This window comes from Aegilops tauschii, chromosome 4 (genome assembly GCF_002575655.3).
Source record: "Aegilops tauschii subsp. strangulata cultivar AL8/78 chromosome 4, Aet v6.0, whole genome shotgun sequence".
Lineage (NCBI taxonomy): Eukaryota > Viridiplantae > Streptophyta > Magnoliopsida > Poales > Poaceae > Aegilops > Aegilops tauschii.
In genome coordinates, this window is record NC_053038.3 from 491,531,365 (window position 1) to 491,603,453 (window position 72,089).

The following is a 72,089-nucleotide window of genomic DNA, read 5'->3' on the forward strand; positions in this document are numbered from 1 at the left end:
TGTTATGCACCCATTCCTTCTATGATGTCGAAGTGTTAGCACAGGTGCCGAGTCCAGCTTACTACATGTTTGTGAAGTCCAAGATATTTAGCTCACACCATAACGCATAGAATCTTTTCTCATCAACAGGCTTGCTGAAAATATCAGCGAGATTGTCTTCGGTCTTGACGTGATTGATGAAAAATCCTCTCGAGCAACATGATCACGAATGAAATGATGTCTGATGGCAATATGCTTCATGCGAGAATGCTGCACTGGATTGTGTGCAATTTTGATGGTACTCCCATTGTCACAATATAAAGGGATCTTCTTGACCTTGATGCCATAATCCTTCAGAGTCTGCTTCATCCACAATAACTGAGTGCAACACACGCCAGCGGCAATATATTCAGCCTCAGCCGTAGAGAGAGGTACACAATTCTGCTTCCTTGATGACCAACATACCAAGGATCTACCAAGGAAATGGCATGTCCTCAAAGTAGATTTCCTGTCAACCAAGTCACCTGCATAATCTGAGTCTGAATATCCAACGAGATCAAACTGTGCTCCCTTAGGATACCATAAGCCTAAGGTGGGGGTGTGAGCCAAATATCCCAGAATACGCTTAACCGCTTGGTGATGCAATTCTTTTGGTGCAGCTTGATAGCGGGCACACACGCAAACACTCAACATAATGTCAGGTCTGGATGCACATAGGTAAAGAAGAAACCAATCATCGAACAATGAGCCTTCTGATCATAATCCTTACCGTACACCTCTGCATCCAGCTTACCATTCGTGGGCATAGGAGTTTTGTAGCCCTTCATTTTGGAATCTTGCATTTTAAACTTCTTCAGGCACTCTTTCAGATATTTCTCCTGAGATATGAAAAATTACATTTGCCTGTTGACGTATTTGTAGTCCGAGAAAGAACTTAAGTTCACCCATCATAGACATTTGATATTTCTCGGACATCATTTTCCCGAACTCTAAGCTGCAAGTATTGTTAGTACAATCGAAGAAAATATCATCCACATAAATTTGACATACGAATATATCATTATCAACAGCACAAGTGAAAAGTGTGGGATCAGTGGATCCTGGCTTGAATGCTTTGTCGAGCAAAAACTTCTTCAAGGTGGCATACCATGCTCGAGGGGCTTGCTTCAGCCCATATATAGCCTTTTTCAACCTGAAAACTTTGTTAGGAAACTCAGGATGTTCAAAGCCAGGTATCTGTCTAACATAAACGTCCTCATCAACTTCACCATTGAGGAAAGCAATTTTCACATCCATTTGATAAAAGCAAGATATCATTGTGCATAAGCGAGAAGAATACAAATTGCCTCAAGGCATGCAACGGGAGCATATGTTTCACCGAAATCAATACCTTCTACCTGTGTGTACCCTTGAGCAACAAGACGAGCCTTGTTTCTCACCACAATGCCATTTTCATCTTGCTTATTGCGGAAAATCTATTTTGCGTCGATGATATTGTGCTTCTTAGGATTCGGTTTGTCAACCAATTCCCACACATCATTCAATTCGAATTGCACCAACTCCTCTTGCATAGCATTCATCCAATCTGAATCATTCATGGCTTCTTCATACTTGGTAGGTTCTACCAATGACACAAAGGAGAAACTGCCACAGTAGTTAGCCAAGCGAGTGTGTGAACAAGTTGTGGGTCGATAATCTGGATTCTCGAGTTCATCGAGAATTAATGAAGGATCAACTCGATTAGCCACTCATGGATGAGGATTTTCATCTTGATGACCATTATCATTTTCATCGGCATCAGCATTTGCATTTGCATTCCCATTCCCTTCGGGATTGCCATTTTGATCGGCATTTAGAATTTGATTGCCATTTGCATTCAGAGTGGCATTTGGTTCGGCGGTAGCTTGACGAGTTCTCCTTTGAGTCATAGGGGCATCATCATCAGAGGACTCAGGTGCATTTCCTTCAACTGGCTTGATGCTCCCAATAGCCATTTGCCAAATAGCATCGGTAGTTCATCTATCACATTTGGCAGGTGCTCCTTTTGGGAGCCGTTAGATTCATCAAGCTGCACATTTACCATTTCCATAACTTTTCCGTGGTGAGAGTTATAGACACAGTAAGTATGCAAGTTCGAGCCATAACCAAGAAGAAAACTTTCATGTGCCTTAGGTGCAAACTTGGAAGAATGATTCATGTCAAGAATGTAGCAAGGTGCACCAAAAACACGTAAATAAGAAACATTCGATTTCTTGCCGGTGATAAGCTCATATGAAGTTTTCTTAAGGAACTTGTGAATAAACACGATTGATAACATGACAAGCAGTGTTAATAGCATCATCCCAGAAGCAAATAGGAGTTTTATAATCACTGAGAATTGTTCTCGCCATTTCGATGAGAGTTCTATTCTTTCGTTCAACAACTCCATTCTATTGGGGAGTGTATGCGGCAGAGAACTCATGAGTAATACCATTTTCGTCAAGAAATTCATCGATACGAGTTTTTTTAACTCGGTTCCATTGTCACTTCTGACGTGCTTAATTCGCACATCATATTCATTCTGGGCCTTCTTGGCGAAACTTTTGAAGATATCTTGGGTGCAGGTTTTGTCTTCGAGAAAGAATACCCAAGTGTATCGAGAGAAATCATCAACAATAACCAGAACATAATGACTGCCACCGAAACTTGCATAATTTAAGCACCGAATAAATCCATATGAAGAATTTCTAGAGGTCTTGTTGTGGTCATAACAGTCTTTGATGAATGATGCTTCTTGGCCAATTTACCAGCCTCACATGCAGCACAAAGACGATCCTTGTCGAATTTTACATCAGGAATGCCGCGAAGATGATTTTTCTTCACTAGGGTCTGGGAATTCCTCATACCTACATGACCAAGCCTTCGGTGCCACAGCCAACCTTCGGTTGCTTTTGCAAGCAAACAAGTTTGGACTGAGGGACCCTTAGATAAATCGACAATATAAGATCACCTTTTGTAATTCCCTTGAATACAAAGGAATTGTCAGAGGCCATGAAGACAATGCATTTGGATATTGAAAATAAAACTAGCATGCCTAGATCACATAGCTTTCCAACAGACATAAGATTGAATCCAAGAGACTGAGTAAGTAAAACATCATCAATGGACTTGTCTCCGGATATAGCAATTTTACCTAGCCCAATTACCTTTCCTTTGTTGTTGTCGCCAAAAGTGATATACTTCAGAGGAGAAGCAGTTAAGTTGGGGTCAACAAACAACGACTTGTCCCCAGTCATATGACTAGTGCATCCACTATCCATTATCCATTCAGTACACCCGGAGACATAGTCCTGCAGAAGAATTAGGCTTTCTTAACCACCCACATCTTTGCAGGTGGCTTCAAAACAGTAGAGCGCGCAGGATATGATTTCTTTCGATAAACATAATTGTTGTTTGAGGAAGTGTGAGCATAATCGAAATAATAAGTATTGAAATTCCTTCCAGATGAATGAGCATAGTGATTGTATGAGGTATGCATATACTCATTATGACGAACTTTTGCAAGGATGTAACGAGCATTTTGAGCATGCATGGTTAGTAATGTGGTAACAGGTAATATTTCAATAGTTTTCTTAGGCACTCATATAGCCTTCTTTGGTGGGCCATTTCTGCTGTTTGGTCCAACATAGCGAACAACAGCCTCACCATGTTGATTTTTGAACAGCTTATAGTTGTCCAGAGAATCATTATCACGATATTCAGGGATGGGAGAGTTATATCCCGAAAGTAATGCTGGATCGAGCGTTTTGCTCTTGGCAGGCACCCACACAGTGCCAGGATATTGATGAGGCTCCTAGTATGAACCATTTTCATTCAGTTTCCTTTCAGAACCAATACCTTCCTTCCTGGGATTTTTGTGAAGAATAGATTTGTTCATAATGTCACAAAGGGTTTGATGCCCTTTGAGAGATTTGAACATTCATGTCTCAACAAGATCCTTCAACCTAGCATTTTCACCAGAAACAGAACCATTTTCCTCAACTGAGGGGTTAGCATTTACACAAGATTCAGTATTTGATTCAACATTGGTTTGTTCAAGGCATTTTAAGCAAGGTGGCACAAACACTTCAGGTTTATCCTTAAGTTGTTGGGGAGAAGAGAATTTTCTCTGATAAAATCCTCATGAGCCTCTCTCAGCGCCTCGAGTTCCTGTTTCCTTTTTAGGTAATCATAGGTCAATCTTTCATGGTCAGCTGAGAGAAAATCATGACGAGTTGATAGTTCATCCATTCGTGACTTGAGAGTGGAATACTCTTCGGTCAATGACTGATTTTTCTCCATCTCCTCAACCAACAACCCTCAGGGAAGGGTTTTCTCAATTTTCTCAAGAGATTTTTGTTGAATATTTGCAATTTTTATCAGTTTAGCATGGTCATCCTCATCCGAAGAATATTGATCACTGGAGTGAACCTTGCGATGTTTGGAGGATACCTTTTCCTTCGACGCTTTGGCCATGAAGCAGTAGGCAGGAGATTCATTGTTGCTTGATGGATTCCCAAAGAAGTTTGTTGCAGGAGAAGAGGCACATGCTATGCCAGCCATGCCGGAGTCGGAATCCTCATCGGATTCATCAGCTTCTTCGCAGTCAGATGATTCTTCTTCATCAGAATCTATCTCCTTGCCAATGAACGCTTTGGCCTTGCGAGAGTTATTCTTGCGGTTGGAGGAGGACTTGGAAGGATTCCTTGAGGAAGATCTTGACGAAGATTTTGAAGTGGAGTTGTCCTTCTTGTTAAAGAACTTCTTCGTTTTCTTCTCATCATTGGAGTCGTAGTTCTTACTCTTGCTTTTGCCTCGATAGTTGCCAGAATCATATCTTCCACTGGCCCGAATTTCAGCTTATTAGAGATGGTAGTCCAAAATGAAATGTCCAGGCTTTCTGCACTTGAAGCAGGTGTATACTCTAGTAGGTTTTGATGAAGATTTTGAACCGCCAGAGTTGCTTGAACCTTTCTTATGGAACTGGCTCTTCCTGTGAAGACGCTGGAATCTTTTCGTGATTAATGCCAGATCTTTGCTGAGCCTTTTCTGGGTCATCTGAACCTTCATCGGCATTTCCATCGGAGGATGAATCAGCTACAGCCTTGAGAGCATGATTTTTGCACCGACTTGAGCTGTAGAATTCTCTTTTCTCTTTTTCTTGTTCCTCCTGGGTATTCAGTCTTTCCATGATATTAGCAGAGTCGAGGGTTTTGAAATCAGCTCGTTCACGAATCATCAGAACAAGTTTGTCGAATGAACTATCAAGTGATCGGAGCAGTTTCTTCACAACTTCATGGTCAGTGATGTCGTTGGCACCAAGACCTTCAAGCTCATTTGCTATGTCACTTAGACGATTGAAGGTTTGCTGACAGCTTTCATTTCCAATGTGCTTGAATTGATTGAATTTTGCTCGAAGAGTATCAATCCGGGCTTCTTTCTAAGTTGAAACACCTTCATTTATCTTCTCGAGGACATCCCACAAATCCTTCGCAATTTCACACTAGCGATACTGAAGAAATTGCGCACAAGAGAGATGGCCACCAACAATTTCATCTTTGGCTTGAGCATCCATCTGAATGAGTTTCTTCTCCTCGTCAGTGGGTGCTTGAGGTATTGCAACCATGAACCTGAACTGCACCACATTCCACATATCATCATCTATTGTTCGGAGATGGATCTTCAACTTCTCCTTCCAGAAGGGATAGTCTGTCCCATCGAATATGGGAATCTTGAGATGCGACTTGTAGCTCACTCAGGACATACTTAAACTCCAAGGTTGTTAGACCAAAATGAGCAGAGTCAAGGAGTAACTTGCTCTGATAACAATTTTAGGATCGAAGTATGTCTACCAGAGGGGGGGGTGAATGGGAGTTTTAAAAATTCTTCGGAATGTCAAAACTCTCAGAACCCAGCAGCGGAGCGAATGAAAAACAAACTACAACGAGCTAAAACTAAGTACCGAATGGAAACTAAAGCATGCATCGAGACAATTTACATGAAGGAAAAGCAGATCAAATGTAAATATGGGTAGCAGAGGTAACCAATGGTGCTCGATGGCGACAGGGTATTTGTTCAACCAGTTCGTCCTTCTGCATAAGGACTACGTCTGGTTGGAGGGGTTGTGACTTAACACGGAAGATAAACTCTCTTCACCCTATTCACCTCGACAATTGGTTCATCAACCAATGTCGATCACTCGTGGTAGATCTTGAGGCAATCTCCAAACCTCTACAGACTTCTTCTTCGAGAACCACAATCACTCTTGGTCTCTGAAGAAATTGACACCTAACCGTCTAGAGAATTTGCAGCTTTCAAGAGAAATAGCCGGAGCGTACTGAACTTAGATTCGAGTGATGCTAAACCACTATCTAATTCTTCGGCTCTAGGGGTTTTCTCTCGATGGATTTTAAATTCAAATCGCTCAGAGAGGGGGTTGCTCAACAATCTTATCAGAATCAAACGGAGCAGCCACCGTACAAAGCCGGCGCGGGGTGGCTATTTATAGCCGCGGCCTTCCCTGGAGGGAAATGACCATTTTGGACACGCGGTCCAGCCAATGGCCAACCGACACATTTACAACGGTCGGGTTTTGGAGCAACAGTAACATTACTTGAGGAACGAGTAATGCTAACTCCTCGGTCTGAGACAAATCTCTCGCAGCGAAGAAGATCACAGTCTCTTGCTGGCAAGTATTTGCTCGGAACGCAAAGATATTTCTCTCGCAACTTTTATAGGATTTTGGTTTAGTATCAGAGAATCAAAGTTTCGAACGCTACACCCTCTTAATAGTACGGTGGTCCTATGACTCAATAAAGAGAAGAAGAAGAACGAAATAAATGCTACGTCTTCACTTCATCTTCAATCTCTTCGGATGCAGTCATTTTTCTTCAGACAGACACCGAACCAATTTCTTCACTTCGGCAATTTTTGAGGGGTCACTCTTGTTATCATAATCTTCGGTGATAACCTTCGCTGCACCGCAAGGAGATTATGTTCGTCGTTTGCATCAAACCCCCCCCCCTTTACCTTCTCTTTCTATTTTCGATGTCGTAGGGACATGTTACTCTGTCTGTACTAGCAAACACATAAGTCCCAAACTGTTGATGTCAACAAACTCCAAAACACAAGGGGCATATCATTGCACCAATAAAGATGATATTAGAGATACTCAACCCTATAGTGTTAATTTTAATAGACTTGATATCCCTTGTGGATAAAGATGTTGGGGAACGTACTAAATTTCAAAAAAAATCCTACGCACACGCAAGATCATGGTGATGCATAGCAACGAGAGGGGAGAGTGTGTCCATGTACCCTCGTAGACCGAAAGCGAAAGCGTTAGCACAACGCGGTTGATGTAGTCGTACGTCTTCACGATCCGACCGATCAAGTACCGAACGCACGGCACCTCCGAGTTCAGCACACATTCAACTCGATGACGTCCCTCGAACTCCGATCTAGCCGAGCTTTGAGGGAGAGTTTCGTCAGCACGACGGCGTGGTGACGATGATGATGTTCTACCGACGCAGGGCTTCGCCTAAGCACCGCTACGATATTATCGAGGTGGATTATGGTGGAGGGGGGCACCGCACACGGCTAAGAGATCCAAGGGATCAATTGTTGTGTCTCCAAGGGGTGCCTCCCTCCCCGTATATAAAGGAGTGTAGGAGGGGGAGGGGCCGGCCACCCTAGGCGCGCCCCATGAGGAGTCCTACTCCCACCGGGAGTAGGACTCCCCCCTTCCAAGTGGGAGTAGGAAAGGAGAGGGAAGGAGAGAGAGGGGGAAAGGAAAAGGGGGCGCCCCCCCCCTCCTTGTCCAATTCGGACTGGTGGGGGAAGGGGGCGCGCGGCTGCCCTTGGCCGCCCCTCCTCTTCTCCACTAGGGCCCAATAGGCCCATTAGTCTCCCCGGGGGGTTCCGGTAACCCCCGCTACTCCGGTATATGCCCGATACTCCCCGAAACCATTCCGGTGTCCGAACATAGTCGTCCAATATATCAATCTTTATGTCTCGACCATTTCGAGACTCCTCGTCATGTCCGTGATCACATCCGGGACTCCGAACTACCTTCAGTACATCAAAACACATAAACTCATAATATAACCATCATCGAACTTTAAGCGTGCGGACCCTACAGGTTCGAGAACTATGTAGACATGACCGAGGATGTTCATATTGGCTCCCACATATTCTACGAAGATCTTTATCGGTCAAACCGCATAACAACATACGTTGTTCCCTTTGTCATCGGTATGTTACTTGCCCGAGATTCGATCGTCGGTATCTCAATACCTAGTTCAATCTCGTTACCGGCAAGTCTCTTTAATCGTTCTGTAATACATCATCCCGCAACTAACTTATTAGTTGCAATGCTTGCAAGGCTTATAATGATGTGCATTACCGAGTGGGCCCAGAGATACCTCTCCGACAATCGAAGTGACAAATCCTAATCTCGAAATACGCCAACCCAACAAGTACCTTCGGAGACACCTGTAGAGCACCTTTATAATCACCCAGTTACGTTGTGACGTTTGGTAGCACACAAAGTGTTCCTTCGGTAAACGGGAGTTGCATAATCTCATAGTCATAGGAACATGTATAAGTCATGAAGAAAGCAATAGCGACATACTAAACGATCAAGTGCTAAGCTAACGGAATGGGTCAAGTCAATCACATCATTCTCCTAATGATGTGATCCCGTTAATCAAATGACAACTCTTTGTCTATGGCTAGGAAACATAACCATCTTTGATCAACGAGCTAGTCAAGTAGAGGCATACTAGTGACACTCAGTTTGTCTATGTATTCACACATGTATCATCTTTCCGGTTAATACAATTCTAGCATGAATAATAAACATTTATCATGATATAAGGAAATAAATAATAACTTTATTATTGCCTCTAGGGCATATTTCCTTCAGTCTCCCACTTGCACTAGAGTCAATAATCTAGATTACACAGTAATGATTCTAACACCCATGGAGCCTTGGTGCTGATCATGTTTTGCTCGTGGAAGAGGCTTAGTCAACGGGTCTGCAACATTCAGATCCGTACGTATTTTGAAAATCTCTACGTCTCCCACCTGGACTTGATCTCGGATGGAGTTGAAGCGTCTCTTGATGTGTTTGGTTCTCTTGTGAAATCTGGATTCCTTTGCCAAAGCAATTGCACCAGTATTATCACAAAAGATTTTCATTGGACCCGATGCACTAGGTATGACACCTAGATCGGATATGAACTCCTTCATCCAGACTCCTTCATATGCTGCTTCTGAAGCAGCTATGTACTCCGCTTCACATGTAGATCCCGCTACGACACTTTGTTTAGAACTGTACCAACTGACAGCTCCACCGTTCAATATAAACACGTATCCGGTTTGCGATTTAGAATCGTCCGGATCAGTGTCAAAGCTTGGATCGACGTAACCATTTACGACGAGCTCTTTGTCACCTCCATAAACGAGAAACATATCCTTAGTCCTTTTCAGGTATTTCAGGATGTTCTTGACCGCTGTCCAGTGATCCACTCCTGGATTACTTTGGTACCTCCCTGCTAAACTAATAGCAAGGCACACATCAGGTCTGGTACACAGATTGCATACATGATAGAGCCTATGGAAGAAGCATAGGGAACATCTTTCATTTTCTCTCTATCTTCTGCAGTGGTCGGGCATTGAGTCTTACTCAACTTCACACCTTGTAACACAGGCAAGAACCCTTTCTTTGCTTGATCCATTTTGAACTTCTTCAAAACTTTGTCAAGGTATGTGCTTTGTGAAAGTCCAATTAAGCGTCTTGATCTATCTCTATAAATCTTGATGCCCAATATATAAGCAGCTTCACCGACGTCCTTCATTGAAAAACTCTTGTTCAAATATCCTTTATGCTATCCAGAAATTCTATATCATTTCCAATCAACAATATGTCATCCACATATAATATCAGAAATCCTACAGAGCTCCCTCTCACTTTCTTGTAAATACAGGCTTCTCCAAAAGTCTGTATAAAACCATATGCTTTGATCACACTATCAAAACGTTTATTCCAACTCCGAGAGGCTTGCACCAGTCCATAAATGGATCGCTGGAGCTTGCACACTTTGTTAGCTCCCTTTGGATCGACAAAACCTTCCGGTTGCATCATATACAACTCTTCTTCCAGAAATCCATTTAGGAATGCAGTTTTGACATCCATTTGCCAAATTTCATAATCATAAAATGCGGCAATTGCTAACATGATTCGGATAGACTTAAGCATCGCTACGGGTGAGAAAGTCTCATCGTAGTCAACCCCTTGAACTTGTCGAAAACCTTTTGCAATAAGTCGAGCTTTATAGACAGTAACATTACCGTCAGCGTCAGTCTTCTTCTTGAAGATCCATTTATTCTCGATGGCCTGCCGATCATCGGGCAAGTCAACCAAAGTCCACACTTTGTTCTCATACATGGATCCCATCTCAGATTTCATGGCCTCAAGCCATTTTGCGGAATCTGGGATCACCATCGCTTCTTCATAGTTCGTAGGTTCGTCATGGTCTAATAACATAACCTCCAGAACAGGATTACCGTACCACTCTGGTGCGGATCTTACTCTGGTTGACCTACGAGGTTCAGTAACAACTTGATCTGAAGTTTCATGATCATCATCATTAACTTCCTCACTAATTGGTATAGACGCCACAGGAACCGGTTTCTCTGATGAACTATTTTCCAATAAGGGAGCAGGTACAGTTATCTCATCAAGTTCTACTTTCCTCCCACTCACTTCTTTCGAGAGAACTCCTTCTCTAGAAAGGATCCATTCTTGGCAACGAATGTCTTGCCTTCAGATCTGTGATAGAAGCTGTACTAAACAGTTTCCTTTGGTTATCCTATGAAGACACATTTCTCCGATTTGGGTTCGAGCTTATCAGGTTGAAGCTTTTTCACATAAGCATCGCAGCCCCAAACTTTAAGAAACGACAACTTTGGTTTCTTGCCAAACCACAGTTCATAAGGCGTCGTCTCAACGGATTTTGATGGTGCCCTATTTAACGTGAATGCGGTCGTCTTTAAAGCATAACCCCAAAACGATAGCGGTAAATCAGTATGAGACATCATAGATCGCACCATATCTAGTAAAGTATGATTACGATGTTCGGACACACCATTACGCTGTGGTGTTCCAGGTGGCGCGAGTTGCGAAACTATTCCGCATTGTTTCAAATGTAGACCAAACTCGTAACTCAAATATTCTCCTCCATGATCAGATCGCAGAAACTTTATTTTCTTGTTACGATGATTTTCAACTTCACTCTGAAATTCTTTGAACTTTTCAAATGTTTCAGACTTATGTTTCATTAAGTAGATATACCCATATCTACTTAAATCATCTGTGAAGGTGAGAAAATAACGATACCCGCCGCGAGCCTCAACATTCATTGGACCACATACATCAGTATGTATGATCTCCAACAAATCAGTTGCTCGCTCCATAGTTCCGGAGAACGGCGTTTTAGTCATCTTGCCCATGAGGCATGGTTCGCAAGTACCAAGTGATTCATAATCAAGTGATTCCAAAAGTCCATCAGTATGGAGTTTCTTCATGCGCTTTACACCAATATGACCCAAACAGCAGTGCCACAAATAAGTTACACCATCATTATCAACTCTGCATCTTTTGGCTTCAACATTATGAATATGTGTATCACTACTATTGAGATTCATCAAAAATAGACCACTCTTCAAGGGTGCATGACCATAAAAGATATTACTCATATAAATAGAACAACCATTATTCTCAGACTTAAATGAATAACCGTCTCGCATCAAACAAGATCCAGATATAATGTTCATGCTCAACGCTGGCACCAAATAACAATTATTTAGGTCTAAAACTAATCCCGAAGGTAGATGTAGAGGTAGCGTGCCGACGGCGATCACATCGACTTTGGAACCATTTCCCACGCGCATTGTCACCTCGTCCTTAGCCAGTGTTTGCTTAATCTGTAGTCCCTGTTTCGAGTTGCAAATGTTAGCAACAGAACCAGTATCAAATACCCATGTGCTACTGCGAGCTCTGGTAAGGTACACATCAATAACATGTTTATCACATATACCTTTGTTCACCTTGCCATCCTTCTTATCCGCCAAATACTTGGGGCAGTTCCGCTTCCAGTGACCAGTCTGCTTGCAGTAGAAGCACTCAGTCTCAGGCTTAGGTCCAGACTTGGGTTTCTTCTCTTGAGCAGCAACTTGTTTGATGTTCTTCTTGAAGTTCCCCTTCTTCTTCCCTTTGCCCTTTTTCTTGAAACTGGTGGTCTTATTGACTATCAACACTTGATGCTCCTTCTTGATTTCTACCTCCGCAACCTTTAGCATTGCGAAGAGCTCGGGGATCGTCTTATCCATCCCTTGCATGTTATAGTTCATCATGAAGCTCTTGTAGCTTGGTGGCAGTGATTGAAGAATTATGTCAATGACGCTATCATCCGGAAGATTAACTCCCAGTTGAATCAAGTGATTGTTATACCCAGACATTCTGAGTATATGCTCACTGACAGAACTATTCTCCTCCATCTTGCAGCTGTAGAACTTATTGGAGACTTCATATCTCTCAATCCGGGCATTTGCTTGAAATATTAACTTCAACTCCTGGAACATCTCATATGCTCCATGACGTTCAAAACTTTGTTGAAGTCCCGGTTCTAAGTCGTAAAGCATGGCACACTGAACTATCGAGTATTCTTCAGCTTTGCTCTGCCAGACGTTCATAACATCTGGTGTTGCTCCTGCAGCAGGTTTGGCACCTAGCGGTGCTTCCAGGACGTAATTCTTCTGTGCAGCATTAAGGATAATCCTCAAGTTATGGACCCAGTCCGTGTAATTGCTACCATCATCTTTCAACTTTGCTTTCTCAAGGAACGCATTAAAATTCAACGGAACAACAGCACGAGCCATCTATCTACAACAACATAGACATGCAAAATACTATCAGGTACTAAGTACATGATAAATTCAAGTTCAATTAATCATATTACTTAAGAACTCCCACTTAGATAAACATCCCTCTAATCATCTAAGTGATCATGTGACACAAATCAACTAAACCATAACCGATCATCACGTGAAATGGAGTAGTTTTCAATGGTGAACATCACTATGTTGATCATATCTACTATATGATTCACGCTCGACCTTTCAGTCTCAGTGTTCCGAGGCCATATCTGCATATGCTAGGCTCGTCAAGTTTAACCCCGAGTATTCTGCGTGTGCAAATCTGGCTTGCACCCGTTGTAGATGGACGTAGAGCTTATCACACCCGATCATCACGTGGTGTCTGGGCACGACGAACTTTGGCAACGGTGCATACTCAGGGAGAACACTTTTATCTTGAAATTTAGTGAGAGATCATCTTATAATGCTACCGTCAATCAAAGCAAAATAAGATGCATAAAAGATAAACATCACATGCAATCAATATAGGTGATATGATATGGCCATCATCATCTTGTGCTTGTGATCTCCATCTCTGAAGCACCGTCATGATCACCATCGTCACCGGCGCGACACCTTGATCTCCATCGTAGCATCGTTGTCATCTCGCCAACTATTGCTTCTACGACTATCGCTACCGCTTGGTGATAAAGTAAAGCAATTACAGGGCGATTGCATTGCATACAATAAAGCGACAACCATATGGCACCTGCCAGTTGCCGATAACTCAGTTACAAAACATGATCATCTCATACAATAAAATTTAGCATCATGTCTTGACCATATCACATCACAACATGCCCTGCAAAAACAAGTTAGACGTCCTCTACTTTGTTGTTGCAAGTTTTACGTGGCTGCTACGGGCTGAGCAAGAACCGTTCTTACCTACGCATCAAAACCACAACGATAGTTCGTCAAGTTAGTGTTGTTTTAACCTTCTCAAGGACCGGGTGTAGCCACACTCGGTTCAACTAAAGTTGGAGAAACTGACACCCGCTAGCCACCTGTGTGCAAAGCACGTCGGTAGAACCAGTCTCGCGTAAGCGTACGCGTAATGTCGGTCCGGGCCGCTTCATCCAACAATACCGTCAAACCAAAGTGTGACATGCTGGTAAGCAGTATGACTTGTATCGCCCAGAACTCACTTGTGTTCTACTCGTGCATATAACATCAACGCATAAAACCAGGCTCGGATGCCACTATTGGGAACGTAGTAATTTCAAAAAAATTCCTACACACACGCAAGATCATGGTGATGCATAGAAACGAGAGGGGAGAGTGTGTCCACGTACCCTCGTAGACCGAAAGCGAAAGAGTTAGCACAACGTGGTTGATGTAGTCGTACGTCTTCACGATCTGACTGATCATGTACCGAACGCACGGCACCTCCGAGTTCAGCACACGTTCAACTCGATGACGTCCCTCGAACTCCGATCCAGCTGAGCTTTGAGGGAGAGTTTCGTCAGCACGACGGCGTGGTGACGATGATGGTGATCTACCGACGTAGGGCTTCGCCTAAGCACCGCTATGATATTATCGAGGTGGATTATGGTGGAGGGGGGCACCGCACACGGCTAAGAGATCCAAGGGATCAATTGTTGTGTCTCCAAGGGGTGCCTCCCTCCCCGTATATAAAGGAGTGGAGAAGGGGGAGGGGGCCGGCCACCCTAGGCGCGCCCCATGAGGAGTCCTACTACTCCCCCCTTCCAAGTGGGAGTAGGAGAGGAGAGGGAAGGAGAGAGAGGGGGAAAGGAAAGGGGGGTGCCCCCCTCCTTGTCCAATTCAGACTGGGGGAGAAGGGGGCGCGCGGCTGCCCTTGGCCGCCCCTCCTCTTCTCCACTAGGGCCCAATAGGCCCATTAGTCTCCCCGGGGGGTTCCGGTAACCGCCCGGTACTCCGGTATATGCCCGATACTCCCCGAAACCATTCCGGTGTCCGAACATAGTCGTCCAATATATCAATCTTTATGTCTCAACCATTTCAAGACTCCTCGTCATGTCCGTGATCACATCCGGGACTCCGAACTACCTTCGGTACATCAAAACACATAAACTCATAATATAACCGTCATCGAACTTTAAGCGTGCGGACCCTACGGGTTCGAGAACTATGTAGACATGACTGAGACACGTCTCCGGTCAATAACCAATAGCAGAACCTGGATGTTCATATTGGCTCTCACATATTCTACGAAGATCTTTATCGGTCAAACCGCATAACAACATACGTTGTTCCCTTTGTCATCGGTGTGTTACTTGCCCGAGATTCGATCGTTGGTACCTCAATACCTAGTTCAATCTCGTTACCGGCAAGTCTCTTTAATCGTTTCGTAATACATCATCCCGCAACTAACTCATTAGTTGCAATGCTTGCAAGGCTTATAATGATGTGCATTACCGAGTGGGCCCAGAGATACCTCTCCGACAATCGGAGTGTCAAATCCTAATCTCGAAATACGCCAACCCAACAAGTACCTTCGGTGACACCTGTAGAGCACCTTTATAATCACCCAGTTACGTTGTGACGTTTGGTAGCACACAAAGTGTTCCTCCGGTAAACGGGAGTTGCATAATCTCATAGTCATAGGAACATGTATAAGTCATGAAGAAAGCAATAGCAACATACTAAACGATCAAGTGCTAAGCTAACGGAATGGGTCAAGTCAATCACATCATTCTCCTAATGATGTGATACCGTTAATCAAATGACAACTCTTTGTCTATGGCTAGGAAACATAACCATCTTTGATCAACGAGCTAGTCAAGTAGAGGCATACTAGTGACACTCTGTTTGTCTATGTATTCACACATGTATCATGTTTCCGGTTAATACAATTCTAGCATGAATAATAAACATTTATCATGATATAAGGAAATAAATAATAACTTTACTATTGCCTCTAGGGCATATTTCCTTCAAAAGATGTCCAGAGGAACTTAGTAAAAGGTGAATGAGATTATGCCAAAATTTGTGTTTGCATTTTTACATGACACTTCAGCTTCTCGATGGTGTGATGACCTTGTCACTCTATGTGCGTTCACGTGCGTAAATGCGGTTTTGTCATATATATTGAGAACTCTGCTAGCCAATGAACGATCAACCAGTGTTTTGGCTTGGATTTCGGCTATGAGTTTGTTACTGTGCATAGTGGCAGCACTACATCAAATATTATCCAGCTTTCTCTTGAATGTGTGTGTATATGGTAATAACCTCACAAGAGCTCAAAAGAGACAACATATTGTTCCATATTACTCAAACTTAAGCCACCAGACAAAAAAAATTCCAACATGCAAAGACTGAAGTAAAGTGCTTGAGAGCCTTGATGACGAGTCACTTGTGGGTGTTAGTGAGTTACTCTAGTATCGTGTTGTCTTTACGTACCTTCCGCTCCCTAATTCATGTTTTGTCTAACTAGGCTAAATAGTGTGTTCCTGGCAAGCAAGTGTTAACTAGGCTAAATAGAATGAAAGCTACTTTGTTATTTTGTCTAGTTGAGCAAGAAGTTTGTGTTGATTGTCTTTGCTTCACTAACACTTGCATAATAACCATGCCACTGCTACAACTATACTAGGTTTTCACGTGAAGAAGTGGAGGGCTATCTAGTCATACTGATAGTAAGTGAACCAAAACCTTCACGTTTCTTCGGTTTAAACAACTGAGTTCCTTACGGTTTGGATTTCTACCTATGTTGCTCGAGGACGATCAGATTTAAGCTTACGGGAGTTGATGAGTGTTAGTTTACACTCATCACACCTTAGTTTAAACCGGTTTATTTCATAAAAACCGAGAGATCCGCTCCGATATTGCTACTAATGACTAATGCATGCAAAGGATTCCAAAATCCCCTCTTTTGTATTCACAGGAAATTGGGCTAAATAAGGACGAATCAAGCATATACATGGAAAGGAGTAAACTGGAGATAAGAGAGATCAAATGGGAGGCACACCAGGCGCAAAAGAGCGCAAGTGCTCATACCAGGCACCTGCGGCTCTAGGAGGTCTAACCCAACAACTATTACAAAGTGGACTTCGTCTAATTCGCAAAAGAGCACCGTCCAGACCCTCATATGCGCAATAGAAGCCATTCATCAACCCTAGCCGCCACCATCTCCCATCTCATCTCCATAGCCACCACCATCTTGTAGGAAATATGCCCTATAGGCAATAGTATTGTATTATTATATTTCCATTATTCATAATTAAGATTTTATGTTTCATGCTATAACTGCTATGATCCTGGAATATGCAATTCAGTGGAAAACTCATATGCACGTGTGAAATGATAAACAGTTAATAATAGGTTCCCTGTTTTGCCTCTAAGACTGGCTCAAGTGTTGTTGGTGATCACGTTTTCCGGATCTTAGGATATCGTTAAGTGTAATGATAGTCCTAAAACAACATTGAGGGTATGACGTTAGAAGAACGATCATATCGAATCAACCCAATACTTGTCTGTTATACTTTGTGATTATCTCGTCTGAAATCATCTTTTATACATAGAGTGTTAGCATGTGTTTTAGTTCCTCGGACCATGAGAGCGTCTCGATTACTTCCTGCCAGACGGTGGGCTTTGGGGTTGCTCAAACGTCATCTGTAACAAGGTGGTCATAACGACAACTTTCAGGCTCACTGGAAAGTTTCACAAGTGACCGGATACCTCGAGAGTGGGATTTGCTCCTCTGGCGATGGAGAGATATTCTTAGGGCCCTCCCGGTGTGACGACATCATCATCGTCTGGCCAGACACAGGTGACTACGTCACAGGGATGCCGGAACACGTCAACGAGAAAGAAGAACAAAACCGGTAACAGGAGCAATGGTGTAGTGAGCATGGTGATGACTCACGAGGATACCGATGCACACCAGGTTTTGTAAAGTATCGCGAAGCGAAGGGAACATCACATGATAACCAAATGTTCACTCAAATATAGGGACCGATATGGATGTCCACGGTTCCGCTATCGGTCATTGAATATAGGGGTCACAAGCTTAAGGTAATCACGATCTACTGAGTGTTAGTGGGATGGGAGTGATGAGAATATATTTTTGAAATTGTTTCATTAATATCCGAAATAGTTCCGAGTGGTTCCGGAAGCGTTTCAGGGTCACCGGTAGGGTTTTGGTGAATATTTTGTAATACAGGGTATTGCCGATTAATACAGGGTATTGGCACCGCGGTGGTCCCAGGCCCTCAGCTAAGGTCTGCATCTGGGATCCCACTGGTTCGAGGCCCCTTCCATATCCCTTAGTCTCCTGCCAGGCTCTCCCCATCCCATTTCCGAAGATACAAGAGATCTTATTTATACGCAGATCTGGCGCTTCAGTTTTGGTTTCAAGGAAACTGAAGCAGGCAGTCGTGGAACCGTTGCATGCTCTATCTTCCATGGATTGGTGTCGATTCTCTTCGCTCGAGTCGGGGAATGTATCATTCCCCATCTTCTGCTCTGGCTTGAGTGGAATCTCATCCGAAATCCTGTGTGTGACCAGAGGCGGCCATCCCTCTCAACCTCCTTCACCAGAGGCATACATCGTGGTCTTTGGATCCAGATCTTCGCCAAGCAAGTCTTCGTTGTTGGTTCATATTCCAGAGGTATGCCAGCACCCGTACAAGGGGCTTATTTCTCTCCTACTTATGATGCTTTGCGTGATCCTCGTCGTCGACGAGCTCGCGCCCTTCCTTGTCCAGAGGCTATCAGACGAAGTTGTCCTTGTCCTCTTTTCGGCGGGCGCCCATCATCTTCATCACCGACGTTCAGCTATGGGGCCCATATGATTGCGGCCTCTCCCTGCGTGGCTGACTGGCACACGTTATCTGGTGCGTTGTTGTAATTTGCCCCCTGGTGTGTATGTTATTTACTTCTTGTAAATAAATAATAATGGAAGGTCTTTTATTTCCAAAAAATCCCATCGCTTATCTCTTCCACGGGTCATTGATGAGGTTCCAGCTGGCCTGCCTTTTATCGACTTACCAAATAAAAATATGTTTTTTGGTAAGCCAATAAATGATTAGCAAATAAGTTTTTATTACAAAATAAAATCTTTTTATACTACTACATTAATATTGACAGATAATCATGAGCTAGCGTATTAAAATATTTATACCCCGTTGTGACGCAAAGTTCTTTTTTCTTTTTTCGAGATGCATGCAAAGTATATATCTTTTTATCAAAAAAGAAAAACCCTTGTAACGCAAAGTTTTTTTTTTTCTTTTTTCGAGATGCACGCAAAGTATATATCTTTTTATCAAAAAAGAAAGAAAAAACGTGTTTCCTACCGCTTATTTCTTCCGCGGGCCACCGACGAGGCCCCAGCTGGCACGGACACGCGGAGGCCGCCCGCTTGCATCCCTAGGAGAGGTGACACGTGGCGCATGCGCCATAAGGTGAGCCCCGCAGGTAACGGACGAGACTTGCCTGCTCCCTTCCATGCTCCCATCCGTGCTCCCACATACGTGGCTTGATTTGATTGGAAGAAAATAAGGCCCGGCCCCACCCCCTGAAAATCAGGGGGGAGATAATTAGATTAGAAAAGAAAAAGGGAAAAGAACAGTCGTAGGATGAAGTGGGAGCACGGATGGGAGCATGGAGAGGGAGCAGGCAAGCCGGATTACATCGGATTACATAGGTGCTGGATCACGAGGCCGCCCCACAGCCGTCCATCCTATGATCCGTAGGTACGAAGTTTCCGCTGCCGCAAGGCGCCACTGCCAGTCGATGCGTACTAGCCACGGCCAGGGCAGCAGTACACTGAATGCCGATGGAGCTTGCCAAAAAAACGGTGCGTCGCCAGGCTGTGAGCCGCGGCGCAAAAGTGGCGCCTTGCGAGGCCCAGGCGAACTCACCAAAGAAAGAAAGACAAGCAAACGGGCCGGACGGACGATCGATCGAACACGCGCACCGCGCACGCACGAGTAGCCACCGGCACCGTCCCAACGGACGGCGATTAAAGGCCTCCTTAAAAGCGCGTCGTCTCCCACCGCTCCGCTCCCTCCCTCGCGATTCGATCCATCACCACCGTCTCGACTAGCACGACCCATTTCCGCCGGCGGCGCTGCTTGCACTGCTAGCACGGCGGACGTCCCCAGCGCGAACGAGCAGGTAGAGGTAAGCATGGAGCGCATTGGCGAGGCCCACCAGGTGCACCAGCTGCAGCAGGTCCAGCAGCAGGGGGTGGCGGCGGCGTCGTTCGGCGTGGTCGAGCACTCCGTGGTGGCGGCGGCGGCGGCAGCCAAGCCGAGGGCGCCGGGGCTGCCGCCGACGCCGCCCGCGTCCTTCGCCGGGCAGCAGCGCGGTGCGGGCGGCGACGTGTGCATGGACGACTCCTCGGGGGCGCCGGGGCGCAAGCAGGCGCAGGTCGTGCCGGCGCACCGCCGGACCCGCAGCGACGTGCCGTTCGCGGGCTACTTCCCGCCGCCGACGCAGCAGCTGCCGCAGCCCAAGGCGGAGGCCGGCGGCTGGGGCGACGGCAGCGGCGGCGACGACCTGTTCAGCTCGTACCTGAACCTGGAGGGGATGGACGTGCTCAACTCCTCGTCGCCCGACAGCAGCGCCAAGGCCGACAGCAGCGAGAACGGCGACTCCGAGGAGTGCGCCGCGTGGGGCGCTGGCGCGGGCGTCAAGAGGAGCGCCGCCGGGGAGCCGGCGATGGCCGGGCGGCACGCCCGGAGCCTGTCCGTGGACAGCCTCATGGGGCGGCTCAACTTCGCGTCCCCCGGCGGCGCCGCCAACGGCGCGGGCGGCATGTTCAGCCTGGAGTTCGGCAGCGGCGAGTTCTCCCCCGCCGAGATGAAGAAGATCATGGCCGACGAGAAGCTGGCCGAGATGGCCCTCGCCGACCCCAAGCGCGTCAAGAGGTACGTCGTAATCCATTCGATCATCGCCTCAATCAATCAACCGATCAAGATCGCGAATCCTTGCTAAAGCTTCGCCATTGATGATCGGCGATTGCTGCTTGCCTAAAATGTGCTATGGATTATGGAACTGAGATCGAGTTTGGATTGTGCGCAGGGTGCTGGCGAACCGGCAGTCGGCGGCGCGGTCCAAGGAGCGCAAGATGCGGTACATCGTGGAGCTGGAGCAGAAGGTGCAGATCCTGCAGACGGAGGCCACCACGCTCGCCGCGCAGATCAACCTCCTTCAGGTACCACCTTCCTTCCTCCTCCTCTCGACCTCGTGCAACATCCATCCATTTTTAATCTCATTGATTGAAATTCAGTTAACTGATGGTTCGAATTCGATGGCGCAGCGCGACTCGTCGGCGGTGGCGACGCAGAACAACGAGCTCAGGTTCCGGCTGCAGGCCATGGAGCAGCAAGCGCAGCTCCGCGATGGTACGTTGCGTTCACCCTTCGTGCGTGCTCGATCTGCTCGTCAACGTCCGACCGATCCATCCATCCATCCACCGATGTGCTTGGCACTAGACTAGAGTCTACATAGATGGTCCTTATCGTATCCCGGCTCCTGACGTTGACATGTTTATCTGTGTGTCCAGTCCTAGTCGTACGTGTGCTCCGCTCACGACCGCGGCTCTGAATTCCCTCGGTAGGTACGCAGGTAGCTGAGCTCGCTCCATACCGGTAGTCGTTGGCATGTACTCGATGTCGGTACTAATCCATTACGCCAGCAGCAGCAGCACGGATGTGCTTAGCACTTGCACTTGACAATGATCAAGAACCAAGATTTGCTCATGTTTTTAAATTGAGTCTGCAGATAAAATAGGTTGCTTTCTCTGAGGATGCTGTGGAGTTGCCAGCATGAACGCACGTAGCTGATTAGAAATAGATTGATTTGGACTGCAGTGTCTTCGTTCATAATTTTGCAAGTGTTTCTTTAACCGCTCGGGTGGCATGTGCTGGCTTAGTCCGAGTACACGTATCTCCAGAGTCCTCATTCATAATTTTGCAAGTGTTTCTTTAAACTCATGGTTCTAACATTCACTTCTTCTTATGTTCTTGAGCAGCTCTGAACGACGCGCTGACAGGCGAGGTCCAGCGCCTCAAGATCGCGGCGGTGGAGCTCGGCATCGGCGACTCCTGCTCCTCCAACGCCATGGCCCAGCAGCACAACCTCATGTTTCAGCACCAGCAACTGCAGGCTACACCCATACCATTCTACCAGCTGCAGCATCAACAACAGCAGCAGCAGAACGGCACAGCCAACAAGCATGAATCAAGAGAGTGATGGCGATGATCGCAGAGGCATTTGATTGGACTAGAGAAGAAACATTGCAGATTGCAGACGCCAAAGGAAAACTTTGGTTTAGAGTTGAACTGTGAATTCATATGGTTTTATTGACTCTTTTGTTTTAATGTCGTCGTTAATAATCGTTGTAAGTTTTTCCAGGCGGTGAGCCCCTGCCTGTACTTTCTTTTTTCCTTCTTATTATGTTCATTGATTCTGTGGATATGTTACCTTTCAGTCACCAAAACTGGTGGAGCAGTAGTTGATTTAATTAATAATATATTCTTTTGTAGTACCCCTCCGTTCCTAAATATAAGTTTTTTAGAGATTTCACTGTGGACCACATACTGTTTGTAGATGCATTTCAGAGTGTAGATTCACTCACTTGGCTCTGTATGTAATCCATAGTGAAATCTCTATAAAGACTTATTTAGGAATAGAGGAAATATTACTCCCACCGTTCCTAAATATTTGTCTTTCTAGAGATTTCGACAAGTGGCTACATACGGAGCAAAATGAGTGAATCTACACTCTAAAATATGTATATATACACTCGTATGTGGTAGTCCATTTGAAAATATTTAAAAAAATAAATATTTAGGAACAGAGGGAGTAGTTTCTATTTGTTGGGTACTTTCTGCAGCTTCGTCGCTTGGGGATACACCTGACATCTTTGTTCCTAAATATAAGACGTTTTGGCAGTTTAATTTAAACTGCCAAAACATCTTACATTTAGAAACAGCGGTAGTACAAAATAAGAATGTATTATTTTGAAGGGTGTGGCTAGACAAGGTCCGTCTTCTTGTAACTAAATCGAATATCGCCTAGGCCTCTAGTACTTTTGGAAGAGGTGACGCATCCGTGCATGAATCAAAATCATACTCCCTCCGTTCCTAAATACTTGTCTTTCTAGGCATTTCAACAAGTGACTACATACGGAGTAAAATGAGTGAATCTACACTCTAAAATATGTCTACATACATCCGTATGTAATATTCATTTGAAATGGCTAGAAAGACAAGTATTTAGGAACGGAGGGAGTATATTCCATTTTATTTTTAGTCAAGTGATTTAAGAGCTAGAGATCTTTGGAAATCCCCTACTCCTTTTGGGGTGAATGAGTGAATCAAAGATGGTTCTAAATATGTCTTGCGTAATCTCACAAACTGAAAAGGCTATCAATCACACATTCAGCTTGTTCAGGGAGCCAGCAGTCTCCCTCGCCTTAACCAAGTCTGACATAACATGTAAGTAAAGAAAAAGAAATATCTAAAAAGAAATGTTTGCACAGATCCTAATGTAAGATCTCATGAATACAACATCGACTGAGACTGAGACATAACCAAGTCTCAGTCGACTGAGATTTAGCAAGACTGTAATTTGAAATCACACGCTATTTCACTTATATTTGTTGTTATCCAATTCCTACCGTTATACTATCTTGAGATAAATACCCATGGGTTTTGTAGGTACTACCTCCGTTTATATTTACTCCACATATTAGCTTAACTGAAATCAAACTTTATAAAGTTTGATCAAGTTTGTAGAAAACAATATGAACATTTACAATAACCAACGTATATGATGTGAAAATATATTCAATGATGAATCTAATGGTATTGATTTGGTGGTGTATATGTTAAAATATTTTTCTACAAACTTGATAAAGTTTATAAAGTTTGACTTTAGACAAAAGTTAATATGCAAAGTAAATAAAAATGTAGGGGGTACATATAACTACTTAACTGGAGTAATAACAATTGCCATAATGTTCCATTTTAGGAAGACGTAGAACGAAAGCGATGGCAATGCCAAGAACTAGATATTTCAGATTGGACAAGTGATACAAAGAAGTTAGAAGCACAAGGAGACACAACGATAAAAGTTTATACCCCGACTCGAAGGGTGCAGAAACTTAAAAATCAACATATATACGAGGAAAATCAGTTGTTTTTAGGCCTAACCCACAGAGTCCTCAACCATGGCTTCACTGTCAATATCTGCATCCCCGGCCTCACTACCGTCCCGAGTCTCAGCATCAGACTCGCTATCTTCAACAAAGTTTCCTGGGAGCTTCTTTTCAGGATCAAGAAGTCCAATCATATGATTAATAGCTCGACGACCATCGGCATTAGTCTGGCTACCAGCTGAGTGGCCATCAGAGTTAACCAAACTGGTCAGAGCATCAGCTGCTGTTCTTTCTCCTGCGTCATCATCGTGTCCTTCAGAGGGGTCACCACCCACGTCTTCCGAGCAGCACGGAGACTCATTCTCCCCATTGACAGATGGTCCTGTTTCCACTGCCCAGCTACCGGCAACTTCTGAGGCCAACAGATCAGCTGTGCGAATAGTTCCATCCTGCGTGTCGTCAGGTTTGCTCGCAGAGCAGTCACCCTCACGTTTCCCTTCAGAACACTGACCAATGCCATCTTTGAGGGTTAGGGATTGTTGTTCCTCATTAACTAGTGGCTGCCCTCCATCTTTTGGAATCAAGTTAGATTCCTCGGTTTCTTGTTGTGCCTGCATTTCATCCTCTAGCTGCAAAGTCTCTCCCCCCATAACGCTGTTAATGGAATTATGATCATTGCAGCCAACATTGCCGATTTGGCTTTCTGTCTCCAGAACTTGCTCGGTCTCTTGCTCAGGAGCTGTAGCAGTGTGATCACCATGAGAATCAGATCCGATTTTCTCTACTGTCCTATCTGGACTAGTGCACTCTAAGTCTTGAGTGCCCCCTTCAATTCTGGTACCACCATCCTGCTGCTCGGTCATATCGGCATCTTCATCGGTGGAACTATGTTCACTTGCTTGGGTATTCTCTGCTGAAGCACCCGAAGCCTCCAACGTATCTTTTGCGTAGTCTGCTCGCTTTACACGGGCATCATCAGTGTTCACATTTGCTACTGGTACTTCATTGAGATCAAGATCCAGCAAGGTGCTCTCATAGTTCTCTTCGTCCTCTAGAGTTCTCTGCATAGCCTTAAGCTGTTCCTGCTGTTTTGCAAATAGAGAAGAGATCTCTTCCGTGGTTGAATAGAAAGCACGCAGTTGGGTCTCTCTGCAATAAGCAACAGAGGAAAGGAAGGCATTGTATAAAAAGTTAGTTCCACAAAATTGGACTCACGTTGCTTATATATGATGCCCAAATTAGATGCTTACCGTAAAATAACTCTTTCTCTGGCCCCTTGATACCTACGTTTTTCAATTGATAGATCTCTCATTGTAGCAGCTACTTCAAGTTCAAGAGATGAGACCTTTGCCCATGCTTCTTCCCGAGCAGCCTGCTAACGAAGCACATGTATTATCAGATTGTAAGTAAAGGAGTGTAGCCCCTCAAAGGATGGATGGTACATGGAATAGAATAAACTTCTGCTGTTTGAAATATATGATACAACTTCAAACCCATGAACAAGCAGAGTCAATAGCACAACAGAAAAGGAACCCTGATCTTATGAAGAAAGCAAAGGAAGACCAATATAATTTGCCGATGTGATGAAACATCAGAGAAACAGAAAGAGTCCAATTATGTGACTGGAACATTTTTCTACCTTCTCATTTTCAAGTTCTTTCTTGAGCTTCCGCAGTTCAGTTTCCAGATTATCAGATTTCTGCAATTGCAATAGCAAAAACGGAAAATGTTATACGACATTGAAGTACAAAAGATAAAAATACTTTTCACGGATGTAAGTTGTACAAAGTTTAACATGTGCAGAACCTCATGATACCTTTTGACTTTTAGCAGACACAAGCTGCTCATCCTGGAGTTGAGTTTCCAGTTCTCGCACTTTTTTCTCAGATGTTACAAGGCTTTCACGAGAGTCTTCCTGCATGAGAATGCAGCAGTTGAAGTACATGAATGGAATGACATTACTTAAGATGAATAACTGCAACCAAAATAATTGTGCATACCAGCTTGGACCTTAATGTTTCCACGAGCAAACGGGTGTCTTTTTCTGATTCCTGAAAAATAATGAAACTCTATTTTTAGTATATGATATCACGAACATGAATTAGTTACCCGACCTTTGACTAGAATTGGAAGAGGATTAAACCTGAAGCTTGATGATAAACTCTTTCTGTTCCTTTTGTTGTTTAAGGTAAGCCTCTGTCTGTCTCTTCATTTCGTCTTGAGCCTCTGCTTGTACTTTATGCAGTGCAGATTTAAGGTCTTCTGCAGCCTTATCACGCTCCTCTATTCTTAAGTTTCTCTCCTCACTTAGCTGTTCCTCAAGCTCGCATATATTTGCCTTCTGGCTGAAAACATTTCAACTTTATATAAGTGGTGCTAGTACCGGAGTTCATACATGGCAAAAACTATTTAATTTATTTTCATAAGGTTAACCTTTCATCCCTGGAGGAAAAAAAGTGCAGTATGAAAACTTAGACTTGGCCTGTTCAGAACGCATTTCACAGCTTATTTGTAGGGAATATAGCAATTCCTCTAGAATTCCTATCAAAATCATGATTCCAACCCAGGAATTTTTCACAGATTATGAAATCCATGCACCCTTATGATATAGAAAGTTACGAGCAAAATCCTCTGTATTGTCAGAGTGGTAATGCAAAAAATCAATCCAACAGCTATGAAGCTTACCTCTGAATTATCTCATCAGCATCAGCACGTGATTGCTTTGATGCACTAAGCCTCTCATCCAGATCTTTTATGGAATTCTGTAACTCTGTATTTAATGTACTAAGAGTATCTAGTTGTTTCTGTTTCCCCTCTAGTGCTAGCTGAAGAGATTTAGTTTGCTCGAGATAAGAACTTGATGTACTTTCTTTGAACTCCTTCAGTTCCTGCATCATCAGATTTGCACCAAAAATTTGGTTACAGGGAAGGGCAGTCATCAGTATAATTTCATAATTATATAATTGCTGAAAACAGATGGACAATTTTAATCAAAAAGGGAACAAAATGTTTGCATTTGAAATCAGAATACATACTAGTGTATTACATCAACAAGGCAATAAATATATAAAAAAACTTGGCAACACCAACAATCTTTCTTGCATTAGAATATGCAAGAGCATTATTGGCTTATTACGTTGACTGAAGAAAAAATAGAAATAACCCTGTGATATGCGGGATACTCATATATCTTGCAAAACCATAAGCAAATAATTATTTGTGTTTGTGGATACCTTTTCATGCTGCTCTTCGGCTGTTTTGCTTGCAGTTCTCAATGTCTCAATTGTCACAACATGTGCCTCGAGTTGTTCCCTGAGCTCCTGCATGGATTTTAGCTAAATAAGATCATGGAGATACAAGGGTGATTAACTATTGCCATCTTGAAGGAGCCAACTTACTGCATTAGATTTTTCTAGTCTTCGAACATCATCTAGTGAAACAGGACCATCAGATGAACCAATGCCCAGACCCTTTAGCCTCTTGCTTTCAGAGCCCATCTCCCCTTTAGGATCAAATATAAATGGACAGACGTATCTCAGAACATGCGGTGTAGTTGCGAAATGTGATGAGCAAATCGTAAGACAACATATTCACACTCTTACCTGATTTTCTTTTAAGTATGGTAGTACCATTCCCTACGCAGCTGACTGCATTAACTTCCCGATAGACAAATGCATAGGAGGCATCTGTAAAATCAATATACAAGTTAAATGGGCATCAACAGGTAAATCACTTCTATAAAATTAGAGTTAGCGTTCATGCATGCAAGAAGCATGACAGTGGCAACATAATAAAGTGCACAGAAGTAAATAAGGAGGGAACGGGCACAAAATGTGAGGAAACACTAAATGCTTATAGAGAACAGCAAGCCAGGTAGCACAGACCAGGTACAGGCCAATGGATACCATACCCAAAAAAAAACAAGGATCGGACTAGTAAAGGCAGAATAAGCAGAGCATTTTACCGTGATGAGGAGGTGTGGTAAATGATATGATGTCCCCGTGATTAAGCTTGGTCGGAGGTGAACGTTTCATAAACTTATTCCAGTTGACGTATGTGCCATTCGTGCTGCACAGCTACAGCAAGTTAATATAAGAAAAGGAAATTATTATTGTTAGATAGAGCAAGATCCAGAAGGAAAAGAAACCTCGAGTCCTTGAGGTAAACAGGCACAGGCTCATCACGCTGCAGCTCCCCTATCACAGTGTCCTTATATATCTTGCAATGATTCCCGCTGACTGACACAGCAGAAATCCTGAAGCGAGGGTTCTCGACCGTGCGGCCTAGAATGTGCTCGTCAGCACTCAAAAGAATGTTCATCCCCTTCAGTATGGAGAAAAATAAAAGATTCCAATCAGCAAATTCATGCCTCCTTATTACAATGGTGGTATGCGTAACACAAGTAAAGGCACCATGCCTCAACTCTCAACCATTGACTAATCAACAACATATTGATGCGTTTCTGCCAAGAAAGTTCCTTGAAGGTTACATAGTTATATACTCCGTGGAAGCAAAGTGTGAAATCTTGCTTTACACTAACAGTTAGAGCAAGCCGGCTGTTCGCCACACAAACAGCTTACTAGCAGAAGCAAAGCTGCTAGGGCATTACTGTACTGGTATCAACAGTTAAGCAGATAACTTTATCAGGGCCAGAGATGCCAGGTAAATTCTTCACGGGTAAAGAGTACAGATGTACAATGCTTGCCTCTTTTATCCATAAAACAGATTAATGAGCAATGCAGATAGGAACATGACACGGTGACTGGAATGCCGAGTACCCCACCCAAAAATAAAAAGACGAAATATTGGGGTCTGGGTCTAGGGTTTAAGAAGGGGAGGGAGTGGACCTCGGAGCGGAGGCGGGCCTTCTTGGAGATGGCGGTGAGGACGGCCCAGACGCCGGGCTCCGGGTTCTGCACGGGCTGGTCGGCGAACTTGCGGGCCACGGCGCGCATCTCGTCGGCGCCTACCGGCGAGGGCTTGGGCGGGGTGCAGGAGACGGGCGACTCGGCCTTGGAAGCCATCTTGGGCGTCACCAGCATATCAGGCGCGCGCGGGGGGGCGCGGCCGGCCGGCGGCGGAAGGGCGGGCCGGGTTGGCGGGGAGGGGCGGGGGAGTGGGGAGCGCGGCGGCGCGAGTGGGTGGTGGCAGTTGGTGGGCGCGGGACCGACGGCGGAACCCCTCGGCGTGGGGCCGCGTGGCGTGGTGTTGGGCTGTTGGGTGCCTCGGAGAGAGGGGTGAGTGAGGGAGGGGGCGCAGAGGGTTAAGATTTGCGCGGGTGAAGGTTAAGATTAGTTGAGAGGATTTGCGGGAAGATGATGGTGACTGTGTTGTGTTTGAGAAGGAACCGAACTGATTGGGATGGTCAAGACACACGGCGCGTTTGGCAACTGGAAATGGCGATTTAGTAATTGGCACTCTTTTGTCATGATCCTGAGATGTTCACAGCCGTTGAATTTTCGGTGTTAGGACACTGTCCGACCAAACTCTCTTGCAACACATTCGAAGCCCTTCTTGGGTTGAATGTCTTACTTTTCCACAAGAACAATCGCAAACCATGCGGCAAAGCCAAGAAAGCCGCCCCTACCCCTCACCGACCTCTCGTCTCTCTCCCACGATCTGCGCGATCTTCGTCGCCGCAACTCCGCCAGTGCCGGGTCCGCTGCTCATCCGGTTATCCCCATCGTCGCAGCCTCACTTACGCTCTTGCGGAAACGAGGTGACCTAGGCACTCCCCTCCCAGACAAGACCTCCTCCTCGACCTCTCCTTATCTCTACTGACCGACGAACATGTGGTCGCCGTCACGGAGCTTATGCCGGCGAGATCCTGCATTTATCCACAAGCGCACATGGTTCAACCTTTGTGGCCTCGATTCCCTGTACCGCCATGACGCCCACCACCTCGAGGTCTTCATTCCACACACAAGATGGCAGATGGTGGTACCCCTTGAAGGCCCCTTGGGTGGTTTGATCTGTCACCTTGACTCCTCTCCATCACTGCATTATTATTGGATTTGAGACTTAAGGTCAGGTTGGATTTGTGGGATAGTTTAGAAACTCACGTTTTTCAAGAAGAAGGCACATACCGAAGTGTATGCTTTCATTCTATAAGTTGGATATCTTCTCATTGGCGTTGCCTTTGGAGACCATGTCTTCATATGTTCGCTTTGCTCATACCGTTTTGTTTGGCCTCGTCAACGAGATGGAGGAGGTCGAGACAGCGGTCTCGAGTTTGTTGGTTGGATGCCGGGGCGGCGGCCCCGAGCTTCGGTGCGGCAATGGCCCTATTTAGTGGGTTGTGGCTTATGCATCATGTTGGGGGCATTCAGGCGCGGAGGGTGGCAAGGTATGTCATGGTTGTGGGGTTTTGCATGATTGTCCCTTTATCAATCATCTAGTCTGTTTTTTGCACGGTTGTTCCTTAATCAATCGTGTGGTCGGTTTTTTTCTGCACGGTTGTCCCTTATCAATCGTGTGGTAGTTGTGTGTGTGTGTGTGTGTGTGTGTCGGGTTTTCGCCCGGTTATCCCTTATTAACCGGGCAATTCTCTTCTTCTTAATGAACTTCAAGAACCCCCTACCCGTCTTGAGGTGTCCAAAAAAAGGAATATTTCACACTTAATATGACACTTGGATTGTTAGATTTGTTTTTTGGAGTTAGTCGGTGTTGACATAGTTTTGGACTAATGCATCAAATAAAATTTATTAATCTATTGTGCACCACATACGAAATTTGGTAATGTGCACTGGCCGCAAAATTTTCTTAATGTGCCCTGGTTGTAGGACGACTTTGTTGATGCTCTGATTAAAAGTTATGGTCTTTCAAGGTGAAAAAGGCACTGAAGGCTGAAGGCTGATGCATTTTGATTTGGAGAACAATGCCATACAAGGTGAAATCGTCACTCCTACTTGATTTGTACCTCTATCATCAATAAACCACATGAATTATCATTTATAACATTCATTCATTCATGTAAATGCTGAAAATGCATTTGATACACCAAATCCACATGTCTAAAGATCACACTTTGCTTGTTTGTTTGTAGATGAAAGACAAAGTCAAGGAGCCTTCCGCGAGCGCCGGGTGATCTTCATTTTTCTAACTAATTGTGTCGGTCACTGTTGCATAACATTGACATTGACCAAGTGTTATCCATTCGAAATTTCAGGTAAGGAAGCAAAAACAATCGGATGCCAGGAGGTTCAAGATGGATCATGGTGCGAAGACCATGGCCTCAGTTAAGCCAAAGGTGGATAGAGGATGGGAAGCATGAGAATGTAGTGCACCTTTGCATAAGGAAGAGGTAATCTTCTAAGCATATGCTTGCATCATAACATGGCTCCATTGCCGGGCGAAGCAGCGAGCGCACAAACGGGGCACAACAAGGCTGCACGTGAAGCCTGCAGGCAGAGCGACGGCTAGATCGGGTGTGAGTGACAACGGAGGCGTGTGATTCGGAGGCAGCGGTTTGAGGAATGGAGAGGCAACAGATCAATCGAGATAGAGGAGCGCAGATCGACCGGGATAGAGGAGACCGAAAAAGAAATTCTGATCGGGAGGGCGAGTTGCAGCGCCAGAAAAAAACTAAACCTAGGCACATAGTCTAATAGGACTCCTAGACCAATACTAATACTTCTTAAAAAAACCAGATACTATTTTTCATTATATTGACTTTACCTTTGATATGTGACTGAATTGGAGAGACTTTGACAAATTGCTGATGTGATAAAATAAAGGTTTGTAGCTGACGAGCGAGGAAATGGGGGTGATGTTACGTACCTGCTTTTCCCAGGTGCATCTCCGTTAGTTAACTTCTATAAGCTTGTTAGCTTCTGTTAGATCATTAACTAACTACATATGTCATGGATTTATTAGTATAGCTTTTTTTGTGAATGAAAATTTGTATTACTCAACCACCAAGATTACAATCAGCAGAGGCTAGTTCAACTGCTACACAGGGGCCAGAGCCAATCCAAGTCATAGTTCTACCCTCAGTTCGAGCAAATTTTGTTAGGCTATCACTAACCTTATTTTATAAGCGGCTAACATGAGTAATACAATTTTCACGAAGAGACAAGTGATATCTAATATCTTTAACTAAAGAAGCATAAATGGATCTATCTTGATCTCGTCCTTGGATCATCTTAACTGCAACTGAAGAGTCCATCTCAATCATAACTGGGAGATCGCTCCACTAGATTGCCAAGGATAATCCTTCCATATAGGCACTCAACTTTGCCTCCAACGCTTAACGACACAAGAATAAATTCCTGCAAGCAGAAAAGATGATACTACCATTGGAGTCCCAAAGTACCATACATGCTCCTACCCTGTTATCAGCAAATGGTCCATCTGAGTTCAGTTTGACCCATCTAGTCGGCGGAGGAGCCCAAGATGGTGGTGGACTCACGCTCTGAACCGGTTCCTTGTAAAGCATATGGTCATAAGAAATGACAGATTTTCCTTTCAAAGGGTCAATATTGGATTCAACTTGATTGCTATTAAGGACTCTAGATAGCTGACGAGAAATTTCTTGGACACTTCAAGCGGAGGTGGCTTTTTTAGATGAACTCTCATTCCAAATGAACCAACAATACCATAAAGTCATGAGCAACCTGGTTCTTTCAATCTCATGTAGGGGATCCAACACTTGGAATAACCATTCCTTCCCAGTATTCATAACCTGGTCGACAGCCGGAAGATGCCAAACATCTAACATGTATTTCCAGTGTTCACGAGCTCTTGGGCATCTACAAGATGGGTGGAAGTTATCCTCAGGTTGTAAACCACACACTGGGCACATACTAGTAGTCTCAAGTGTTCTCTTGTGTTTATTTTTCAAGTTTGGCAGGGAGTCCGAAACAACACGACATGCAAAAGTTTGAACTATAGGTGGTACTTCAGCAGACCAAATGTTCTTCCACAGCGTCCTTCGGCCATCTGGAGCTAAACTTGAGGTTGTGGCAATGGCTCTATTTGCTTCTTCAAAAGCAAAATCATATGCACTTTTTACAGAAAAAAGACCAAGTTTGCCCGGCCCCCTAGCCAAAGTATCTGCATCATGCCTTGGAGATGCTCTAATTTTCAGAATCTCACTCACATCGCAAGGCAGAAAATAACTGGTCAGTGGATCCATGTTCCATGACCCATTGTCATTTAGGAGCTCAGAAACAAAGCGAATATGCCAGTGTCGTTGAGGAGATATTTGTTGGGGAACGCAGTATTTCAAAAAAATTACCTACGATCACGCAAGATCTATCTATGTGATGCATAGCAACGAGCGGGAGAGTGTGTCCACGTACCCTCATAGACCGAAAGCGGAAGCGTTAAGTAACGCGGTTGATGTAGTCGAACGTCTTCGCGATCCAGCCGATCAAGTACCGAACGCACGGCACCTCCGCGATCTGCACACGTTCGGCTCGGTGACGTCCCTCGAACTCTTGATCCAGCTGAGCCCGAGGGAGAGTTTCGTCAACACGACGGCGTGATGACGGTGATGATGAAGTTACCGACGCAGGGCTTCGCCTAAGCACTACAATGATATGACTGAGGTGGAAATCTGTGGAGGGGGCACCGCACACGGCTAAACAATCAACTTCTGTGTCTATGGGATGCCCCCTCCCCCGTATATAAAGGAGTGGAGGAGGGAGAGGGCCGGCCTCATGGGGCGCGCCCAGGGGGGATTCCTACTCCTAGTAGGAGTATGTTTCCCCCTTCCCTAGTTGGAGTAGGAGAAGAAGGAAGAGGAAGTCGGAAAGAAGGAAAGCCCCCCCCCAATTCAGATTGGGCTTGGGGGGCGCGCGCCTCCCACTTGGCCGCCTCCTCCTCTCTTCCACCATGGCCCATTAAGGCCCATTAACTCCCCGGGGGGTTCCGGTAACCCCCTGGTACTCCGGAAAATGCCCGAACTCATCCGAAACCTTTCTGGTGTCCAAACAAATAGCCTTCCAATATATTGATCTTTATGTCTCGACCACTTCGAGACTCCTCGTGATGTCCGTGATCACATCCAGGACTCCGAATAACCTTCGGTACATCAAAACACATAAACTCATAATATCGATCGTCATCGAACGTTAAGCGTGCGGACCCTACGGGTTTGAGAACTATGTAGACATGACCGAGACTCATCTCCGGTCAATAACCAATAGTGGAACCTGGATTCATATTGGCTCCCACATATTCTACAAAGACCTTTATCGGTCAAACCGCATAACAACATACATTGTTCTCTTTGTCATCGGTATGTTACTTGCCCGAGATTCGATCGTCGGTATCTCAATACCTAGTTCAATCTCGTTACCGGCAAGTCTCTTTACTCATTCCGTAATGCATCATCTCATAACTAACTCATTAGTCACATTGCTTGCAAGGCTTATAGTGATATGCATTACCGAGAGGGCCCAGAGATACCTCTCCGACAATCGGAGTGAAAAATCCTAATCTCGATCTATGCCAACTCAACAAACACCATCGGAGACACCTATAGAGCATCTTTATAATCACCCAGTTACGTTGTGACGTTTGATAGCACACTAAGTGTTCCTCCGGTATTCGGGATTTGCATAATCTCATAGTCATAGGAACATGTATAAGTCATGAAGAAAGCAATAGCAACAAACTAAATGATCATAGTGCTAAGCTAACGGATGGGTCATGTCAATCACATCATTCTCTAATGATGTGATCTCGTTAATCAAATGACAACTCATGTCTATGGCTACGAAACTTAACCATCTTTGATTAACGAGCTAGTCAAGTAGAGGCATACTAGTGACACTCTGTTTGTCTATGTATTCACACATGTACTAAGTTTCCGGTTAATACAATTCTAGCATGAATAATAAACATTTATCATGATACAAGGAAATATAAATAACAACTTTATTATGGCCTCTAGGGCATATTTCCTTCAGTCTCCCACTTGCACTAGAGTCAATAATCTAGATTACACAGTAATGATTCTAACACCCATGGAGTCTTGGTGCTGATCATGTTTTGCTCGTGAGAGAGGCTTAATCAACGGGTCTGCAACATTTAGATCCGTATGTATCTTGCAAATCTCTATGTCTCCCTCCTTGACTTGATCGCGGATGGAATTGAAGCGTCTTGATGTGCTTGGTTCTCTTGTGAAATATGGATTCCTTTGCCAAGGCAATTGCACCAGTATTGTCACAAAAGATTTTCATTAGACCCGATGCACTAGGTATGACACCTAGATCGGATATGAACTCCTTCATCCAGACTCCTTCATTTGCTGCTTCCGAAGCAGCTATGTACTCCGCTTCACACGTAGATCCCGCCACGACGCTTTGCTTAGAACTGCACCAACTGACAGCTCCACCGTTTAATATAAATATGTATCCGGTTTGTGACTTAGAGTCATCCGGATCAGTGTCAAAGCTTGCATCGATGTAACCATTTACGACGAGCTCTTTGTCACCTCCATAAACGAGAAACATATCCTTAGTCCTTTTCAGGTATTTCAGGGTGTTCTTGACCGTTGTCCAGTGATCCACTCCTAGATTACTTTGGTACCTCCCTCCTAAACTAATAGAAAGGCACACATCAGGTCTGGTACACAGCATTGCATACATGATAGAACCTATGGCTGAAGCATAGGGAATGACTTTCATTTTCTCTCTATCTTCTGCAGTGGTCGGGCATTGAGTGTGACTCAACTTCACACCTTGTAACACAGGCAAGAACCCTTTCTTTGCTTGATCCATTTTGAACTTCTTCAAAACTTCACACCTTGTAACACATGCAATTAAGCGTCTTGATCTATCTCTATTGATCTTGATGCCCAATATATAGGCAGCTTCACCGAGGTCTTTCACTGAAAAACTCTTGTTCAAGTATCCTTTTATGCTTTCCAGAAATTCTATATCATTTCCAATCAAAATGTCATCCACATATAATATTAGAAATGCTACAGAGCTCCCACTCACTTTCTTGTAAATATAGGCTTCTCCAGAAGTCTGTATAAAACCGTATGCTTTGATCACACTATCAAAACGTTTATTCCAACTCCGAGATGCTTGCACCAATCCATAAATGGATCGCTGGAGCTTGCACACTTTGTTAGCATCCTTTGGATCGATAAAACCTTCTGGTTGCATCATATACAACTCTTCTTCCAAAAATCCATTCAGGAATGCAGTTTTTACATCCATTTGCCAAATTTCATAATCATAAAATGCGGCAATTGCTAACATGATTCGGACGGACTTAAGCATCGCTACATGTGAGAAGGTCTCATCGTAGTCAACTCCTTGAACTTGTCAAAAACCTTTCTTAACAAGTCGAGCTTTGTAGACAGTAACATTACCGTCAGCGTCAGTCTTCTTCTTGAAGATCCATTTATTCTCTATGGCTTGCCGATCATCCGGCAAGTCAACCAAAGTCCACACTTTGTTCTCATACATGGATCCCATCTCAGATTTCATGGCCTCAAGCCATTTCCCGGAATCTGGGCTCATCATCGCTCCCTCATAGTTCATAGGTTCGTCATGGGCAAGTAACATGACCTCCAGAACAGGATTACACTACCACTCTGGTGCGGATCTTACTCTGCTTGACCTACGAGGTTCGGTAGTAACTTGATCTGAAGTTACATGATCATCATCATTAGCTTCCTCACTAATTGGTGTAGGAATCACAGGAACTGATTTCTGTGATAAACTACTTTCCAATAAGGGAGCAGGTACAGTTACCTCATCAAGTTCTACTTTCCTCCCACTCACTTCTTTCGAGAGAAACTACTTCTCTAGAAAAGATCCATTCTTAGCAACGAATATTTTGCCTTCGGATCTGTGATAGAAGTGAAGGAAATATGCCCTAGAGGCAATAATAAAGTTATTGTTTATTTCCTTATTCTCATGATAAATGTTTATTATTCATGCTACAATTGTATTAACCGGAAACATAATACATGTGTGAATACATAGACAAACATAGTGTCACTAGTATGCCTCTACTTGACTAGCTCGTTGATCAAAGATGGTTATGTTTCCTAGCAATAGACATGAGTTATCATTTGATTAACGGGATCACATCATTAGGAGAATGATGTGATTGACTTGACCCATTCCGTTAGCTTAGCACACGATCGTTTAGTATTCTGCTATTGCTTTCTTCATGACTTATACATGTTCCTATGACTATGAGATTATGCAACTCCCGTTTACCGGAGGAACACTTTGTGTGCTACCAAACGTCACAGCGTAACTGGGTGATTATAAAGGTGCTCTACAGGTGTCTCCAAAGGTACTTGTTGGGTTGGCGTATTTCGATATTAGGATTTGTCACTCCGATTGTCGGAGAGGTATCTCTGGGCCCACTCGGTAATGCACATCACTATAAGCCTTGCAAGCATTGCAACTAATGAGTTAGTTGCGGGATGATGTATTACAGAACGAGTAAAGAGACTTGCTGGTAACGAGATTGAACTAGGTATTGAGATACCGACGATCGAATCTCGGGCAAGTAACATACCGATGACAAAGGGAACAACGTATGTTGTTATGTGGTTTGACCGATAAAGATCTTCGTAGAAAATGTGGGAGCCAATATGAGCATCCAGGTTCCGCTATTGGTTATTGACCGAGATGTGTCTCGGTCATGTCTACATAGTTCTCGAACCCGTAGGGTCCGCACGCTTAAAGTTCGATGACGGTTATATAATGAGTTTATGTGTTTTGATGTACCGAAGGTAGTTCGGAGCCCCGGATGAGATCGGGGACATGACCAGGAGTCTCGAAATGGTCGAGACGTAAAGATCGATATATTGGACGACTATATTCGGACATTGGAAATGTTCCGAGTGATTCGGGTATTTTTCGGAGTACCGGAGAGTTACGGGAATTCACCGGGGAGTATATGGGCCTTATTGGGCTTTAGGGGAAAGAGAGAGGAGAGGCTGCGCACCCCCCCAAGGCCTAGTCCGAATTAGACTAGGGGGAGGGGCTGCGCCCCCTCCTTCCTTCTCTTCTCTCTCCCCTTTCCTTGACTCCTACTCCTACTACTTGGAAGGGGGGAATCCTACTCCCAGTGGGAGTAGGACTCCTCCTAGGGCGCGCCATAGAGAGGCCCGGCCCTCCCCCTCCTCCACTCCTTTATATACGGGGAGGGGGCACCCCTTGGAAACACAACAATTGATCTCTTGATCTCTTAGACGTGTGTGGTGCCCCCTCTTCCACCATAATCCACCTCGATAATATCGTAGCGGTGCTTCGGCGAAGCCCTGCGTCGGTAGAACATCATCATCGTCACCACGCTGTCGTGCTGACGAAACTCTCCCTCAACACTCGGCTGGATCGGAGTTCGAGGGACGTCATCGAGTTGAACGTGTGCATAACTCGGAAGTGCCGTGCGTTCGGTACTTGATCGGTCGGGTCGTGAAGACGTACGACTACATCAACCGCGTTGTGCTAACGCTTCCGCTTTCGGTCTACGAGGGTACGTGGACACACTCTCCCCTCTCGTTGCTATGCATCACCATGATCTTGCGTGTGCGTAGGAAATTTTTTGAAATTACTACGTTCCCCAACAGTGGCATCCGAGCCAGGTTTTATGCGTTGATGTTATATGCACAAGTAGAACACAAGTGAGTTGTGGGCGATATAAGTCATACTGCTTACCAGCATGTCACACTTTGGTTCGGCGGTATTGTTGGATGAAGCGGCCCGGACCGACATTACGCGTACGCTTACGTGAGACTGGTTTTACCGCCGTGCTATGCACACAGGTGACTAGCGGGTGTCAGTTTCTCCAACTTTAGTTGAACCGAGTGTGGCTATGCCCCGTCCTTGGGAAGGTTAAAACATCACCAATTTGACAAACTATCGTTGTGGTTTTGATGCGTAGGTAAGAACGGTTCTTGCTCAGCCCGTAGCAGCCACGTAAAACTTGCAACAACAAAGTAGAGGGCGTCTAACTTGTTTTTGCAGGGCATGTTGTGATGTGATATGGTCAAAGCATGATGCTAAATTTTATTGTATGAGATGATCATGTTTTGTAACCAAGTTATCGGCAACTGGCAGGAGCCATATGGTTGTCGCTTTATTGTATGCAATGCAATCGCCCTGTAATGCTTTACTTTATCACTAAGCGGTAGCGATAGTCGTAGAAGCATAAGATTGGCGAGACGACAACGATGCTACGATGGAGATCAAGGTGTCGCGCCGGTGACGATGGTGATCATGACGGTGCTTCGGAGATGGAGATCACAAGCACAAGATGATGATGGCCATATCATATCACTTATATTGATTGCATGTGATGTTTATCTTTTATGCATCTTATCTTGCTTTGATTGACGGTAGCATTATAAGATGATCTCTCACTAAATTTCAAGATAATAGTGTTCTCCCTGAGTATGCACCGTTGCCAAAGTTCGTCGTGCCCAGACACCACGTGATGATCGGGTGTGATAAGCTCTACGTCCATCTACAACGGGTGCAAGCCAGTTTTGCACACGCAGAATACTCAGGTTAAACTTGACGAGCCTAGCATATGCAGATATGGCCTCGGAACACTAAAACCGAAAGGTCGAGTGTGAATCATATAGTAGATATGATCAACATAGTGATGTTCACCATTAAAAACTACTCCATTTCACGTGATGATCGGTTATGGTTTAGTTGATGTGGATCACGTGATCACTTAGATGATTAGAGGGATGTCTATCTAAGTGGGAGTTCTTAAGTAATATGATTAATTGAACTTAAATTTATCATGAACTTAGTCCTGGTAGTATTAGCATATCTATGTTGTAGATCAATAGCTCGCGTTGTTGCTTCCCTATGTTTATTTTGATATGTTCCTAGAGAAAAACTATGTTGAAAGATGTTAGTAGCAATGATGCGGATTGTATCCGTGATCTGAGGATTATCCTCAGTGCTGCACAGAAGAATTATGTCCTTGATGCACCGCTAGGTGACAGACCTATTGCAGGAGCAAATGCAGATGTTATGAACGTTTGGCTAGCTCAATATGATGACTACTTGATAGTTTAGTGCACCATGCTTAATGGCTTAGAATCGGGACTTCAAAGACGTTTTGAACGTCATGGACCATATGAGATGTTCCAGGAGTTGAAGTTAATATTTCAAGCAAATACCCGAGTTGAGAGATATGAAGTCTCCAACAAGTTCTATAGCTAAAAGATGGAGGAGAATAGCTCAAGCAGTGAGCATATGCTCAGATTGTCTGGATAAAATAGTGATTGACAGAATTCTCTAGTCACCATCACCAAGTTAGTAGAACTTCGTGATGAACTATAATATGCAAGGGATGACGAAAGTAATTCCCGAGCTCTTCGCGATGTTGAGATCGGCGAAGGTAGAAATCAAGAAAAGAGCATCAAGTGTTGATGGTTAACAAGATCACTAGTTTCTAGAAAAGGGCAAAGGGAAAGAAGGGGAACTTCAATAAGAACGACAAGCAAGTTGCTGCTCAAGTGAAGAAGCCCAAGTTTTGACCTAAGCCTGATACTGAGTGCTTCTACTGCAAAAAGGACTGGTCACTGGAAGCGGTACTACCCCAAACAATTGGCGGATAAGAAGGATGGCAAAGTGAACAAAAGTATATTTGATATACATGTTATTAATGTGTACTTTACTAGTATTTATAGCAACCCCTCGGTACTTGATACTGGTTCAGTTGCTAAAGAGTAGTAACTCAAAATGGGAGTTGCATAATGAACAGAAACTAGTTAAGGATGAAGTGACGATGTGTATTGGAAGTGGTTCCAAGATTGATATGATCATCATCGCACACTCCCTATACTTTCGGGATTAGTGTTGAACCTAAATAAGTGTTATTTGGTGTTTGCGTTGAGCATGAATATGATTTGATCATGTTTATTGCAATATGGTTATTCATTTAAGTTAGAGAATAATTGTTGTTCTGTTTACATGAATAAAACCTTATATGGTTACACACCCAATGAAAATGGTTCGTTGGATCTCGATCGTAGTGATACACATATTCATAATATTGAGGCCAAAAGATGCAGAGTTGATAATGATAGTGCAACTTATTTGTGGCACTGCCGTTTAGGTCATATTGGTGTAAAGCGCATGAAGAAACTCCATACTGATGGACTTTTGGAACCACTTGATTATGAATCACTTGGTACTTGCGAACCGTGCCTCATGGGCAAGATGACTAAAACGCCGTTCTCCGAAACTATGGAGCGAGCAGCAGATTTGTTGGAAATCATACATACAGATGTATGTGGTCCGATGAATGTTGAGGCTCGCGGCGGGTATCATTATTTTCTCATCTTCACAGACGATTTAAGCAGATATGGGTATATCTACTTAATGAAACATAAGTCTGAAACATTTGAAAATTTCAAAGAATTTCAGAGTGAAGTTGAAAATCATCGTAACAAGAAAATAAAGTTTCTACGATCTGATCATGGAGGAGAATATTTGAGTTACGAGTTTGGTCTTCATTTGAAACAATGCAGAATAGTTTCGCAATTCACGCCACCTGGAACACCACAGCGTAATGGTGCGTCCGAACATCGTAACCATACTTTATTAGATATGGTGAATCTATGATGTCTCTTACCGATTTACCACTATCGTTTTGGGGTTATGCATTAAAGACAGCTGCATTCACATTAAATAGGGCACCATCTAAATCCGTTGAGACGACACCTTATGAACTTTGGTTTGACAAGAAACCAAAAGTTGTCGTTTCTTAAAATTTGGGGTTGCGATGCTTATGTGAAAAAGTTTCATCCTGATATGCTCAAACCCAAATCGGAGAAATGTGTCTTCATAGGATACCCAAAGGCACCTTCTATCACAGATCCAAAGGCAAGATATTCGTTGCTTATAATGGATCCTTTCTAGAGAAGGAGTTTCTCGCGAAAGAAGTGAGTGGGAGGAAAGTAGAACTTGATGAGGTAACTATACCTGCTCCCTTATTGGAAAGTAGTTCATCACAGAAATTTGTTCCTGTGACTCCTACACCAATTAGTGAGGAAGCTAATGATGATGATCATGTAACTTCAGATCAAGTTACTACCGAACCTCGTAGGTCAACCAGAGTGAGATCCGCACCAGAGTGGTACGGTAATCCTGTTCTGGAGGTCATGTTACTTGACCATGACGAACCTACGAACTATGAGGAAGCGATGATGAGCCCAGATTCCGCAAAATGGCTTGAGGCCATGAAATCTGAGATGGGATCCATGTATGAGAACAAAGTATGGACTTTGATTGACTTGCCCAATGATCGGCGAGCCATTGAGATTAAATGGATCTTCAAGAGGAAGACGGACGCTGATAGTAGTGTTACTATCTACAAAGCTAGAATTGTCGCAAAAGGTTTTCGACAAGTTCAAGGTGTTGACTACGATGAGAGTTTCTCACTCGTATCTATGCTTAAGTCTGTCCAAATCATGTTAGCAATTGCCGCATTTTATGAAATCTGGCAAATGGATAAACAAAACCGCATTCCTTAATGGATTTATTAAAGAAGAGTTGTATATGATGCAACCAGAAGGTTTTGTCAATCCTAAAGATGCTAACAAAATATGCAAACTCCAGCGATCCATCTATGGACTGGTGCAAGCATCTCGGAGTTGGAATATACGCTTTGATAAGTTGATCAAAGCATATAGTTTTATATAGACTTGCGGTGAAGCCTGTATTTACAAGAAAGTGAGTGGGAGCACTACAACATTTTATGATAAGTATATGTGAATGACATATTGTTGATCAGAAATAATGTAGAATTATTCTGCAAAGCATAAAGGAGTGTTTGAAAGGAGTTTTTCAAAGAAAGACCTCGGTGAACTGCTTATATATTGAGCATCAAGATCTATAGAGATAGATCAAGACGCTTGATAAGTTTTTTTTCAATGAGTACATACCTTGACAAGATTTTGAAGTAGTTCAAAATGGAACATTCAAAGAAAGAGTTCTTGCCTGTGTTACAAGGTGTGAAATTGAGTAAGACTCAAAGCCCGGCCATGGCATAAGATAGAAAGAGAATGAAAGTCATTCCCTATGCCTCAGCCATAGGTTCTATAAAGTATGCCAAGCCGTGTACCAAATCTATTGTATACCCTACACTGTGTTTAGCAAGGGAGTACAATAGTGATCTAGGAGTAGATCACTGGACAGCGGTCAAAATTATCCTTAGTGGAATAAGGATATGTTTCTCGATTATGGAGGTGACAAAAGGTTCGTCGTAAAGGGTTATGTCGATGCAAGTTTTGACACTGATCCAGATGACTCTAAGTCTCAATCTGGATACATATTGAAAGTGGGAGCAATTAGCTAGAGTAGCTCCGTGCAGAGCATTGTTGACATAGAAATTTGCAAAATACATACGGATCTGAATGTGGCAGACTCGTTGACTAAACTTCTCTCACAAGCAAAACATGATCACACCTTAGTACTCTTTGGGTGTTAATCACATAGCGATGTGAACTAGATTATTGACTCTAGTAAACCCTTTGGGTGTTGGTCACATGACGATGTGAACTATGGGTGTTAATCACATGGTGATGTGAACTATTGGTGTTAAATCACATGGCGATGTGAACTAGATTATTGACTCTAGTGCAAGTGGGAGACTGAAGGAAATATGCCCTAGAGGCAATAATAAAGTTATTGTTTATTTCCTTATTCTCATGATAAATGTTTATTATTCATGCTAGAATTGTATTAACCGGAAACATAATACATGTGTGAATACATAGACAAACATGGTGTCACTAGTATGCCTCTACTTGACTAGCTCGTTGATCAAAGATGGTTATGTTTCCTAGCCATAGACATGAGTTGTCATTTGATTAACGGGATCACATCATTAGGAGAATGATGTGATTGACTTGACCCATTCCGTTAGCTTAGCACACGATCGTTTAGTATTCTGCTATTGCTTTCTTCATGACTTATACATGTTCCTATGACTATGAGATTATGCAACTCCCATTTACGGGAGGAACACTTTGTGTGCTACCAAACGTCACAACGTAACTGGGTGATTATAAAGGTGCTCTACAGGTGTCTCCAAAGGTACTTGTTGGGTTGGCGTATCTCGAGATTAGGATTTGTCACTCCGATTGTCGGAGAGGTATCTCTGGGCCCACTCGGTAATGCACATCACTATAAGCCTTGCAAGCATTGCAACTAATGAGTTAGTTGCGGGATGATGTATTACAGAACTAGTAAAGAGACTTGCCGGTAACGAGATTGAACTAGGTATTGAGATACCGACGATCGAATCTCGGGCAAGTAACATACCGATGACAAAGGGAACAACGTATGTTGTTATGCGGTTTGACCGATAAAGATCTTCGTAGAATATGTGGGAGCCAATATGAGCATCCAGGTTCCGCTATTGATTATTGACCGGAGATGTGTCTCGGTCATGTCTACATAGTTCTCGAACCCGTAGGGTCCGCACGCTTAAAGTTTGATGACGGTTATATTATGAGTTTATGTGTTTTGATGTACTGAAGGTAGTTCAGAGTCCCAGATGAGATCGGGGACATGACGAGGAGTCTCGAAATGGTCGATACGTAAAGATTGATATATTGGACGACTATATTCGGACATCGGAAAGGTTCCGAGTGATTCGGGTATTTTTCGGAGTACCGGAGAGTTACGGGAATTCGCCGGGGAGTATATGGGCCTTATTGGGCTTTAGGGGAAAGAGAGAGGAGAGGCTGCGCGCCCCCCAAGGCCTAGTCCGAATTGGACTAGGGGGAGGGGCTGCGCCCCCCTCCTTCCTTCTCTTCTCTCTCCCCTTTCCTTGACTCCTACTCCTACTACTTGGAAGGGGGGAATCCTACTCCCAGTGGGAGTAGGACTCCTCCTAGGGCGCGCCATAGAGAGGCCCGGCCCTCCCCCTCCTCCACTCCTTTATATACGGGGAGGGGGGCACCCCTTGGAAACACAACAATTGATCTCTTGATCTCTTAGCCGTGTGCGGTGCCCCCCTTCACCATAATCCACCTCGATAATATCGTAGCGGTGCTTAGGCGAAGCCCTGCGTCGGTAGAACATCATCATCGTCACCACGCTGTCGTGCTGACGAAACTCTCCCTCAACACTCGGTTGGATCGGAGTTCGAGGGACGTCATCGAGTTGAACGTGTGTAGAACTCGGAGGTGTCGTGCGTTCGGTACTTGATCGGTCGGATCGTGAAGACGTACGACTACATCAACCGCGTTGTGCTAACGCTTCCGCTTTCGGTTTACGAGGGTATGTGGACACACTCTCCCCTCTCGTTGCTATGCATCACCATGATCTTGCATGTGCGTAGGAATTTTTTTGAAATTACTACGTTCCTCAACAAGAAGGTGTACCCAACAGTCTCTTTTGGGTATCCTATGAAGACACATTCTCCGATTTGGGTTCGAGCTTATCAGGTTGAAGTTTTTTCACATAAGCATCACAGCCCAAACTTTAAGAAACGACAACTTGGGTTTCTTGCCAAACCACAGTTCATAAGGTGTCGTCTCAACGGATTAGGTGGTTCCCTATTTAACGTGAATGCAGCCGTCTCTAAAGCATAACCCCAAAACGATAGCGGTAAATCAGTAAGAGACATCATAGATCGCACCATATCTAATAAAGTGCAGTTACGACGTTCGGACACACCATAACGCTGTGGTGTTCCGGGTGGCGTGAGTTGCGAAACTATTCCGCATTGTTTCAAATGAAGACCAAACTCGTAACTCAAATATTCTCCTCCACGATCAGATCGCAGAAACTTTATTTTCTTGTTACGATGATTTTCCACTTCACTCTGAAATTCTTTGAACTTTTCAAATGTTTCAGACTTATGTTTCATCAAGTAGATATACCCATATCTGCTCAAATCATCTGTGAAGGTCAGAAAATAACAATACCCGCCGCGAGCCTCAATATTCATCGGACCGCATACATCAGTATGTATTATTTCCAATAAATCTGTTGCTCGCTCCATTGTTCCAGAGAATGGAGTTTTAGTCATCTTGCCCATGAGGCATGGTCCACAAGTACCAAGTGATTCATAATCAAGTGATTCCAAAAGTGCATCAGTATGGAGTTTCTTCATGCGCTTTACACCAATATGACCCAAACGGCAGTGCCACAAAAAAGTTGCACTATCATTATCAACTCTGCATCTTTTGGCTTCAATATTATTGAATATGTGTATCACTACTATCGAGATTCAACAAAAATAGACCACTCTTCAAGGGTGCATGACCATAAAATATATTACTCATATAAATAGAACAACAATTATTCTCATATTTAAATGAATAACCGTCTCGCATCAAACAAGATCCAGATATAATGTTCATGCTTAACGCTGGCACCAAATAACAATTATTCAGGTCTAAAACTAATCCCGAAGGTAGATGTAGAGGTAGCGTGCCGACGGCGATCACATCGACTTTGGAACCATTTCCCACGCGCATCGTCACCTCGTCCTTAGCCAATCTTCGCTTAATCCGTAGTCCCTGTTTTGAGTTGCAAATATTAGCAACAGAACCAGTATCAAATACCCAGGCACTACTGCGAGCATTAGTAAGGTACACATCAATAACATGTATATCACATATACCTTTGTTCACTTTGCCATCCTTCTTATCCGCCAAATACTTGGGGCAGTTCCGCTTCCAGTGACCAGTTCCTTTGTAGTAGAAGCACTCAGTCTTAGGCTTAGGTCCAGACTTGGGCTTCTTCACTTGAGCAGCAACTTGCTTGCCGTTCTTCTTGAAGTTCCCCTTCTTCCCTTTACCCTTCTTCTTGAAACTGGTGGTCTTGTTGACCATCAACACTTGATGCTCCTTCTTGATTTCTACCTCCGCAGCCTTTAGCATTGCGAAGAGCTCGGGAATTGTCTTATCCATCCCTTGCATATTATAGTTCATCACGAAGCTTTTGTAGCTTGGTGGCAGTGATTGAAGAACTCTGTCAATGACACTATCAACCGGAAGATTAACTCCCAGCTGAGTCAAGTGATTATGACACCCAGACATTTTGAGTATGTGTTCACTGACAGAACTATTCTCCTCCATTTTACAGCTGTAGAACTTATTGGAGACTTCATATCTCTCAATCCGGGCATTTGCTTGAAATATTAACTTCAATCCCTTGAACATCTCATATGCTCCATGACGTTCAAAACGTCGTTGAAGTCCCGGCTCTAAGCCGTAAAGCATGGCACACTGAACTATCAAGTAGTCATCAGCTTTGCTCTGCTAGGCGTTCACAACGTCCGGCGTTGCTCCTGCAGCGGGTCTTGCACCTAGCGGTGCTTCCAGGACGTAATTCTTCTATGCAGCAATGAGGATAATCCTCAAGTTACAGACCCAGTCCGTGTAGTTGCTACCATCATCTTTCAACTTAGCTTTCTCTAGGAATGCGTTAAAATTCAACGGAACAGTAGCACGGGCCATTGATCTACAATAACATAGACATGCAAAATACTATCAGGTACTAAGTTCATGATAAATTAAAGTTCAATTAATCATATTACTTAAGAACTCCCACTTAGATTGACATCTCTCTAATCATCTAGGTGATCACGTGATCCAAATCAACTAAACCATGTCCGATCATCACGTGAGATGGAGTAGTTTTCAATGGTGAACATCACTATGTTGATCATATCTACTATATGATTCATGCTCGACCTTTCGGTCTCAGTGTTCCGAGGCCATATCTGCATATGCTAGGCTCGTCAAGTTTAACCCGAGTATTCTGCGTGTGCAAAACTGGCTTACACCAGTTTATGTGAACGTAGAGCTTATCACACCCGATCATCACGTGGTGTCTCGGCACGGCGAACTGTAGCAACGGTGCATACTTAGGGAGAACACTTGTACCTTGAAACTTAGTGAGAGACCATCTTATAATGCTACCACCGAACTAAGCAAAATAAGATGCATAAAGTATAAACATCACATGCAATCAATATAAGTGATATGATATGGCCATCATTATCTTGTGCCTTTGATCTCCATCTCCAAAGCACCATCATGATCACCATCGTCACCGGCTTGACACCTTCATCTCCATCGAAGCATCGTTGTCGTCTCGCCAACTATTGCTTCTACGACTATCGCTACCGCTTAGTGATGAAGTAAAGCAATTACATGGCGATTGCATTTCATACAATAAAGCGACAACAATAAGGCTCCTGCCAGTTGCCGATAACTGTTACAAAACATGATCATCTCATACAACAATTTATATATCATCACGTCTTGACCATATCACATCACAACATACCCTGCAAAAACAAGTTAGACATCCTCTACTTGTTGTTGCAAATTTTATGTGGCTGCTACGGGCTTAGCAAGAACCTTTCTTACCTACGCATCAAAAACCACAATGATTTTTCGTCAAGTGTGTTGTTTTAACCTTCAACAAAGACTGGGCGTAGTCACACTCGATTCAACTAAAGTTGGATAAACACACCCACTAGCCACCTGTGTGCGAAGCACGGCGGTAGAACCAGTCTCATGAACGCGGTCATGTAACGTCGGTCTACCACGCTTCATCCAACAATACGGCCGAATCAAAGTATGACATGCTGGTAAGCAGTATGACTATTATCACCCACAACTCTTTGTGTTCTACTCGTGCATATAACATCTATGCATAGACCTGGCTCCGATTCCATGATGACCCACAAGTATAGGGGATCTATCGTAGTCCTTTCGATAAGTAAGAGTGTCGAACCCAACGAGGAGCAGAAGGAAATGGCAAGCGGTTTTCAGTAAGGTATTCTGTGCAAGCACTGAAATTATCGGTAACAGATAGTTTTATGATAAGGTAATTCGTAACGGGTAACAAGTAACAAAAGTAAACAAGGTGCTGCAAGCTGGCCCAATCCTTTTTGTAGCAAAGGACAAGCCTGGACAAACTCTTATATAAAGGAAAACGCTCCCGAGTACACATGGGAATTATCGTCAAGCTAGTTTTCATCATGCTCATATGATTCGCGTTCGTTACTTTGATAGTTTGATATGTGGGTGGACTGGTGCTTGGGTACTACCCTTCCTTGGACAAGCATCCCACTTATGATTAACCCCTCTCGCAAGCATCCGCAACTACGAAAGAAGAATTAAGGTAAACCTAACCATAGCATGAAACATATGGATCCAAATCAGCCCCTTACGAAGCAACGCATAAACTAGGGTTTAAGCTTCTGTCACTCTAGCAACCCATCATCTACTTATACTTCCCAATGCCTTCCCCTAGGCCCAAACCATGGTGAAGTGTCATGTAGTCGACGTGCACATAACACCACTAGAGGAAAGACAACATACATCTCATCAAAATACTGAACGAATACCAAATTCACATGACTACTTACAGCGAGACTTCTCCCGTGTCCTCAGGAACAAACGTAACTACTCACAAATCATATTCATGTTCATAATCAGAGGGGTATTAATATGCATGAAGGATCTGAACATATGATATTCCACCAAATAAACCAACTAGCATCAACTACAAGGAGTAATCAACACTACTAGCAACCCACAGGTACCAATCTGAGGTTTTGAGACAAAGATCGGATACAACAGATGAACTAGGGTTTGAGAGGAGATGGTGCTGGTAAAGATGTTGATGGATATTGACCCCCTCCCGCTGAGAGGATTGATGGTGATGACGATGGTGACGATTTCCCCCTCTCGGAGGGATGTTTCCCCGGCAGAACAGTTCCGCCGGAGCCCTAGATTGGTTCTGCCCAGGTTCCGCCTCGAGACGGCGGCGCGCCGTCCCGAAAGCTTCCTTATGATTTTTTCCAGGGCAAAAGACACCTTATACCATAAGATGGGCATCGGGGGGCTGCCAGGTGGCCCACGAGGCAGGGGGCGTGCCCAGGGGGTAGGGCGCTCCCTCCACCCTCGTGGACAGGGTGTGGGCCCCCTCTGGTGCTTTCTTCGCCCAATATTTTTAATATGTTCCGAAACTAACTTTCGTGGAGTTTCAGGACTTTTGGAGTTGTGCAGAATAGGTCTCTAATATTTGCTCCTTTTCCATCCCAGAATCCCAGCTGCCGGCATTCTCCTTCTTCATGTAAACCTTGTAAAATAAGAGAGAAAAGGCATAAGTATTGTGACATAATGTGTAATAACAGCCCATAATGCAATAAATATCGATATCAAAGCATGATGCAAAATGGACGTATCAACTCCCCCAAGCTTAGACCTCGCTTGTCCTCAAGCGGAAGCCGATATCGAAAAATATGTTGACATGTTTAGAGATAGAGGTGTCGATAAAATAAAATATGGACATGAAGACATCATGATCATTCTTAAAACAACAACATATATACTGTCATATGATTTCTTATGCTAAAGTAACAATCTATTCACAGTGTAAAGTATGAATCAGAAACTTCATTGAAAACTAACAAACTATAATCTTAGTCATTGAAGCAATTGCAATTTATCATAACATAGGAAAGAGTCAATATAAGAGCTTTTCAGCAAGTCCACATACTCAACTATCATTTAGTCTTTCACAATTGCTAACACTCACGCAATACTTATGGGTATGCAGTTTTAATCGGACACAGAGAAAGATAGGGGCTTATAGTTTTGCCTGTCAACCTTTTACCTCAAGGGTAATGTCAACAATAATGATTTATGAAAACCCACATCCAATTGGATATATATATATATATATATATATATATATATCAGGATCTTTCCAACACATAGTGCTTGCCAAAGGATAAAGTGTAAAAAGGAAAGGTGAAGATCACCATGACTCTTGTTTAAGGCATAAGACAAAAATAAAAGATAGGCCCTTCGCAGAGGGAAGCAGAGGTTGTCATGTGCTTTTATTGTTGGATGCACAAAATCTTAATGCAAAAGAACGTCTCTTTATATTGCCACTTGTGATAGGGACCTTTATTATGCAGTCCGTCGCTTTTATTTCTTCCATATCACAAGATCGTATAAAGCTTATTTTCTCCACACTAATAGATCATACATATTTAGAGAGCAATTTTTATTGCTTGCAACAATGACAACTTACTTGAAGGATCTTACTCAATCCATAGGTAGATATGGTGGACTCTCATGTCAAAACTGGGTTTAAGGATATTTGGAAGCACAAGTAGTATCTCTACTTGGTGCAAAGAATTTGGCTAGCATGAGGGGGAAAGGCAAGCTCAACATGTTGGATGATCCGTGACAATATAATTTATTTTGGATATAAGAAAACATAACACATTACGTTGTCTTCCTTGTCCAACATCAACTTTTTAGCATGTCATATTTTAATGAGTGCTCACAATCATAAAAGATGTCCAAGATAGTATATTTATATGTGAAAACCTCTCTTTCTTTATTACTTCCTATTAGTTGTAACGATGACCAAAACTATGTTTGTCAATTCTCAACAAATTTTATTCATCATACTCTTTATATGTGAAGTCATTACTCTCCATAAGATCAATATGATCTTTTTATTTCTTTTTATTCTTCCTTTTATTCCCTCAAGATCATAGCAAGATAAACAAGCCCTCGACTCAAAACTAATCTTTATTATATATAGCTCACGGACTCGATTACATAGGTAAGGATCAACACAAAAACTCAAAGCTAGATCATGCTAAACTTTATTCTACTAGATCAAGATATAACCAAAAGGATCGAACTAAGAAAAATGGTAAAGATAGAAGTGTGAAGGTGATACGATACCGGGGCACCTCCCCCAAGCTTGGCTGTTGCCAAGGGGAGTGCCCGTACCCATGTATTTATGTCTCTTTCTTCGGGGGTGGTGATGATGGAGTTGTTGATGACGGGGTGTCGCACATCGAGCGTAGGAGATCCTCCAACTTGCGAATAATACCCTTGAGTGCGGTGATATGCTCTTGCAACAAAAGGTTTTCACGTGTGAGATACTTATTTTGTATGCGAGCTATCTCAATTATCTTGAAAGCTTCAATCTCAGTTGGGGTAAGATGATTGTAGTAAGGTTGAGAGAAGCCTTCTTCTTCTACTGTCGGGACTTCCTCCTTCGCGACCTCCTTGATCTTGTCATCTTCCTTGGTTTCCCGGATTTCTTCCCGCTTCACCTCTATCTTCATTAGCCAAGCATCCTCGCCCGCGTTGTTGGAAGAGGGGGACGACATGATGCCTGACCTTGAAAACTCTGGCAGAAAATAGCTCGGAACAAAAACAGAGGATATTTGCGTGGTACGGTGGTCAAAACCTTCGGGAGATTATATAATAAATTTTTACCGACCAAAAGAAGTAACGTGTAAGAAAACGGAGTCCAGAGGGCACACGAGGTGCCCACGAGGCAGGGGGTGCGCCCAGGGGGGTAGGGCGCGCCCTCCACCCTCGTGGACGCCTTGTGTCCTTCCCGGACTACTTATTATTTTCCTATTTTCTTAAATATTCCAAAACGGAGAAAAATTGCTATTAGAACTGTTTTGGAGTCGGTTTACTTACTGTACCACATACCTATTCCTTTTCGGAGTCTGAAACGTTCTGGAAAGTGTCCCTTATGTACTCCTCCGGGGTTACGGTTTCAATTACATTAGTTTCAACATTTATGAGATTACGTGAGATATAATGTTTGATTCTTTGACCGTTCACCACCTTTGGATTTGTACCTTCGAAGTTGTTGATTTTTATGGCACCGGAACGATAGACCTCCTCGATAACGTAAGGACCTTCCCATTTAGAGAGAAATTTTCCTATAAAAAATCTTAAACGAGAGTTGTATAACAAAACATAATCACATACATTAAACACACGCTTTTGTATCCTTTTGTCATGCCATCTTTTAACTTTTTCTTTAAACAGTTTGGCATTCTCATAGGCGTGGGTTCTCCACTCATCAAGTGAGCTAATGTCAAATAGTCTCTTCTCACCGGCAAGTTTGAAATCATAATTGAGCTCTTTAATGGCCCAATATGCCTTATGTTCTAGTTCGAGAGGTAAGTGACATGCTGATACGTCTCCAATGTATCTATAATTTTTGATTGTTCCATGCTATTATATTATCTGTTTTGGATGTTTAATGGGCTTTATTATGCACTTTTATATTATTTTTGGGACTAACCTATTAACCGAAGGCCCAGTGCAAATTGTTGTTTCTTTTGCCTATTTCAGTGTTTCGCAGAAAAGGAATATCAAGCGGAATGAAACCTTCGCGAGGATCGTTTTTGGAACAAACGCAACCCAGGAGACTTGGAGTGGACGTCAAGGAAGCAACGAGGCAGCTACGAGGCAGGAAGGCGCGCCCAGAGGGTAGGCGCGCCCCCACCCTCATGGGCCCCTCGTAGCTCCACCGACCTACTTCTTTCGCCTATATATACTCTTATACCCTGAAAGCATCCAGGGGAGCCACGAAACCTATTTTCCACCACCGCAACCTTCTGTACCCGTGAAATCCCTTCTTGTGGCCTTTTACGGCACTCCGCCGGAGGGGGAATCGATCACGGAGAGCTTCTACATCAATACCATAGCCTCTCCAATGATGTGTGAGTAGTTTACCACAGACCTTCGGGTCCATAGTTACTAGCTAGATGGCCTCTTCTCTCTCTTTGGATTTCAATACAAAGTTCTCCTCGATCTTCTTGGAGATCTATTCGACGTAATTCTTTTTGCGGTGTGTTTGTCGAGATTCGATGAATTGTGGGTTTATGATCAAGATTATCTATGAACAATATTTGATTCTTCTCTGAATTCTTATATGCATGATTTTGATATATTTGCAAGTCTCTTTGAATTATCGGTTTAGTTTGGCCTACTAGATTGATCTTTCTTGCAATGGGAGAAGTGCTTAGCTTTGGGTTCAATCTTGCGGTGCTCGATCCCAGTGACAGAAAGGGAAACAACATGTATTGCATTATTGCCATCGAGGATAAAAAGATGGGGTTTATATCATATTGCTTGAGTTTATCCCTCTACATCATGTCATCTTGCGTAATGCGTTACTCTGTTCTTATGAACTTAATACTCAAGATGCATGCTGGATAGCGGTCGATGTGTGGAGTAATAGTAGTAGATGCAGAATCATTTCGGTCTACTTGTCACGGACGTGATGCCTATGTTCGTGATCATGCCTAGATATTCTCATAACTATGCGCTTTTCTATCAATTGCTCGGCAGTAATTTGTTCACCCACCGTAGAATTTGCTATCATGAGAGAAGCCACTAGTGAAACCTATGGCCCGGGTCTATTTTCCATCATATTAATCTCCCGCTTACGTGCTATTTCTGTCACCGTTTATTTTGCAATCTTTACTTTTCAATCTATACAACAAAAATACCAAAAATATTTATCTTATTATCTTTATCAGATCTCACTTTTGCAAGTGGCCGTGAAGGGATTGACAACCCCTTTATCATGTTGGTTGCAAGGTTCTTGATTGTTTGTGCAGGTACTAGGTGATTTGCCTGTAGTCTCCTACTGGATTGATACCTTGGTTCTCAAAAACTGAGGGAAATACTTACGCTACTTTGCTGCATCACCCTTTCCTCTTCAAGGGAAAACCAACGCATGCTCAAGAGGTAGCAAGAAGGATTTCTGGCGTCGTTGCCGGGGAGATTTGTGCCAAGTCAAGTCAAGATTTGATGTCCCAACAACTAGCCATTTCTGGCGCCGTTGTCGGGGGATCTACGCACAAGTCAAGACACACCAAGTACCCATCACAAACTCTTCTCCCTCGCATTACATTATTTTCCATTTGCCTCTCGTTTTCCTCTCCCCCACTTCACCCTTGCCGTTTTATTCGCCCTTTTTCCGTTCATCTCTTTTTGCTTATTTCTTGTGTGTCCGTGTATTATTTCGTTTGTTTCGCCGTCATGGACAGTCCTTCTATCATTGTTAGTACTCCCGAAAATGAAGTTCTTAATTTTAAGCAAAGGGAGGGAGAAAATTTAAAAGATGCTTGGTATAAAATTTGCAATGCTTAGAACAGATCCACCAGGAAGCAATCCACTTCTGTTCTTCTTCGCAATTTTTATGTAGGCATCACTCCTTGGAATAGATATATTCTTTTTTTGAAGGTTAGGACAGTAGGAAAGGCTCCTACTGCTTATATATTACCACAATGTAAAAGTTTTGTTACATATGCACAGGGGGGAGGGAGGGAGAAGAACAACTACATAACTAAGTTACAAGGTGGAGGCAACTTCCTTAGCAAGGATCCCTCTACAGCTCCCTCTATGTATAGGTTCATTGTATAGTAGCCAAAGTGTCGTGCACAAGTTGTTTTTTGTGATCAGGTAGCCTGTGTAAGAGGTCTCGAAAATCATTTTTGAACCTCCCTTTCCAAGAGTCAATGCATGGCAGCACTTTTCTAAAGTAATTGTTGTTACGTTCCTTCCACAAGCTCCAAGCTGCCAGGAGGAAAATCTCCATGATCATTTTGTGATTGTGCCTTTCTTTCAATCTTTCCAGCAGCTGAAGGCGATGTTGGTGATCACTCCAGGTAATGTTCAGTATCCTCCAGGAAGATTGGCTGAAAGTGCAGTGGAAGAAGAGGTGTTCCACTGTTTCTTCAATGTGTTGACCACATAACAAACAGTCCAGGTTGGTCCCAATGTTATAGTGTCTCCGTTTTAGCATGTTCCTTGTATTGAGACGGTCAGAAAGTAGCAGCCACCTGAAAACCTTTATCTTAGCCGTGCACTTAGTTTTCCATAGCCATTTGAATGCCACATGTGCAGTTATCTCTCTGAAGTAGTAACTGTAGTATGATGTTGTTTTGAAACTTTGTGCACCCTAATAGCAGGTCCATGTATCATTCGCGTTCGTGAGTTCCACGTTTGCTACCTCTCTTTGGATTTGCCTCAGCTCATCGTGGGCTTGTACTGAAAGTGGTAGATGAAAGGTTGTTGCCAGATCAGTTGTGTTGAGGAAGGCCTGAATCGGAATGTCTCCGTTCTTGCAGTAAGAAAATGCTCTTGGGTACTTTTCCTCATATATAGAATTGTTCCAGTCGTCTTTCCAGAACAGGGCTGAGCTGCCATTGTGCACATTGACTTGGGTCACTCCTCGATAAATTGGCATTAGTTGGATGAGGTCCCGCCACCAAAAGGAGCCGCAGGGCTCTGTTGCATGGGGTACAGACTCTGTATAGTAAGTATTCCAGATGAGGCTAACCCAGGGCGTGTCATGCTGATTGTAGAACTTGTGTAGGAGTTTGAGCAACAAAGCATCGTTTTGAACATGTAGGTCCAGTATCCCGAGCCCACCACTCTTTTTTGGGCGGCAAACCATGGACCAAGCTGCCAACGAATTACATTTGTCCCCATTATCCGTTTTCTTGTTCCAGAGGTAGTACCGTCTGATTTTTTCCAATTGGGCAATAATTTTCGGAGGGAGTCTTAATGTACCCATGGGGTAGATAGCCAGTGACATGATGATGGAGTTGATACGTGCTAGTCTACCCGCATAAGACATGAGTGACATAGCCGCAGTAATTTTCCTTTCTGCCTTGCAAACAAACGGTGTCAGATCCAGAACCGAAGGTCGAGTAGTACCTAAGGGCAACCCAAGGTAAGTGAATAGCATGGTTGCTTGAGCACAGCCAAAAATCGCTGTCAGCGTATCGCATTTGTCCTGAGGGGTGTTGATGGGCACCAAAGTTGACTTATGAAAGTTGATTTTGAGTCCCACTGAAGTGGCATAATCCTCAAGTATGTGCTTGATCTTGGCAGCCTGGTTGATGCAAGCAGGGAGGACAATTATTGTGTCATCAGCGTATTGAATCACTGGGTATTGGTCATTTCCCTTTGGTGGGATCGGGTGTTGGATGGTCTGGTTTTGAAGAGCCTCATTAAGAGCGGTTTGGAGCAGGTCAGCTGCTAACACAAATAGCAATGGTGATAGAGGATCGCCCTGACGCACTCCACATTTGCAGAGAAATTGGCGGCCTGGCACCCCGTTGAGAAGCACCGAGGATTTGCCCGATGAGAAGATATTTTCCATCCAGGTTAGCCATTGGGTTGGAAAGCCCATGTGTTTCATAATGAGCAACATCGCAGGGTGTTGGATCGTATCAAATGCCTTCGCGAAGTCTAGTTTCAAAAGTACGATCTCACGTTTGGACGCTTGGCACTGATGAATATACTCGAAAGCCCAGGCAAGGCAGTCATGAATGGAACGACCACGGAGGAAGCCATATTGGTTGCGATGAACAATCTGCAGAATAATCTTCTGAAGGCGATTGGCAAGGATCTTGGTTATAAGCTTAAGACAGCAATTCAGGAGCGTGATCGGGCAAAAGTCATTGACTGTCACAGGAGCATTCGTCTTAGGTATCAAAGTGATATGTCCATAATTGATGCTCTCCAGATTTAAATTTCCTCCATGGAACTCTTCACATAGCTGATAAATATCATGTTTGATAATAGGCCAGCAAGCTTTAATGAATGCACCGTTAAACCCATCCGGTCCTGGGGCCCTATCTGGTGGCATTTCTTTGACTACCGCGTCTATTTCTGCATGTGTAAAGGGGGTAATCAGGCTGTCAAAATCTACCTCTCGTCAGAGCATTTGTGAGAGGTTGAACTTCATTGGTTGTGGGTTGTATGATCCCAGTCTGTCCTTGTATGTATCAAACAAGATTGTCTCTTTCGCTATGTGATCGTCCACCTCAACTCCATTGTGATCTTGCAAGGTTTTTATAAAGTTCTTTCTGTATCTTTCAGTGGCCACCGCTTGAAATTTTTTGGAATTCTCATCACCGAATTGAATCCATTGAATGGTGCATCGTTTTTTCCAATGTTCTTTTTGATATTGTAGAAGGCGAAGCAAGTGTTTTTTGAGTATATCTCTGAAATTACCTTTGGGCAAAGTGAGGGATCGCCGGTCTGCAATGTTGTCTAGTTCAACCAGAGCTTTATTGGTGTTCTCAATCGCAATTTTCAGTCTAGAGATATGACGACTCTAATGGTTGAGAGCGTGACGGACTGCCTTGAGTTTTTGACACAGACGGGATGCTGCATTGGCCCTCTTGTTATATTTGATCGGTTTATTCCATGCTAGGGACACAACATCCATAAACCCTGGGTGTGCGACCCAGTAGGTTTCAAACCTGAATATCTTACTGCGTGGGATGGTGGTCTGAATGGCCACAGAGCAGGGTACATGATCAGAGACTGGCTTACCAAGGGGGGTCACCGTGGTGTTTGGAAACGTGGCAGTCCAGTTTAAGGATGTGAAAAACCAGTCGAGCTGTTCCAACAGAGGGTTTTGTTGCATGTTAGACCACGTATATCTTCTGCCCTTTATAGGTAGCTCAGTTAGATTTTGTTCACGGATAAAGTCATTGAAAGTGAACATATCGTGGACGTCCCCTCCTGGTTTATTGCGATTTTCCGGTGAGCGTATGTAATTAAAATCACCCAGAATGAGCCAATCTTCTGTCGAAGGAATATGCAAGTCAAAAAGCCATTGTGTATATGTGGATCTTTGTTCTCCTTGACAAGGACCGTATACATTCACTAGTTTCCAACGATGGCCCGATTGGGTTGACGTAAATTCGACCCCCAGAGCAAAATGTTCAGATAAGAAAACCCGTCCCGTGAAAAGATGACTATTCCATATCGTAATAATACCACCCGAAGCGCCGCGCGAAGGAATATAAGCAAACTTATCAAATCGTTTGGGGCATAAAGCTTTAAGGGAGGAATCATCAAAGCAAGGCATTTTTGATTCTTGCAAACATATAACCGCACAGCCACTAACGTTGATTGCATTAGAGAGAGCTAGCAGTTTGTCTGACGAATTAAGACCACGGATGTTCCAACATAACACGTTCCAGTTTTGCAAAAGAGGCATAAAAGTAAAGATACTAGAGGATAACTAGATCGAGGAGGTCGATCCATCCGCTGGCTTGGAAAGCGCAGCAACCGTCAGTTCTTCTGCTGGAATAGCACACAGCTGTGTGCCGATAGCTTGCATTGACTCAATTGTCGTTGGTGGTGGGATCTCTGCACCTTGCACTTGAGGGAGGTTGTCTTCTGCAGTAACTGGAGCAGCAGGGTTGATGCGGGACTTCACCTTGGATTTAGGAAGACGCGTGTCAGAAGGTTGGGGGACCCGGAATCCATCGTACTTGGTCGATCTGTTGCTGTGACGAAGTGATGTGGTGTCCACACGAACAGGAAGCTTCCCTTTGCGCTGCTTGTTAGCTCTGTTGCTAGCTTCAGGCATAATACTTTCTACATCAGACTGAACTTCCTCCAGAGAAGTGTTGCTGTCAGCAGACAGAGCAGAGGAACCAGATTCAGAGAAAGCAAGTGCAGTATTGGATTGTTGCTGAGATGTGTCCAAAGAGCTGTTCTCGGAGGTGTCCTGACTAGCAGCACCAATGATACCAAGAGGTGTGTCCACCGGAGCAGTTAGTGCCAGCAGATTGTTGTTGTTGTTGAAAGCAGGTTCAGTCAGTTCAGAAATGTGCTCTGTATTCACTGGAGCTGAGTGACCTGGAAGTGGCATCTGAGTAAACTGAATCCCTGTGCTCCCCATGTCCACTTGAATCTCCACACGAAGATTGTCATTCCTGAAGCCATATCCACCATTCCATGGCCCAACTGACGCCAAGAGAGGGCGCATCGCCGCAAAGATAGAGTTATTCAGTTGCTGACGGGGCACCGGGTTGTTCAGCAGGAGTGCCATAAGCTGCTCACCTTGAGTGGAGAGACCAAAACGAATCCCTTGCGCATGTAGTTCCACAGAAACATTGATGCACTCGACAGCAGCAGGTGGTTCCATGTCACTAGGCAACACTATCATAGCCAGGGAGTGTTCAGAGCTAGAATCATCAGAGGCAGTGATGGAATCGTTCCAGGCTTGAGCAGCACTATCCACTGTATTGTTGTCAGGGACTAATCCATCTTGCACTGAGAGATCTTGTTCAGCCAACCACGCTTGGTAATTCATCAGGAACGGCGACATAGGAGGAGCAGGAGGTTCGGGCCAGGCGCCCCAACCTTGATTAGCATTACCAGGTGCAGCCTGACCTTCAGGTGGCGCATTGTTAGGAGCAGCGTTCTGCACGAGCCAAGCATGGACCTGTTCTTGATACAGTTGCTTTGCAGTGAGATGAGGACCATGGAGGGGTGTGGATTGCCATCAGGTGGGGGTTCTTCTTCGCCAGCAGGGGGCACCTCAGGGAGCAATGCATTCCAATCATTGCTACGAAGTGTGGTGATTTGCACTGTCCAACAGTCGCGAGCACCACCGAGTTGCCAAACTACAAAGCTCTTCGGGATAAGTCTGAGACTGATCACACGCGCTTTGATAAGCATGAACCGGCGATCCTGCCGTGGGTTATACCAGGAAACTAAAGACCCAAATCCACCCAGAGACTTGTTGATGTAATAGTCCGTCTGGTAATCATAAGGGAAGCCGAAGTACATAAGCCAGACCTCGGGTCCAAAGGAGGTAGTGCGGCGGTCCAGAGATTCATGGTGAGGAACAAAGGATACAAGCAGATCTTCATCTTCTAACTCAAAGGGTGTGGCAACCGCAGTGTCCCTGATGAACGAGTCTACAAATCCAAAGATCCCTATGCCAAAAGGATGGTCGCTGACCTCTCGGTGGTAAAAAGCTGAGCTTCATGGAGCAAACCTCGGATGGTGTTGCGGATGGCGGCCCGGCGGTGCAGAGGGACGTAGTGGCTTGTCTCCGCTATTGCCAGGTAATCGTGGTTGAGAGGAGGGATCGTGCCAACCACCATGCCGCTGCGGACGACACAGTTTGCCGGACCAGGCTCGACGGCGAAACCCGACGGCAGGATTGGGACGGGGTTGAGGGGATAGTTGGCCATTGCAGTGGAGCAGAACGAAGGTGGCAGGGGGGCGAATGGGTGGGCAAGGGCGGTGTCGCTTGGGAAATCACAACAGAAGTTGGAACATGAGGGGTAGGATGGGAAGTCTGCGACATTTTCGGGGCCCACTTCCAGTTTTGTTTAAATTGCTTTTTGAGACAGGCACGTTCCAGATGCCCATAGTGACCGCAGGATGAGCATCGGGCGGTAGTTCTCGGTCCGGGCTGTCTATCCATAATAGGTAATATGTGTGCAGATAATCCGGTATTGTGGATTGCTTTCTCCTGGTTATTTATTAAGGAATTATGAATCTTTGGTAAAGACCGGGAGGGGCAATCAATTACCTTATGACCAGGAGAGGAGCAATAAATGCAAATAGTCGAGCTTGGCAATGTATTTTCTGGTGTCCCCATTGTAGGCATTTAGAGCACAGGGAGGCCCAATTGATGGATAAAGTATCAATGTCCTCCTGAGAATAGCAGGCTTGGGCCAGATCCGCCTTGTGATGGGCTGCGAGGATAGGAGGCCAACTGGAGTGGGCCGGGGCATATTTGAAAGCTGAGGCCAGGAAAATCTGTGGCAAACATGGATAAAGCACCTTGATCGGGCATTTAAAAGCTCCCAGACATAAAAAATCAGGGGTATTATTATCCTCCAAATCTGCTTGTCGGAGATAAATGTCCATTAAGGATTTGTGTCTGCTGATAACCTTAATTGCCGGTTTGTCATTAATGCACGCGACGAATTCGCCAAATTTGATTTGTTCATGATCAATGATCGAAGAACCAGAATGAACCGGAGAGATCATGGAAGAAGAAGCCTCAGCAGCATTGGAATTAGAGAAATTCATATGTGTCATCGGGACCAATGCAAACTTACTGAATTCTCTTCGTGATGAGTCTTGATCAATAGAGGCTTGAGTGAATAAATCCAGTTTTGATGAGACTGCCATAGAACGGCGATTAACAAGTTCTGGCAAGGCCATGTCCGCATGCCAAATATCAGGAGAAATCGAAGCTCGAGTGAAACGGCCATTGAATAGATGAAAGTGACACACAAAATCCGGCCACACTCGATCCTTGAGACCATAGATGAAATGACCCACTTTATTATTGGCCACCGAGAACTTAAAAGCACGCGGATTAATTTGCTTCACCTTGAAACCAGAACTGATTCCGCCAATGCAGCATTGTAAGGCAATACCCACAGAATCCACATTGAGCGGGAAGGAGGCCGAAGAGAAAGTGACCACAAGAAAGAACTCCTGATGATCACGAGAAGGAGAGAAGTGCACCGTGGAACCAAATTTTCTCCTCACCTGATCCGCAAGGGCAAGCCCCGGAGCAAAATCCCAGTGAAGAAGACTGTCCATCTTGAACTAATCTAGAGATCGCCATGATTCTCGGTGGAGCAGGTGGAGGCGGGAGAGGAGAGGAGAGGGGGTGGGAGAGAGCCATTTCGGTCGAATAGATATATTCTTGATACCATTACCGGAGGAAATTTCTTGGGTAGCCATACTTTTGATTCTTATAATGCTATGATAGATTTATTTGGCCCACCACCTCTTTTGGTTAACGGAACTATTTTAACTTTGGAACATGTGATGCAAAGGCTTGAAATTATTGAAAATAAAGTTGCCACTATAGAATTGATCGAGATTTTGGATAAAAAGATCCACAACCAAATTACCCAATATGGATCTAAGGTAGGAGTCACTCTGAAAAACTTCCGAGAAAAAGAACCCATAGTTAATGAAAAGATAGATCAAGATTCCACTAGAATTGAAAAACTTGAGGATATTATTACCAACTTAGGGTCTGCCTTTTCTGTCGTGAGGAATGCTCCAAATCCTCCTACTACCAAAGTTGCTAAGTTTATGTATGTTCCTAAAAATAAGGGTGAATCTTCTAGTAAGGGAAATGCGGATCACAAATCAATAAGTGTTCACCCCAATTTTTTTGCTATCATTAAGGAACCTTTTGTTACAAATGAATTTCTTGATTTCTTGCCTAGGAGTTTGATCATCAATAAATAGAAAGAAACTTCTAAATGTTATAAGTGCTCAATTGAAGAATTGCATACCAAAGATGACAATACCTAGATCTATTCTTGTTTTTATGCCTAGCTAGGGGCGTTAAACGATAGCGCTTGTTGGGAGGCAACCCAATTTTATTTTTGTTCATTGATTTTTGTTCCTGTTTAGTAATAAATAATTCATCTAGCCTCTGGTTAGATGTGGTTTTATGTTTTAATTAGTGTTTGTGCCAAGTAAAACCTATAGGATCTTCTTGGGTGATAATTATTTGATCTTGCTAAAAAGACAGAAACTTTCTGCTCACGAAAACAATTGTTAAAAATCACTAAAAAGTGATAAAATACTGATTCCAATTGCAGTAGATCAATAATCAAATTATCTAGGTTTTCCTATTTTGGAAGATTTTTCTGAGTTACATAAGTTTGCGTTTGATATAGATTACTACAGACTGTTCTGTTTTTGACAGATTCTGTTTTTGTGTGTTGTTTGCTTATTTGATGAATCTATGGCTAGTATCGGGGGGGTATGAACCATAGAGAAGTTGGAACAAAGTAGGTTTAACACCAATATAAATAAAGAATGAGTTCATTACAGTACCTTAATGTGGTGGTTTGTTTTCTTACACAAACGGAGCTCATAAGATTTTCTGTTGAGTTTTGTTGTGAAGTTTTCAAGTTTTGGGTAAAGATTTGATGGATTATGGAATAAGGAGTGGCAAGAGCCTAAGCTTGGGGATGCCAAAGGCAACCCAAGGTAAAATTCAAGGACAACCAAAAGCCTAAGCTTGGGGATGCCCCAGAAGGCATCCCCTCTTTCGTCTTCGTCTATCAGTAACTTTACTTGAGGCTATATTTTTATTCACCACATGATATGTGTTTTGCTTGGAGCGTCTTGTATGATTTGAGTCTTTGCTTTTTTGTTTACCACAATCATCCTTTCTGTACACACCTTTTGGAGAGACACACATGAATCAGAATTTATTAGAATACTCTATGTGCTTCACTTATATCTTTTGAGCTAGATAATTTTGTTCTAGTGCTTCGCTTATACCTTTAAGAGCACGGTGGTGGTTTTATTTTATAGAAATTATTGATCTCTCATGCTTCACTTATATTATTTTGAGAGTCCTTTAGAACAGCATGGTAATTTGCTTTGGCTATAAAATTAGTCCTAATATGATAGGCATCCAAGATGGGTATAATAAAAACTTTCATATAAAGCGCATTGAATACTATGAGAAGTTTGATACTTGATGATTGTTTTAAGATATGAAGATGGTGATATTAGAGTTGTGCTAGTTGAGTAATTGTGAATTTGAGAAATACTTGTGTTGAAGTTTGCAAGTCCCGTAGCATGCACGTATGGTAACCGTTGTGTGACAAATTTGAAACATGAGGTGTTCTTTGATTGTCATCCTTATGAGTGGCGGTCGGGGACGAGCGATGGTCTTTTCCTACCAATCTACCCCCTAGGAGCATGCGTGCTTGGTTTTTGATGACTTGTAGATTTTTGCATTAAGTATGTGAGTTCTTTAGTCTAATGTTGAGTCCATGGATTATACGCACTCTCACCTTTCCATCATTGCTAGCCTCTTCGGTACCGTGCATTGCCCTTTCTCACCTTGAGAGTTGGTGCAAACTTCGCCGGTGCATCCAAACCCCGTGATATGATATGATCTATCACACATAAACCTCCTTATATCTTCCTCAAAACAGCCACCATACCTGCCTATTATGGCATTTCCATAGCCATTCCGAGATATATTGCCATGCAACTTTCCACCGTTCTGTTTATTATGACATGCTTCATCATTGTCATATTGCCTTGCATGATCATGTAGTTGACATCGTATTTTTGGCAAGGCCACCATGCATAATTTTTCATACATGTCACTGTTGTTTCATTGCCCATCCCGGTACACCGCCAGAGGCACTCATATAGAGTCATATTTTGTTCTAGTATCGAGTTGTAATCATTGAGTTGTAAATAAATAGAAGTGTGATGATCATCATTAATAGAGCATTGTCCCATGAAAAAAAAGCCAAATAAAAAAGGAAAGGCCAAATAATAATAATAAAAAGAAAGGCCAAAAAAGGGGAAGGCCCCAAAAAAAGAAGGGACAATGCTACTATCCTTTTTCCACACTTGTGCTTCAAAGTAGCACCATGATCTTTATGATAGAGAGTCTCTTATTTTGTCACTTTCATATACTAGTGGGAATTTTTCATTATAGATCTTGGCTTGTATATTCCAACAATGGGCTTCCTCAAATGCCCTAGGTCTTCGTGAGCAAGCAAGTTGGATGCACATCCACTTAGTTTCTTTTGTTGAGCTTTCATACATTTATAGCTCTAGTGCATCCGTTGCATGGCAATCCCTACTCCTTGCATTGACATCAATTGATGGGCATCTCCCTAGCCGTTGATTAGCCGCGTCAATGTGAGACTTCCTCCTTTTTTGTCTTCTCCACACAACCCCCATTATTATATTCTATTCCACCCATAGTGTTATATCCATGGCTCACGCTCATGTATTGCGTGAAAGTTGAAAAAGTTTGAGAATACTAAAGTATGAAACAATTGCTTGGCTTGTCATCGGGGTTGTGCATGATGAGAGCATTTTTGTGTGACAAAAATGAAGCATGGCCAAACTATATGATTTTGTAGGGATGAGCTTTCTTTGGCTATGTTATTTTGAGAAGACATAATTGCTTAGCTAGTATGCTTGAAGTATTATTATTTTTATGTCAATATTAAACTTTTATCTTGAATCTTTCGGATCTGAACATTCATGCCACAATAAAGAAAATTACATTGAAAATTATGTTAGGTAGCATTCCACATCAAAAATTCTGTTTTTATCATTTACCTACTTGAGGACGAGCAGGAATTAAGCTTGGGGATGCTTGATACGTCTCCAACGTATCTATAATTTTTGATTGTTCCATGCTATTATATTATCTGTTTTGGATGTTTAATGGGCTTTATTATGCACTTTTATATTATTTTTGGGACTAACCTATTAACCGAAGGCCCAGTGCAAATTGTTGTTTTTTTGCCTATTTCAGTGTTTCACAGAAAAGGAATTCAAACAGAATGAAACCTTCGCGAGGATCGTTTTTGGAACAAACGCAACCCAGGAGACTTGGAGTGGACATCAAGGAAGAAACAAGGCGGCCACGAGGCAGGGAGGCGCGCCCCCACCCTCGTGGGCCCCTCGTAGCTCCACCGACCTACTTCTTTCGCCTATATATACTCTTATACCCTGAAAACATCTAGGGAGCCACGAAACCTATTTTCCACCGCCGCAACCTTCTGTACCCGTGAGATCTCATCTTGGGGCCTTTTCCGGCGCTCCGCCGGAGGGGGAATCGATCACGGAGAGCTTCTACACCAACACCATAGCCTCTCTGATGATGTGTGAGTAGTTTACCACAAACCTTCGGGTCCATAGTTATTAGCTAGATGGCTTCTTCTCTCTCTTTGGATCTCAATACAAAGTTCTCCTCGATCTTCTTGGAGATCTATTCGACGTAATTCTTTTTGCGGTGTTTGTCGAGATCCGATGAATTGTGGGTTTATGATCAAGATTATCTATGAACAATATTTGATTCTTCTCTGAATTCTTATATGCATGATTTGATATATTTGCAAGTCTCTTCGAATTATTGGTTTAGTTTGGCCTACTAGACTGATCTTTCTTGCAATGGGAGAAGTGCTTAGCTTTGGGTTCAATCTTGCGGTGCTCGATCCCAGTGACAGAAAGGGAAACGGCACGTATTGTATTGTTGCCATTGAGGATAAAAAGATGGGGTTTATATCATATTGCTTGAGTTTATCCCTCTACATCATGTCATCTTGCCTAATGCATTACTCTGTTCTTATGAACTTAATACTCTAGATGCATGCTGGATAGCGGTCGATGTGTGGAGTAATAGTAGTAGATGCAGAATCGTTTCGGTCTACTTGTCACGGACGTGATGCCTATTTTCATGACCATGCCTAGATATTCTCATAACTATGTGCTTTTCTATCAATTGCTCGGCAGTAATTTGTTCACCCACCGTAGAATTTGCTATCATGAGAGAAGCCACTAGTGAAACCTATGGCCCCCGGGTCTATTTTCCATCATATTAATCTCCCGCTTACGTGCTATTTCTGTCACCGTTTATTTTGCAATCTTTAGTTTTCAATCTATACAACAAAAATACCAACAATATTTATCTTATTATCTTTATCAGATCTCACTTTTGCAAGTGGCCGTGAAGGGATTGACAACCCCTTTATCGCGTTGGTTGCAGGGTTCTTGATTGTTTGTGCAGGTACTAGGCAATTTGTGTGTAGTCTCCTACTGGATTGATACCTTGGTTCTCAAAAACTGAGGGAAATACTTACGCTACTTTGCTGCATCATCCTTTCCTCTTCAAGGGAAAACCAACGCATGCTCAAGAGGTATCACATGCTTTTCCATAAACCATTTTATACGAAGACATACCCATAGGATTTTTATATGCAGTTCTATAGGCCCATAATGCATCATCAAGTTTCTTGGACCAATTCTTTCTAGATCTATTAACAGTCTTTTGCAAAATTAATTTAATTTCTCTATTACTCAGTTCTACTTGACCACTAGGCTGTGGGTGGTATGGAGATGCAATTCTATGATTAACATCATACTTAGCAAGCATTTTATGAAAAACACCATGAATAAAATGTGAACCACCATCAGTCATTAAGTACCTAGGGACTCCAAACCTCAGAAAAATAACTTCTTTAAGCATCTTAATAGAGGTGTTATGATCAGCACTACTAGTTGGAATAGCTTCTACCCACTTAGTAACGTAATCAACAGCAACTAAAATATGTGTATACCCATTAGAGGAAGGAAACGGTCCCATATAATCAAATCCCCAAACATCAAATGGTTCAATAACAAGTGAATAGTTCATAGGCATTTCTTGACGTCTACTAATATTACCAATTCTTTGACATTCATCACAAGACAAGACAAACTTACGGGTATCTTTAAAAAGAGTAGGCCAATAAAAACCGGATCGCAATACCTTATGTGCAGTTCTATCTCCAGCATGGTGCCTCCATAAGCCTCGGAGTGACACTTGCGTAGGATCTGTTCCAGTTCATGCTCAGGTACACAACGTCTAATAACACCATCTACTGCTTCTTTATAAAGGTGGGGGTGACCCTAGAAGTAATGTCTTAAATCATAGAAAAACTTTTTCTTTTGCTAGTATGTGAAACTAGGTGGGATAAATTTAGCAACAATGTAATTAGCATAATCAGCATACCATGGAGCAGTACGAGAAGCATTTATGACAGCTAATTGTTCATCAGGAAAGCTATCATCAATAGGTAGTGGGTCATCAAGAACATTCTCTAACCTAGATAAGTTGTCTGCAACGGGGTTCTCAGCTCCCTTTCTATCAATAATATGCAAATCAAATTCTTGTAACAAGAGAACCCATCTAATAAGTCTAGGTTTAGCATCTTTCTTTTCTATAAGATATTTAATAGCAGCATGATCAGTGTGAACAGTTACTTTAGAATCAACAATATAAGGTCTGAACTTATCATAAGCAAATACAACTGCTAAAAATTCTTTTTCAGTAGTAGCATAATTTCTGTGGGCACTATCTAGAGTTTTACTAGCATATTGGATAACATTTTATTTCTTATCAACTCTTTGTCCTAGAACAACACCTACAACATAATCCCTAGCATCACACATAATTTCAAAGGGTAAATTCCAATCAGGTGGCTGAACAATAAGTGCAGAAATCAAGGCTTTCTTAAGTATTTCAAATGCTTCTACACAATCATCATCAGAGACAAAAGGAACATATTTTTGTAAGAGATTAGTCAGAGGCCTAGAAATTTTAGAGAAGTCTTTAATGAACCTCCTATAAAAACCGGCATGACCAAGGAAACTTCTTATACCTTTAATGTCCTTCGGACACGTCATCTTTTCAATAGCATCAACTTTAGCTTTATCAACTTCAATACCTCTTTCAAAAGTTTTATGCCCCAAGACAATACCTTCATTAACCATAAAGTGGCACTTCTCCCAATTCAAGACAAGATTAGTTTCTTCACATCTCTACAAGACTCGATCAAGGTTGCTTAAGCAATCATCAAAATAAGTCCCTTACACGGAGAAATCATCCATGAAAACCTCAACAATCTTTTCACAAAAGTCAGAGAATATAGCAGTCATACATCTTTGAAAGGTAGCCGGTGCATTACATAAACCAAAAGGCATACGTCTATAAGTAAAGGTACCGAAAGGGCAAGTAAAAGTGGTCTTATCCCGATCCTCTTTTGACACAGGTAGTTGAGAGAAACCAAAATAACCATCTAGAAAGCAAAAATGTGTATGTTTAGATAATCTTTCTAGCATTTGATCAATAAAAGGTAAGGGGTAATGATCTTTTCTAGTAGCTTTATTTAATTTGCGGAAATCAATTACCATTCTATAACGTGTGACAATTCTTTGTGGGATCAATTCATCTTTATCATTAGGAACAACAGTAATATCTCCCTTCTTAGGGACACAATGGACAGGACTTACACACTGACTATCAGCAACAGGATATATTATACTTGCCTCCATAAGCTTTAGTATTTCTTTTCTTACCACTTCTTTCATCTTAGGATTTAACTGTCGCTGGTGATCAACAACCGGTTTAGCTTCTTTCTCCAATTTTATTTTGTGCTGGCATAGAGTGGGACTAATGCCCTTAAGATCATCAAGAGTATATCCAATAGCAGCACGGTGCTTCTTCAGAGTTTTCAATAATTTCTCTTCTCCCCGCTCTGAAAGGTTAGCACTAGTAATAACAGGATATATCTTATTCTCATCAAGATAAGCATATTTAAGAGTATCAGGTAATGGTTTAAGTTCAAACACGGGATCACCCTTGGGTGGAGGAGGATCCCCTAGAATTTCAACAGGCAAATTGTGTTTCAGAATAGGTCCCTGTTTAAAGAATATTTCATCTATTTCCCTTCTTTCATTCATGAACATATCATTTTCATGGTCTAGCAAATATTGTTCTAAAGGATCATTAGGAGGCACGGCAATAGAAGCAAGACCAATAATTTCATCTTTACTAGGCAATTCTTTATCATGGGGTTGTCTATGAAATTTAGCAAAATTAAAATCATGAGACATATCCCCTAAACCAACAGTAACAATATCCTTTTCGCAATCTATCCTAGCATTAACAGTATTCAAGAAGGGTCTACCAAATATAATGGGGCAAAAGTCATCTTGTGGGGAACCAAGAACAAGAAAATCAGTAGGATATTTAACTTTCCCACACAAGACTTCAACATCTCTAACAATCCCAACTGGTGAAATAGTATCCCTATTGGCAAGCTTAATTGTAACATTAATACCTTCTATCTCAGCAGGTGCAATATCATGCATAATTTCTTCGTATAAGGAGTGGTATTGCACTTGCACTAGCACCAATGTCACATAAGCCATGATAACAATGATCTCCTATTTTAACAGAAATAACAGGCATGCCTACAATAGGTCTATGTTTATTTTTAGTATCGGGTCTAGCAATTCTAGTAGCTTCATTACAGAAGTAAATAACATGCCCATCAATATTATCGACCAAGAGATCTTTGACCATAGCAATACTAGGTTCAACTTTAATTTGCTCAGGGGGTGTAGGTGTTCTAGCATTACTCTCACGAACCACCACTGAAGCATTAGCATGATCCTTTATTCTAACAGGGAAAGGTGGTTTCTCAACATAAGCGGTAGGAACAATAGGATCAACATTATAAGTGATAGTCTTTTCTTCAACTTTAATAGGTTCAACTACTTTTACTTTAATGGGAGGATGATATTTAAACCACTTCTCCTTAGGGAGATCAACATGAGTAGCAAATGATTCACAGAAAGAAGCTACTATCTCAGAGTTAAGTCCATATTTAGTGCTAAATTCACGAAAAACATCGGTATCCATAAAAGATTTAACACAATCAAACTTAGGTGTTATACCTGACTCCTTACCTTCGTTGAGTTCCCAATCTTCAGAGTTGCGTTTAATTCTTTCCAATAAATCCCATTTGAATTCAATAGTCTTCATCATAAAAGAACCAGTACAAGAAGTGTCAAGCATGGAGCGATTATTGAGAGAAAGTCGAGCATAAATTTTTTGAATAATAATTTCTCTTGAGAGCTCATGATTGGGGCATGAATATAACATTGACTTAAGCCTCCCCCAAGCTTGAGTGATACTTTCTCCTTCGCGAGGCCAAAAATTATATATATAATTACGATCACGATGAACCAGATGCATAGGATAAAACTTTTGATGAAATTCCAATTTCAATCGGTTGTAGTTCCATGATCCAATATCATCACATAGCCTAAACCATGTCAATGCCTTTCCCTTCAAACATAAAGGGAAGACCTTCTTCTTGATAACATCCTCGAGCATACCTGCAAGCTTATATAATCAACAAACTTCATCCACATAGATTAGGTGCAGATCGGGATGTAATGTTCCATCTCCTGTAAAAGGATTAGCTAGCAGTTTCTCTATCATACCCGGAGGAATTTCAAAGTAAACATTTTCAGTAGGTTCAGTAGGTTGAGGAGAAACTCTTTGCTCTACTGGTCGGGGTGAAGATACCCCGAACAAGCCCCTCAAAGGATTATTTTCCATAGTAACAAGTGACAGTAAATTTCAGCACACTATATAAATTTTTCCTTACCAAATTCCACCGACCAAAGGCGCTTCACTCCCCGGCAACGGCGCCAGAAAAGAGTCTTGATGACCCACAAGTATAGGGGATCTATCATAGTCCTTTCGATAAGTAACAGTGTCAAACCCAACGAGGAGCAGAAGGAAATGGCAAGCGGTTTTCAGTAAGGTATTCTCTGCAAGCACTGAAATTATCGGTAACAGATAGTTTTATGATAAGGTAATTTGTAACGGGTAACAAGTAACAAAAGTAAACAAGGTGTAGCAAGGTGGCCCAATCCTTTTTGTAGCAAAGGACAAGCCTGGACAAACTCTTATATAAAGGAAAACGCTCCCGAGGACACATGGGAATTATCGTCAAGCTAGTTTTCATCATGCTCATATGATTCACGTTCGTTACTTTGATAATTTGATATGTGGGTGGACCGGTGATTGGGTACTACCCTTCCTTGGAC

The 72,089-nt window shown here is 43.2% G+C and overlaps 2 protein-coding genes across 3 annotated transcripts; one reads left to right on the forward strand and one right to left on the reverse strand.

Annotated features, from left to right (window-relative positions):
- Positions 1-19,572: 19,572 nt before the first annotated feature.
- Positions 19,573-22,447, forward strand: LOC109762896 (bZIP transcription factor 29). The gene is made up of 4 exons (XM_020321786.4): positions 19,573-20,825; positions 20,980-21,112; positions 21,218-21,302; positions 21,932-22,447. The coding sequence occupies exons 1-4, from the start codon at positions 20,083-20,085 to the stop codon at positions 22,150-22,152; spliced, it is 1,182 nt and encodes a 393-aa protein (XP_020177375.1). The 5' UTR covers positions 19,573-20,082; the 3' UTR covers positions 22,153-22,447.
- Positions 22,448-23,941: 1,494 nt separating this feature from the next.
- LOC109762894 (uncharacterized) lies at positions 23,942-29,312 on the reverse strand. Of its 2 annotated transcripts, none has more exons than XM_020321783.4 (13): positions 28,909-29,312; positions 28,209-28,384; positions 28,026-28,129; positions 27,664-27,747; positions 27,460-27,563; positions 27,295-27,381; positions 26,747-26,949; positions 26,205-26,406; positions 26,062-26,112; positions 25,878-25,976; positions 25,701-25,760; positions 25,312-25,433; positions 23,942-25,210 (listed from the first exon to the last, which is right to left on the reverse strand). In XM_020321783.4, exons 1-13 carry the CDS (start codon positions 29,101-29,103, stop codon positions 24,112-24,114), a joined length of 2,586 nt encoding a protein of 861 aa, XP_020177372.1. In that variant the 5' UTR covers positions 29,104-29,312; the 3' UTR covers positions 23,942-24,111. The 2 variants fall into 2 exon arrangements, with proteins under 2 accessions (XP_020177372.1, XP_020177371.1); XM_020321782.4 differs by having other exon boundaries at positions 25,312-25,436.
- Positions 29,313-72,089: the final 42,777 nt, after the last annotated feature.

Coding starts and splice junctions, on each gene's coding strand:
- LOC109762896 (XM_020321786.4), top strand. CDS start 20,083: ATGGAGCGCATTGGCGAGGCCCACCAGGTGCACCAGCTGCAGCAGGTC. Junction 20,826..20,979: donor GACCCCAAGCGCGTCAAGAG/GTACGTCGTAAT, acceptor GATTGTGCGCAG/GGTGCTGGCGAACCGGCAGT. Junction 21,113..21,217: donor CGCAGATCAACCTCCTTCAG/GTACCACCTTCC, acceptor TCGATGGCGCAG/CGCGACTCGTCGGCGGTGGC.
- LOC109762894 (XM_020321782.4), bottom strand. CDS start 29,103: ATGCTGGTGACGCCCAAGATGGCTTCCAAGGCCGAGTCGCCCGTCTCC. Junction 28,385..28,908: donor AGGCCCGCCTCCGCTCCGAG/GTCCACTCCCTC, acceptor TCCATACTGAAG/GGGATGAACATTCTTTTGAG. Junction 25,977..26,061: donor AAACATTAAGGTCCAAGCTG/GTATGCACAATT, acceptor ATTCTCATGCAG/GAAGACTCTCGTGAAAGCCT.